The sequence below is a fragment of the Hirundo rustica genome, chromosome 7 (genome assembly GCF_015227805.2).
Source record: "Hirundo rustica isolate bHirRus1 chromosome 7, bHirRus1.pri.v3, whole genome shotgun sequence".
NCBI lineage: Eukaryota > Metazoa > Chordata > Aves > Passeriformes > Hirundinidae > Hirundo > Hirundo rustica.
In genome coordinates this window covers 26565203-26624151 of record NC_053456.1, presented here as the reverse complement: position 1 = coordinate 26624151, position 58949 = coordinate 26565203, and the positions used below count along the sequence as shown (strand labels likewise).

The following is a 58949-nucleotide window of genomic DNA, read 5'->3' as shown; positions in this document are numbered from 1 at the left end:
ATGTGATCCTGCTCAGTTTGCAAGAGCAAACAGAACTGCAGTGCAAGATGGTGCTGTTACAGAGGCTAATAATCCAATCTCTGCAACACAAAGAGGTGCAGACATACTGAAGTTACCATGCTGAAGAGTGCCTATTGCTGTCCTTCTCCTCACCAAAGATAATCACCCTAAAACATATGTTTCCTTATACTTATGCTGCCATGTTAGAAGACTTCAAAGACTTACAAACTGGAGACTTCAAGATAGAAAGTGCAAGATGTAACTACAACATTTTCAAAATGTATTTTCCTCCCTCCCGTATGCCTTGAGACACTGTGTCGCAGCTGACATAACTGCATATTCTCCCCACACTGAGGATCCAAGCCTCAGTGTGAAGATTACACCTGCTCCAGGACAAGGGTGACAGTAGCCTCTAGGACTCTGATACACCCTTTTTTTGCCTTGAATAGGACATGTACACTTTGTTTCCCAACACAATGGGAAGAAATGAGAGTTTCATGGACTCTAAGAGCCAAAGGCTGCTCTGAACAACCATACTCAGACCCCAAACATGGCACAGAATCCCTGTGCTCTTCACTCCCAGAGCCACGAGCTCTGACCAGCCTGCAACAAGTCCACCCTCACACTCCCCTACTGCCCACGCATCCCTCAGTCCTTCTCCTTTTTCTCCATGCCCAGATTCCCAGAGCACCCAATGTCCTCGTCCTCTCCTTGGTATTGGCAATATTTTCCACTTCCTTCCTCAGACTCTACCTTGGTTTTCCTTGTTCAGATTTTTTTCTCCTTTGTTCTTAAGCCCACCTTCACTCAGATGAGCATTGGGTCCTACTTTGAGTAAATTCATTATTTTTCCCCAAACAAACATCTCATTACAATCACTGTCCTAATAACACATATTCTGATACTCACGGAAAATACATGCTTTTCACAGCTACGAGACTGGACAGTTTATTTCAATAATATATTGTTCTGAATTTACAAATATTTCTTTTAATGGCATTTAAAACAGATCAGATGTAGCACTCAAAAGTGCTGAATTTTTAGTTGTAAAATATACCTCCTTTTATGACATAAACCAGCAGTACTCACAAATACAACTGACAATCAGAAAAAGCAATTACCAATACAGCCCCTTCCCACATTAACAAAATGTAATTAAGCATCGCTTAAAAACGATATGATAGGGTGCTGGAGAAAAATTGCTAAAGGTATGCAAAGCAGAGAATCAACAATATTTTGGCTTTGGGAGTAAATTTAGATTGATAATCCCACCTAAATCTCTATTTTCTTAATTTATGTTTGGTTCAAGTCATTATAAAGTCACGAAGAACAATCATTCTTGGAATTAAGTTGTCTTAAACTGGGGAGAATTCAGAATGCCTCTGCCAGTACAGGCTCATTTCTATTGCTCTTCTCTTGTGGAAAAGTGTCATTTTTGCCATCTGAAGAAAGCAGCTCCTCTGTTTGAAGACATATTTGTTTTGTACATTTTCTATTGCTGTTTGTATATTGTAAAGCACTTTGAGCACATGTAGAATGAAAGACACTGCACGGAATACAGTTAGAAGTTGCCGTGTTGTAATCTGCTGTAAGTCTTTGTACGTGGCAGCAGGGGGCACTTCCACAAGAATATGCCGAAGCGCAGTTGACAGACTTCTCTGGTTTCAAGGCCAGGCAGAAGTGCTGCTCACTGTGTTCACATCCCACTTCTGAAGGCAGAGCATGATTGCACTGAGCAACAGCAGCCACCCCTCTTGTTCCTATCAAAAACTCTCAAAGCAAGTTGAGTAGCTTAGCGAGAAAATTAAAGAAAGACAAACACGATCCTTTGAATGAAGTACGAAAAGGGCAAAGAATCGCACACTTGAGCACTGAAGATGCTCAATGTCTGAACAGGTTCTGCCATCCCAGTGCTGGTGTGGGGGATAAAGAACTGGAATTCCATCACAAGGGTCAGGAACATAACAGGGATACTGGGACTCTTACCTTTGCAATTACCTAGGAATTTTTAAATATTAGTAAGCTAATTTCTGCAAGAAACAGTTAACAATCCATTCAGTCATTAAAAACCTACACTCAAAGAGGATGTCTTCTACGAAACAATCCCCAAAACCAGTCTCTTCCAGCCCTATTTTTCTCAATTATCAGCTAATAATGAAATCCGGAGGGTGTCAAAAAGGAAATACAATCAAGCAGCTTGGGAAGGACATGTTATTCGGCACATTGGGGGATTTACTGCAGGGCATTCCCTGACTCTGGTCTTTGCAGTATTTCTGTGCTTGCTTGTATTCTCCCTAGCTGATATGAGGATCCCAATTTCTGTTTAACGTCATAGCAATGGAGAAGCAAGCCCTGACCACAATGAGGAGGGTAATGGTGGTGGCTCAGAGATCCTAAAGTGTTAAAACAACCAGAACAGAGAGAGCAAGTACACAGGACAGACAGGAGGGGAAAAGTAACCAACAGCATCACACTTTTCAAAAACCCAGGATGCTAGTCTGGCTTTTCTGCTATGTGGAGTTGTGTGCTAGCAAGACAGACTTAGGAAATATTAGTGTATTTGTGAACAAAGAATCTGTCTGAGCATTCAGGCTAAATGCCTAATCTCGCCCTGCTAAGATGTGGCACTGGGGAGGTGTTAGAAAAAAGAAGAAACTGAAAGTGCCTTAGGAACCAGAGGTGAGTTGCTGTTAGAAAATTCTCCACAGTAGCTCTCAGAGATTAAATATTTTCAATTTCAGAATGTCAACTTGTGTTGAGATAACAGAATGACAAATTATTTTACAGTACCTTCTCTGTAATGAAAATTAAAATACGGCGACCAATGGCATAATATAATGAGAGCGATTTATGTATGCTGTAGCTAAAATTGGAACATCTTAACAAAAGCATTGTTTGGGAAAGCAAAACACACAAAAAATGGATTTTAAAGGGGAAATAATTGTCTCTGTGTTGTTAGATGTCAGATGAATGAGTAAAACTACTAGTTCTAGGATTTGTGCATTTTTTTAAATCTACATCTGTTATAGTGACTTAAAATAATACTTTCTTTGAATAGGGCATGCCATCAATTTCACAGTGGCTGAAAAGAGACTTATTTATATGATGCACTTCAGTGTTGCCATAAAAATTGAATACATTAGAGCCACAGACAGAGCTTTTTACTGTGAGTTCACAATGAAAGCACACTGCAGCAGCCCTAACCTGATTCACTCTGTCTTCAGATTTATTTCTGAAATAATCATATTTTGATCCATGTACACAGAAAATCTGAAAAAGCCTGTAGGATGCAGATCACAATTTATCCCAAACTTCCCTCCCAGCTTCAGCACTTCAGTTCTACTAGAGCCAGAGGAACTAGGAAGAAAGCAGCAGCTTTGTGTATTTTTCATCCTGCCTTGAGGCAGATTGCAAATATCTGCTCTACCTCTCGCAATAATCATGACTGTTCACCCTGTTTAGCATTGCTATCAGAACAGCTCTTCTAAAATGTAACTTTTGGTCATCGGGAGCCAGAATATGACACTCTAAATCAAAATACATGAGCACTCCAATTACAAGTATAATCTGGAATCCCCTGCCTTCATTGCATTCAAGGTACCAGAGTTTCCCTGGAGAAATGTTGTATGCTTGTTATCACAGTTTTCTCTGTGAGCTGGGAGAACTGATCTACCAGAGCCCTTCTCGGGGCCACGTCATTCAAGGCAACACAACAGTCTCAAAGCCTCTATTTTATCTATACCTTCCCTTGGGCAGCTATCCCTCCAACCTCTGAGTGCATTGGGATGCATCTCAGGCTGGGATGGATTCTCACAGCTAAGACAGCACAATCTGTTGGAGACGTTGTCTGTTGCTGCCTTTCCTACAACAAAGCATGCTAGAGTTTCTGAGGGAACCCCCTGGTTTCTTATAGTCCCCATATTAAGACCATTTTACAGCAACTCCCTCTTCATCATGTAATTAATCTGTCTGCTGCTGATGGCTAAAGGCATGTAAAGAAGATAAAAATTCCTTGAGTTAGGATGGGCCAGATTTATATATTCATAAAGGATACAGCATAAAGAACAATGGACTGATTAAAATGATAGCTACAATAACACAGTAGCTCTCTAGTAAATACCTATCCCACCAGAGGTCTGAGTCATGTTTCAGCTCATGGTACACCCCCTTTTCTAAAGGGAAAGCAACTATACAAAGGGAAAAGGCAAAGGGGGAAACATTTTAAGCTGAGAGAAATAGCAAGCTACAACTGTTTTTCATTCCTAAAACATTGAATCCCGATACTATTACACGTCAAATTCATTAAGTTGTCAATCATGAAAAAAGAACATGTTTCACAGTAATAGTGGTCACGGATGAGATGCAACAAACCAACACCAGTACCCCAGACTTTGACCTACAGTGTTGAGGAACCAGTGTGACACAAACCATACTGAATACAGGTGTGAAGATGGCTCTAGCATGCATGCTTATTAACAGATACCTTTGCCACACTTATTAGAAAACACTACACCTACTGCTTGTATGTAGAATACTTCCATGCATGTTATGTACTGCTCCTGCAGTTCTTCCCATAGTTAGGGCACTTCTCAGATCTAGTCAGTGGTATTTTAAAAGCACTTTCTTTTTTTTTTTTTTTCCAATTTGTGTAGTCCATAGCCAATCAAACACACTGGACCATGGGTAAAAACTATAAAGTATCCCTGAAACACTTCTAATTACTCATTCTTTGTAGGCCTGCAAATCCAGAACACTGGGCACAGAATTGTTCCACCTGCTCCTTAGCACTGCAGGCAAAACAGTGTTGAAGGGCTGCTGTGGCTGCAGAAAGAGGAGATGCATTGGAAAGAGCAGGAAGGGAAAGCTCTGCAGATATCGTCTTGCTGCTTCTGTTGTCACTAGGATAAAAGGAAAAGAGCCACAACTGCCACTGTCAAATGAGACTCCATCCTGGTGGCAGCAGCAGCCTGGCTTTACCTAGGTCAGGTTTTAGGCTAAGTATGCTGCATGCTTACAGTCACTGCTCACAGTCATTTCCCAATGCATCTGCTGCCCTGGGTAAACGTTTATCACATCTTTGCCCACGGCAAGACTTGTCTGGACCTAAGCAATAAAACCCTCCTGCAGCTGAGAAGAAGGCAATGAAAGTCTCCATTGAGTTAACGTATCCTGATGCCAGATTAAAAGTGGGCAAGCTCTTGATGACTAATTCACAGCCTGAACTCTCACTTTTCAGTACTTCCTGCTGTAGCTGGTCTGCTGCAGACCAGCTCAGACCTCATCTCAGGTCCTAGTTGTGCTGCACAGCAATTCTTAGGCATAGACAAAAGTTCCATTTGATAGACAGCAGGTAAAGACACAACGGAAAAAGCATGTAAAGAAAGAATTTCCCATATAGTTAATAAGCCACAAATTGACAAACTCCAAACTGATTAAAGATTTTGTTCTGCTTTTTCCACTCCAATGTCTACATTACTTTATCCCTTCTCTGTTTCAGGATTATTTTAACTGGAAATCTCATGAAAGTTACTCCCATTTTAGCAGGACTTCAAATGCAAAGCACATCATGAAGGACTGCTTGGGTCTGTCCCTTCCAGAAAAGGACAGGAGGAAAATGAGAGCACTTATTCTGTACTCTGAGCCTTCATGGAAAAAGGGAGGTAGGCAAATGGGCCTGCAGGGCTACTGGCACAGAAGGAAACTACAGCTGGAGCTACACACCCTCCGAGACTTGATAAGAACCACCTTGGCTTACAGAGGAGAGCAGATCAGAAGCCACAGATAGCACAAAGCTTCTGGCTCCTGTTCCTCTAGATGCTAACTACCCAGTGACTCCACAAAACCTCAAAATGACTACTGCTGTTCACTGATGGTGCCTGTTAGCAAGCTCTTTATAAAATTAACGTGATATTCAAACATATTCTTTAGTATCATCTTCCCCTCTTTCCTGTGAAAGATACCAGCTACAGTCAATTTGTCATGATTAAACCTGTACCTGTGCTGGAGCTTTAAATGGTGCCAACCATGGTGTCTGGTCTCTGTGCCTTCACAAACAGCTTGACATATTGAGAACTGCTTTTTTTGAACTCCACATAGAGCCAGATTTTGGTTCCTTATAAAGTGTACTGGAATTCTGCCATCAACAGAGCCAGTCCATGTGGACTTCATGTCTACAAACCCTGAGAAGGAAAAAAGCTGCTCTACTTTTATTCAAGTGGAAGAAGTTTTCATGCTAACTAGCAAGGGGTTTGGGTATCTTTTTCCCTTGGATTGGAAAGTGTCAGCCATCCCACATGATATTCATCACTGCACTGGCTCCCACATTGCTCAAGTCATGGTATAATAACCAAAGTGATTACATAATAGCATTTTGTATTCTGCATAACTCATTGCTATTACACTAATAAGCCTCACCCTTGCCAATGACATGATTTTTTTTTCTGCAATGCAGCAACTCTGCTTGAAAAAATAAAAGGTAAAAAGCACAATGAGGCTTTTTAAGGGCAGGAGAATTATCCATTAATCTCTGATGGAATGAGATATTGTAGAGCTGCTACTGACACTTGTCTGGGAAGATTTTGCCTAACTCATTCTTGGCTGAACCAGTAGGGATATAATGAGTTCATCCCAAACTTAAGGCAAGATTTTTTTTTTTTCCAACATCCTACATCTTGATCTGTGCTATATGTATACACCCACTGATACATTCACAGATGTCTATGACAGTAAATTCTGAAACTAAGCAAGTAATTTCTGTGTGATGTTCCTGATGACACAGGATATTAATAAATTAAGATGCACATCAAGTAACAAGGATCCACATCCACCATCATGTATTTTCATACTCCTACAAATGCTTAAATACTACTTGTTTTACATTGAGAGACAAGTCAGAGCTGACCAAACAGTTTAAAACCCAACCACAGGTTAGTTTTCCTTCCAGTCATTTCCTAGTAGTTGTTAATTTTGTTTTCCTATGACTCTGTCTCCACATTAGAAGTCAAATATTTTACATCAGTCTGTACCAACAGTCTTCTACAGGAGATAACAAAGACAAAATATTTTTTCTTCATCTGCACTCTACTTCATGAACTGGGTATCCAGCAGCATGAGGGCACTGACATGGGTTGATAAGAGATTCTATAGCCTACAAGTACCACAGCAGGCCTGATGGTGAGCTGTGTCCAGTTTTTCATGTCACAGGAAGGATCATGCACAAATATGACTTAATTCTACCTTTGTAACTCCTTAATCCTGGAATTAAGTGGTATAACCATTCCCAGCATAACTTACTTTGCTGCTGCCTAGCAGTCTGACTCTAGTAAGCTGGGGCAGCTGAGGATTTTGGCAATGCTTTAATGTCCTGACTAAATCCTTTATTCTTTGGGGAGGAGACTAGGGAGGTTTTATCTTGACATTATAGCATTTCACTCAGGTATTTCCAAACTGTGAAGGCATTATCCGTTATCCCTTAGAAATCAACCAACCTTGGAGATCAGGTAGAGAGGCAGATTTAAGCAGACCTATGATTTCTTATTCCTGCATTAAGGTAGAGCAGCAGAGTAGAGCTAAGGATGTTTCACAGAGATTTGAAAAGGTCAACATTTTCTTGTTCGTTAGAGCCTCTCTGCAGTTATTTTTTGAGATAATATTGCAGTAGGTTGATCTTAAGATTTAAATGAGGCATAGGTTGACATTTTGGAAGTGCACCTTGAGGGTCTGGAAGGGCATGGAGGAAAAAGCAAAGATATTGCTTTGCAGAGACTACTACTAGCAAAAGCTCTGCAGGATCCAGCTGACACATCTCCCACCAGGCTGGGACCTGATGTTCAGAAACATTCTCAAGCCCAGCTAGTCACCAACAGATGTAGATGTTCTGAAAAAAACCTGGCTGCCCAGAGTAGATGTTTCCTGAAAAACAGCTCTGGAAGGAGGACTTCAACTTCTAATTGGGAAAAGAAATTACAACAAAACTATTTCCCCTTAAGTCTATGGTCACAGCCCTTAAGGCTTTCCTTCCTTGGTCAGCTATCCATGCTATTTTTTATTCTGTTTCATTCAAGAAGAGTAACCACAATCTCGAAATTCTGGAAGAGGAAAATGGCACACAGCATGTGCAAACTGTGTGCCTGCCTCCATATGCCTATGTGGTATATGTACATAGGACTGTATGGGTGGAGAACTGAGCAATTTTCTTCCGCTTTTATACATTTGCTGAAGTCACTTGATTTGTTGAAAGTCACACTGAGCAGGGCATAAAAAATACTGGGCTGGGTTTATCTAAATTGCTGCCATCACTGAAATACAGAGAAAAGAGAGTCTTTGGCAAACGGCATCATTTGTGCAAGCAATCTGGGAACAAGCAGCAAATGTGTGATAAGTCTGGCAAAGCCAATTAGAAGTTAGTCAGCAGGCAACTCTGTGGTAGAAAGATACTGCAATACCTCACTAGAAGAAGCCCTGCTACCATCTTTGTCAGTCCTTGTAACCCTACATCAAAAAGTATCAGCCCAAAAAGTTTTCCAGAATTCATCAAATCCATGAGCCCAAAGACCAACTTCAGTTACCTCTGCAAGGGGCACTCATGAAAAAGCAAAATCAAGACTTCTAGACCATCAGCTGTAAAACAAGGTACACCCTATACAGTATTTGCAATGGAACAGCTAGATTTTTCTATTATTATTATTGTTGAACAATACTAAGATTGACTTTGGTATGTAAAGGATCAACATTTCCCCAAGGTTCACAAGCTATCTTCAGCAGCAGGTTACTAATATTTCAGAGCATTGCCTCCCCACTAAAGATTGTCAATAATTAAACAAACTATCTGTTCAGTGGTGACTGGAGCAATATGATCACTTACTATTTTGTTCTCTTTCACATAACTAACATGCATGCTCAAGTCATCAACCAGCAGCAGCACAGCTGAGTTACTATCAATCTGACCAGAATGGAAACAACAATCAAATCCCTTGTACGAGAACACTGACTTCTGTACAATTTCTTAAAGCTCTTTATTTTTTGGTTTATTTCTCATTATCCTACAAGGTGTTTGTAAAATGATTCACGCACAAGGCAGCAAAATTCGGAAGAATGAGAGTTGAAAGCCTCATTTTTTTAAGAACCTCATCTCAGAAAATCATTTGGAAGCTTTGTCATTTGCCTTCTGGATGTTTTTATTTCTTGATAATACCAGCTTATTATCTAGGCTACAGAAATATACATTGCCCATGTTGTGGTAAGCACCACACAAACACATAATGAATCAACAGTCCTTTCTTCCAAGAGCTTATATACAAACATGAACACTGTGAGAAATTCAAAGGCGCTGCCAAAGCCTAATACTATTTGTAGGTAAAACATTAGGAAGAACCTAGGATATTTCAGCAGTATTTCCATCGTGTAGTTTAGGCTGAACAGTAAGAGCAATGTTTAAATCACAGGAAGCAGTTTGGCTGGTCATAATGATCTCAGATATAAAGTATTCTGAACAAAATACTTCGTATCCCAGCAACTCCCAAACTGCTGTTAAAATCTTAATCCTACCACTTTACATAAGATATGAAAACTTGAGGTTTTATACTTGTAACACCAGATGAGTAGGCTGAAAGGTGCAACAAAATTCAACGCTATCCACATTTATAAATTAACATTTTTCATGTCACTAATTAGGTGCATTTTAAAAAACATGGGCATATATTTTTATGGGCCTGAATAACTGCACACTTCCACAAATATTTTTCAGCTCCAGCATTTGTGCGAGCCTTTAGCTAGCTTTATCCTGTCTTATATAGTAATGATATCTGCAGAGATAAAGAGTGAACCTTTACAAAAAGAATGCCTTTAATCAGTCTTCCAATCAGAGTTTGAACTAACGAGGAAAGTCTCAGTGCAATCGAGTTAGGTCTTGCTTAAATGCATCTGACATTTTAGAATAGATTAGGTTCTAATGGTCTATGGAGGAGCTTTCTCCTTAGAAACCTTGGGATGTCATTAATAAATATTTGCCATCATATAGGGACTCCACACCTCTGCAGTTGAGACAAAACATCTTATAGGAAATCACTGCCTACTGTGTCGTGAACCACATCAGTGAAGCCAGGCGCAACATCCATCAAAGATTAAAAGAGCAGAAAACGAACACTGCTGTGACCAAACACTTGAAATCATGTGCCGACTGCCACAAACAATTACAATTCAGCAGGGGTATTCTCAGGCATTCACAAATCATGACTGCAGGAGACCTCAGGAAATGGGGCCACGATTAACCCATCCTGCTGTCCCCAGCCATAACAACAGGCTTTTTCAGGGAAGAAGCTGCAGGCTTTCTTGTCATGAAAAAAGACTAATTTTACTAAAATCTCACCTTCTAGTCAGGATGTGAAGCCTACTCTTTTATACACAGAAACCTAAAGTTACAGAGAGGAAGAAATCGGAATACAGTTCTGGTTTTTGAGCAAGAAAGGAGATCTACTTTAGGCTTCTCATTTGGCAGCAAGAGGAATACCTCAAAGGCTGCAGGCTTGGAGTCTCCAAGGAAGGCAGCTGCTCTTGTCCTCCAGTGTCTAGTGACAATCCCAACACATCTTTGTGGAGCACCAACAGGCTCCATCTGTTAGAACCCATCTTGTCCTTATGGCCAAATCTGTTTACTACAGGAAGGTAGGTTAGAGGTGACATTAACTGATTGTGGGTTGGTAAAAAAGAACAAAAAGCCCTTCTGAGCACAAAAGCATGTAAAAAAATTATACAAACTGCAGAATAAAAGTCCCAGGTTTGAATAACATCAGGTCCAAAAAAAAAAAAACAAACCAAAAAGACACACACACACAAAAACAAACCACAAGGCCAGACTACTTGGAATATTATGTCCATAGACACATAAAATTTGTGTAAAAGCTCTTCCTTTTTTCCTACTTTTTATTTTAAAATCAGTCATTTAAATTTAGCCCTCTATTCTCAAAACTGGTGCAAGATTCCTTGAGACAACCTGCGAACTGAAATGGGAACTTTCTTACTTGACATTTGAAGAGGACGTAGAATCAGATTTTCAACAAAACAATAACTCAAAAGGGCTGGCCTTGCTGCCTAGCACAGACCCACTGCCTATCGAGTACGTGGCTCTTGCCTTACCCCATCCAGCCCTCTCTCCCACAGCCTCTTTACAATCTGGTTCACTGCAGGCTCCTCCTGCAATGTCTCAGTAGCTGCAGCTGGATGAAGACCTGTTCAAGACAGGAGCTTGCAGAGGAAATGGCTTTGTTCCCTCTTGAGAAGTTTTATCTTTTTTTATGCAGATTTAAAGCTTCCCAGTATTCTCATACACAAGCATATTTGATGGGAAAGGCCTGACAGAGAGCAGCCAGCACCTTGAAGTCAAATCCTCATGTTTTAAGAGGGCTCTCAGGGCTGGGCAGGCTCAAAAGCAATGAACACCACTGATGTCAGTGCAAGTTTTCTATTGCATGGTATCAGCCTGTTGTTTACAAAGGCACTCACTAGAAAAAATGATCCAATGGTGAGGAGAGATACATACAGAGATGTAGGCAAAGAATAATTAAATGCAGTAATTAGCTACAGTGCAAGGGAACATGGACAGGCTTCAACATGCCTCCTATATTGTGAAACACTTGGGCAAATGCAGGGTGGCTTGTTTTGAGAACTGCCAATAACCACATTCCACACAAACTAGATGACTAACTGGCAGACAGCATTAGAGTTTTACAGAATTTGCAGTTTATGGAAATGAGTACTGTTTAGAGCTCTTATTCCTACAATTCATTTATTTACCTTGTAGGAGAGCATCTGATTTTCCACCCATGTCCTTTCCGCTCTTTATACACCTGTTCACTGGGATGTAGGGAAACCAGACCTTTCCAGACCATGAAGATTAACAGGTCTTTCCAGGTTAGTTCTTCATGAGCCACAGGAGTGACAGGACCCAGACTCATCCTATTCAGGGAACAAATATACAGAATACTTGAGATAAGGCCTCATTACCTCATTATCAGTTCCTACTTTGCACAGCACTAAGAGTTGTTCGGATCATTGCCTACACACCGCACAGAGGCAGAGTCTGGGATGAGGGCAGAAACCAAAGAGCTGGCTAAAATCAGAATAGACTAAAAAGGTAACTGGTCTCATGGTTCACAAACTCTTATGCCTGGGCTGCTTACCTGCAGGCATCCTCATAAGCACCTTCTGAGTTATTGATTAGAGTCTGTTAACTCAGCAGCAGCAACATGGTAAAGTGCTCCCACATTAATTATTGCTGCAGAAGGATCACAAAGGAACACCATGGCACTTCCATTTCACAAACCTGACAGCCAGACAAACCAACAGATTTGCCCAGGCTATTTCTCCAAGAGGTACCTACCTCTTCAGACTCCCTTGAACCTGGGATCCTGACATAACAGGCAGGCAGGCTCTACTGCACAGGTCAGTGGCACTTAAAGTTAAATTAAAAGGTAATTACACTGACCTTCCTTAAGTCAATATTTCTGTGCTTAAGAATCAGGCAGATGTTTCTGAACTTACTGGTGAGGGAGAGTGGGTGTTGAAAAAAACCTATTTAATTACAGAGAGGGAATTAGAAGAGGAAAATGAATATTCATGCATGCATTCCTTCCTGCTTGAGTAAAAGGAAAATAGAGGGAAAGTCCTGCTTCTCAGATAGCAGGTTCACAGGTTTTGGAGTCCAAACCAACTTCCATTCAAATCAATGAACAGATACCAGCAGACAGGACTGTAATCAGACCTCAGATTATTCTTAATATTTATATACAAAATAATAGTACTGCATAATTAAGGATGGTAAATTAATAATTTTAGTACACATGACACAGATTTGTGACTTTTCAATTCATAGGCTTTCACTCCCTTATTAAGACAGAACAGTTTGTATTCTGAATAAACACGTATTCCCAAGATTTGACATAAATTTTGTCTCAGAAAGTAATACCAACAAAGGTAAAAAACAAAGTGACAAACTTCAAAACTATTCAAACAATACTTTATCTGGAGATAGTGTTAGGTGAGGTTCCAACTGGGAGCTATCTTCTCCAGTTCAGTGTCTAAACCAGTTTTTGTTAAACTTGTCAACCTATACAGATAAATGTCATTTCTACCCAATGACATAGCTGAGTGTGAGCAATTCTGCAACAGATGCTCACACTTCTGCCATTACTGGGAGTGACCAAAATAGTTTTAACAAAAGGTTTTGAATGAAAACAAGTCTATTAAAGACAACCTGCTTGAAATATTTTCACTTTCTCATGCTGTTTAACAAAATCCTAATTTTCAGTCCCTTGATTTTTTTTTTTTTTTAATGACAAAATGAAAGTAAGTGAGGGGATCATAGTTTATTTCCTTTCAATGTCTGAGGCATAGGAATGAAATGAGCCCTTTAAAGCTCCATTAATTCCCAAACAATCTGTAAACACATACACATCAACAACCTGGTTTTCTCTCCCACGCAATCATTTCTCATCAATTATTGCCAACATGATTAACATTTTCCATTTTCCTGCCCTAAGCTATATAGCTCTTTATTTGCAATCAATCCATTCCAGAATGTATCAGGAATCCACTGCTGCCTCATGAATATTCCAGAATTTGTGAGAAGACACTAGAGGACCTCTCTGCTCTTTCTGAAAAATGTAACTTTTTTCTTGAATTGTCATATTTCAGCAATGCACTAAGTCAACAAATCCACTTGCATATTGTTCAAAAATCTTTAAGTAAAAAAAAAAATGTCTAAGTCGTTGTGTATAATTTAAGATCAAATCATAAAAAGCATGAAGGAAATAAATAGGCAGTTTATTTGGCATTTCTCTAAAACACTGAAATGGTGAGGCTTTATATTTCATCAGTAGGCAGATGGGAGAGGTTTCTTAAAACTGTGCAGCTTAGCTGCAAGTTAGAATTCATTGCCACAAGATATGGATCCTTGAAACGCACAATAAAAAACCAAACCAAACAAAAACCACCCACAAGTCTATGGGGGAGAAAAAAAAATAAAATTAAAGACTATTAAATCCAGCAGCCCAGTCATCTGATCTGCACCTTGCGAAGCACTGGAACAGTACAGGAGGAATGTAGTCAATATATTTCTCTTTTTCTCCTAAGCATCCATTACTGACCACAGAGAGACAAAGTGCTGGGCTGAAAGAACCTCTGGTGTGCCCAAGCAGGGCTGTTCCCATACAGGCAGATGCCCCAGCTCTAGGTGAGGCTGGCTTTAATGCCTCATAACAGGGAAGCCAGCCCACAGCAATAGCACAAAAATGCTGAAATTCAGTAACTGTCTTCCAGGCCAAAGATTTCTTACATGCTACAGTTGAAGTAATGGAAAGGCCTATAAGCTAGAGAGCATGAGGAGAATTCCTGTACAATGTGCCTCTCCCTACATCTGCCTCAGGCTTTTAAAACTCATTTCCATAGTAATTTCCTTCTCAACTTGACATTGCTTTGCTCCTAGTTCAATGAATACTTTGCCTGTTTGGTGAAATTCTTGCTAGGATACAGGATGTGAGCACTTAATACTGTTTGCATTCAAATTATGTTTCCATGCCTTCTTCAGGATACATAGTTTTAAGTTCCACAGTACTGGTCGATACCTTAAAGAAATACAGAACTGCTGAAGCAAATCGTCACTTCCTGGAGTACAGTATGACTTCTCCATTAGGTTATAACTTAACATGTGCCCATGCACATAAAGAGGTAAACAAGGAGCTTGCCATGCACTGCACAAGAATCAAATCTCAACTGCTATCCTTTAGTTCAGGCTGCTAAAGCCCAGCCATACAAATTTCTTCCTGATTTCATAAACCCGCATCATTCAGTTGCCACTGGATGTATCAGGAGGGATAGAGATTCTTGCAGCCAAACCCAAAACCTATGATCTCACACAGTAGCACAGTCCCACTGTTGGCATGTAAATCCATAACACTTCAGCCTGAAAAACTAGATTTGCCCTGATCTTCCATAGATGCTGCACTTCTGCTATAGACCTTCCAAACTTCTTTCTGGTAGGACAGTGTTATTTCTTTCTAAGGGAGCCTGAGGACAGAGAAAAGCATATACAAAATTGTGGAAGCCAAAAAACATTTGGCCGGAATACAGCCTGACTACCTGTTTGGGCATTATCAAGAGGATGGAAACTGGAGGCTGCAAAGGACGCTACCTGAACCCAAACTTCTCCTGCTTAGTAGTCCCGCAGATGATGCTCAGTGTTGGCTGCTTTGCTGCCTCTCAGCCAATTGCTGACCAAAAGCTCTGAGTCCCTTCAGACACCCCATCTATTACACTGCAGTCAGTGAACGCCCTGTCAAAGCCTCTTGAGACTAAGCACAAATCTTTTGCTAAATTGTATATAAAATGGAAAAAAAACTGTCAAAAAAAAAAAAAAAAAGAGGAAAATAAAAGGTCATCCATCTAAGCACTGCAGCTAGAAATAAAGAATAGAAAATCTTACAACTTACTCCCTCTCTTTCCTGCTCCAACCATACACTGCCATACCCTATTACTCCCTTTGTTTGGTTATGGAATTCATTTCATTTGTGGAAGAGCTGATTCAGCTCACTAAAGCAGCTAAAAAACATCCCAGACAAGAAACAAACATGCGAATAGAACTCAGACATTTTTAAAAAATAAAATCCTTCTATAAGAGATCACTTTGAAAGCAACTGGATTTTGGACTAAGCACAACTTATTGAGAGTCTCTGCTTTCTGCAGAACAGTTCAGGTTTGTCAAAAATGAAGACTGTCTTCAAGTCAAATAACAGAAATTCAAAGAAAACATGGAAACCAGCCCCAGAAGGGATGGAATAGCCTTCTGTTCTGATCAGTGCTTCCACGAAAGATTCTTTCTCTTGCTTCCTAGAGTACACAGCTGAAAGATCTCCAGGTCACAAAGGCTGCTATGGCAGAGCACAGGCACAGGAATGGACAGAACCTTATGGAAAATCCAAGGCACTTGAAACTCTAAACAAACCCGCTGTTTGTTAAAAATTGATGTTAAGAACATTGCTATCAACATCTCTCAGAGTGAGAAATCCCATTCCACTCTCTAGGGAAGCTGTTTTCCTGAAAAAAAGAAGCCCTACAATCATAAGAATTATGTATATTTTTTGCATGCCACATAGCAGGCGTTACTCTGAACTTCACAGATTCCTGAAGAATGACAAGGCTAACAAACATGGAGAACTCAAGGAAGCCTTGATTTGACTGTCACTGCTGTCACTGCTAGCTGTGACTACAGGGCACAGAGAATCTCTCAAGTATACACGACCTGATGTTTGTGGCTGTGTGTGGCAAAGCTCTGTAGGAAGGAAGCAGAGTTGCAATGCAACCCATTTAAAAGCATTATGAGGAAACATGCCTCCCCCACAGGGGCATCTGGAGTGCAGGGACTTTTTTCCATGATAAGTCTCCCAGTAGGAGGCACTGACCTGTTTTTATCTGCCATTCATCTTTGGGCCATCTCCCATTCTTTCAGAGCTAAACAAGGATATGCAAAGAGCTAAGATGTTAAAATAAAAGGACTTAATGCAAATAGCTTTTTTTCCTCCCATCCCATCTGCCACAGACTCGGAACAAGATGTGGTAATAGAAGAACATAGAAAGGTCAGAGGATTTTGGGGAGGTGGGGGGTGGGGATTTAATGCTTCTGTAGTTGGAATAGCTTGTGAAACAGTCTCAGGGGTCATAACTTAAGCATGACACATAAAAGGTGTACAACTGAGACAAACCAGTGATCCATCTGGTCCAGGATCCTGTCTCTGACAGTGGATAGTATTGGACACTTCCCAGAAAGGGGCAAAAATGGACAAATTACAAAGTTATGAGCGTTCAGCTAGTGGATTGCCTATTTTTAAGGAAAAAAATTATTTTTGAATACCACTAGTTAAAAACTGGTCTCAAGCTCAGGGTCCCAGAATTACAAAATAGAATACCTATGTGCACTTTTTTTTAGGAAAGTTCAAAACTCAAGTTTTTAACTTCGTGAGTACTTAATGATTTGAAAATAAGAGGAAACTTCAAAGTGCACTATTACTTCTTTAGAACTGCAGACAGCCGCAAAGTGCTGGAAAAGCTGTATAGGGGCATTTTTAAGTTCATTCCTGGGGCTGATCTAGGCACTTGGGATAATGACATTTGAAATGCAACGATAGCAACTGGTGTGACTAGAAATATGCCAAGGAAAAGTGCATAAAGCCCCACCCCATGCTGCAAGATGAGCAGGGCTGTTCCGTGACATCGTTACCATGCTGTAACTGGGTGGTATGTCTAAGGCTATATTCTTGTTAGAACACGATCAAGGTCTCAGCCACGCTGCATATTTTAATCATGCTGTAATTGCACCAGGGGACAACTGTAGGAAAACCAGGTCCTACGATACAGACATATTTGAGGTGGAGTCAGACAGAGCAAGAGAATATCCAAGAGTAGAAAAGACAGCACAGTTGAAGTGCCTTAAGGGAACAGACTCATGTCTGCCAGAAAATCAGAATAAAATGGGGCTTGGATACAAATCCCATTATAGATTTGTCAGTGCAGCAGCTTGATACATTTACTTAAAGGTATAAATTAATTAAAACTTTCTGTGGTTAAAAATCAATCAAGCAGTATGCCTTTTTGTGGAGGGAAAAGACGGCATATACATATATGCCATATATATATGGGGGGGGTGTGTGTGTGCGCGTGTGTGTGTATATATAGGTGTATATATATAGGTGTGTATATATATCTATATCTATCTATCTATCTATATATCTCCCCTATAATAACAGCAGAGAACTGGTGAGACTTTTCCAAGTCAGTATCAGAGACTTTTTGACTTTCCTTACTACAGCGTTCCTCTGTAAAAACACAGGTTTCAACAGCTGGCTATTCCCTTAAAAGCACTCGATCAATCTTTATCATCTTACTTTCACCCACCAGGCTGTTCCCAGTACACTGTGGTGCCACTCTTGTCCAGGAAGCTGTTTCTACAAAAATGTATGGCAGAAGGGAGCCCAGATCAAATAACTGTGCTTATAAAGGAAAAATGGGGAGGAAAAAAAGGGGGCGGGGGGGAAGAAAAAGGATACAGAGATAAGAATTCATATCATACAGGCTAAGAAGGCACTCCTTTGAAATCAATGGAAATTAAATTCTTCAGATGTTGGATCAGGCCAAATGTACTTTAGTTTTATGGTGCTAAGAATTTGACAAGTATATTTATTCACTGCCATCTCTGTTGACCAGCTACTTATGCATTAACTGCTCTTCTTTATGTACATATCCATCCTCACTCTACTAGCCAAAGGTTCCATTATTTATCAAGTTGAGATAAAAGTCAGATCTCAGGGTTCAATAAAAATCATAAATAGAGCTAACACATGACCAATCTGCAGCCTTGAGGATTATCTCCAAGTTCGAAAATACACAAATCATCAAGCAGGAAGGAGTTAACGGCATCTGATTTGTCTTCGTGCAGCTTTTCAGCTACCCATACTGCCATCTACACAAAGAACTAAATCCAAGAAGTAATGCTATTGTTTTTGTGTTTCACATGCAAAAGTGCAAATACAGCATGCGGGATGACAGAATATGTTGGCAGGAACATCTGTGTTACTGTGATCCAAAGGCAAATGGTAACCTGGAAAGTTCAAGCTCCAAAGCAAGAAAGTACTCTAACACGAGGCTCTTTTCTCACATAGAATGTCACTTTTGCTCTTTCCTATGAGTCCATTATTGACCATGGACTGAGATGCAATTCTGGGACAAACATGTCTCTTGACCAATCTGATATTGCTGCTCTTGTGGTGCTAAGTGATATTTATACGGATTTTAAAAGAATACGAAAAGCTCTTCATTCAGCTGAACTTTCTTTGAACAAGACTACAAAGCAAGAAATAAAGATGACAAATAGTGCAGAGCACTTGACACCTTGGCCTTGTATTTTACAAGAGATACCAGAAACTGAAGTCACCTACAAATCTCAGAAGAGTCACACAGGGTTTTTCACACTTCCCAAGAAATATCTGAGATACAGTGAAACTCCAAAAGGACTTCTCATCATGCTTTCACTTGTTCAGATGCAGACCCAGCTCAAGAACAGAACTCAGAAAGGAATTGCTACAGAGAAGTAAGCTACATCCAAACATCTTGGGAAGCATCTAGCCTAAGACTGGGAGAAAGGGATTGCTCCAATCCTGAACTGCATCCAAGCAGAGTCAGCTTTTGAACTCTTAATCTGGAGGCATTTCAGAACAGGTGTCTAAATTGCACCCAAAGCTCCTTCCTCAGCTGTCCAGGTCAAAGTGATGTAGTCTCTTCCCATATTGGACAAACCTTTAAAAAATTGTATCAGATAAATCACCCCAAATTTCAGACTGTTTATCCAAAGCTTGCCTGAATGAGACAGGTCTCCTTAGGAAGTAAAAATAGGCTTGAATCTCTTGCAACAACACCCTTACTTCAATCAGCCACTTCCAAAAGTTTTGCCCACTCCTGAACAGCCTTTGAGGGCAGCCATCACAGAGGAAGAAAATTAAGCACCTGGGAGAACCTAGAAACCAAAAGTATATTCAATATGATGCACAATCATGCTATATCAGAATCCTGCTGCCTTGCTGTATAAGATAAAATAAGTTCCTAAAACTGAAGGGCAGAGGAAAAGGGAAAAAAAAAAAAATCAGCTCCTGGCCAAAGTTGCACCTACTTTGTGCTGGCTAGAGCAGTCTGCAGCCACCCTTATCTCAAATGCTGAGGTGTGGCTCTTGCAGCCAGCACGCCCTGACACGCAGCACACATCAGATCTAAGCACTTGCTTATCAGATCAGAATGAAGCACTGCTTGCTGGGACCTGTAGTCTCTGAAGGCCGTATCTGGTTTTAAAAAAGACAGACAGCCACAGGGCACATCACAAAACTGAGGATTGCATGTGGCCCTCCCACGTTAGTTTCCAACATCACACGCTGCCAGAAAAAAAGAAATCAGATTTGGAATCTGGGCTGCCAAGGCTACAAAGAAAAAAAAATGTTATGAAGACACGTTTCTCAGCTTAGGCAAAACTGAGAAAGAAAACACCTGAGATAAGCAGATCCCTCAGCAGCTACGCTACACACTTGTCCATTTGTCCACACACTTATTAACAAAGCAATAGTCATGTCTTTCATTGCAACCAACATTGATGCAGTATAAAAAAAGGAGGGATAAGAAAGTACCTTTGCTGCCTAAAAAAACCCCAAAAACAACCTTCACCTCCCTCTCCTCCCCACACCCATACAAGTTTTAACAGCCGATCTGATCATCTCCTCCTTTCACAACAGAAAGTTTAATATCACCAGTCCAGAACACTGGAGATACGTCTGCCAGTCACAATCAATAGGACAAAAGGAAATGGTCCTTAGTTGCAACAGGGGAAGCTTAGGTTGGATATTACAAAAAGTTTCTTCACAGAAAGAGTTGTTAACCATTGAAGGAAGCTGCCCAGGGAAGTGGTGGAGTCACCATCCCCGGAGGTATTTAAAAGGGTACATGTGGCACTTAGGGACATGGTTTAGTGGTGAACTTCTCAGTGCTGGGTTAATGGTCACACTCTATGATCTCAAAGATCCAATCTAAGTTTTCTAACCCAAACAATTCTGTGATTCTGTATCTGCATCTCAACTCCTTCTCCAGGTAAATAAGCCCATCACTTGAGTTCAACATCTGGTAGCATTATATTTGGAGTTTGCAAAGGTTTTTTGTTTTGGCTTTTTTTTTTTTTTTTTAACAAGTCCCTTTAGATTTAAATTAGCTTTATATGGATGGCTTGACAATTTTGTGATATATTACTTAAGATGCACGGGCCTTTTTACTTATTTTGTGAATAAGAAAACAGGAATACCTAGGGAAAGCTTAGTTTGAAGCTCTTCCTCAACAATTACTATTTAATGCTTAAATGTTTCCCCTTTAAAATGCAAAATTTGGCAACTATTCCTCTTGTTACTTACTTAAAAAGGCAATGACTTTTCCCAGTATACCTGCCTTTAATGTAACAATTGAACCACAGCACCATTACAAAAAGAAAAAGCAATCAGGAGTTTGCCAACCGGAAACAGACTGAGAGTTTTTCCATGTATACTACAGTCCTACTTTTCCCTTTAGTTCATGTCCTGGCCTCCTCATTTCCCCACTCCTCCTGCCTGTGCTTTCACAGAGTTTTGGAACTACAGGGAACCATCAGGGGCCAGTTGCTCAGCCTGCAGCTGTAACATAGGTCAGAGTTCTTAAGTCTTTGCTTTTGCTTTTCCTTCCCTGACTACTGTTCTCATCTGCCTGTATGCTCAAGCACACTTCTCATTTGAGAGGAATAATTTTCACTAGTCTAATGACATCTACTCCCAGAAAAAGCACACAAGATCAACAAAAAGGAAATCCACAGCTGCTTTCTTAAATATTTTGTCATATTAGAAGAAAAGGAAAGTCCAGAAAACATAGTAAAAATACTGTAGTATGACACAGGTTACTATAATCATCAGCATAGTCAATGAGTTTACTTAAGAAATCCAGCAGAAGAACCTCATTAAATAGGTGTTCACCTTCTCACAGTAATTGCAAGTGTCAGATATATATACATATCTAGAAAGAAAATTTAGAGGTTTTGTCGTCATTACTTTAGGGCTGGATTCCACACACATGCAATTCCTGATTCAACTTTATGAGTGGCATTCATTGACTGGTATTAAAAAAACTCCAGTTCCTTTAACAGACATTTCTTGACAATCATATTTGAATAAAATGCCTATTACTATTTATTTATCAAAGATAGTTGAGGGAGAAGAGGAAAATCCTGTGTGGAGAAGCCCATCATGAAAGGAAAGAGGAATGGCTACATCTATGTCATACAGGCAAGATACACAATTTCTTCCTCAATTTCTAAGATTAGAAACATTACAAAACAAACATTAGCAAGTGCTCCCAATTTGACTCCAGCCTGGTGAGTGATTCTAATTGGCAATTGCCAGTTCAGGATTGCACAAGAGTGGAAAATTATATTGTATTTGTCAGACTTCTAACATCCACAAAGATTTAAAGATGCCACTCAGAGCTATTGCACCTTTTGACTTTGCTGAGTAGAGTCTTTTCAAAACAATACAAAAGGTTACTATGAATATACTACAGATATTTGAAAATTATTTTTTCTAAGAAACTGGTTGAGGGAGTGAATCACAAAGACGCTGATTCGTTCTCATTTCTTTTCCTTCAGGAGCTCTTTGTTACACATACAAGCCAAAGAAGAGTGGCCATGAGCGAGTATTAATCTCATTTCTGGGCCACAAGCTCCAGCTAAGCAGCACCAGGTGGCCAATGGAAGCTGTCCAGGCATACACTAAGGTGCCTTCACCAGACCCCCAACAGGAAATCAAGGCTCTGGAGGAGAGGTGGCGGGAGAAAGGATGAACACAAGCATGAAGGACTGTAACAAGAAAGGCCACTCAGCCTACATCAAAAAAGACTGCCTAATATTAGTCACACAGATTTATTTTCAGTTATAAATCTAGCAAATTTCTAGCTACTCACAACCAAATCTCATCCCTCAGCAAATGGCACCTGACTGCAAGCACATCAGAGAGTGCAAAATAACTATCAATTGCTGTTCAGATGACAGCAAAATCTAATTATCTCTGCTGCAGCATTAGTTGATACCAACACTTTAGAAGACTCAAGACACTAAACACATCTAAAAAATAAGACTTCATGCACATAAAACGCTTTTAAATATTTGTTGAATGGTATGCATTCCTGTTAGATGTGAAAGGCCTTGCACATGTTTTTAATGCTGCACTGTACCAGAGCCTTCAGAGGAAGTTTCAGTGCAGAGAATGCACCAACTGACCAGGAACTAAGCCAAACGGGCAAGGGCTCCCTTTCCTAGTGCTCCGTATGTGCCCTATTGAATGGCACAGCACTCCTGGGCAAGTCAATTACATGCATTTTATAGCTTTTAGGAAAGATAAATCACAAGCAAAACTATTTACACCATTCAAATGAAATAATTTAAGGCTATTTCAAGTGTGTTTGTGCAGCTATTTAGGTGACTGAAATCCACACAGATTTTCTACAAAAAGTAAGGGGGGAAACCTATCAATTAATACTGCCTCATTAAAACTTTTATAATAGCAAATAAGTTGTTTCTGGAAATGAAGCCCTGACTTAGAATATCCATATAAGAACAAAAAGTGTGGTTGTGTACCTAATACTTCATGAGTATTAAGGTCAGTAAAGCAGAGATTGTTTTCCTAAGTTAGTGATCGACATTAAAAATTCAGTATTCAACAGCACACACGTTACCCAGTGGAATATAAGACAGAAGAGCTCTTATTTCTAAGAGCAAAGGGAAAACATGGTGTCTACTATCATTCTTTAAAGGATACTATAAAAAATACATTTTTACATGCACACTATAAACCCAGCAGAAGACCCATGAGTTAAATTTTGAAGTAATACCACAACTGTTACTTTCGTTTAACAAACACTATTTGAATCTCTATTAAGTTACTATAATTGCTCATCTTTTCAGATCATTAATTGTTAAAGAAAAAGCACTGCCTGCTAATGCCTGCAAAAGTAGAGATTGATGAGACAGCCATGGGTAGAGATTAGCTGTGTGGAAATCCCAAGTTACCTTACATATTTATTAATTTTCAAATACCTTCATTGGATTATTAGTTATTTGTTTTTCCTGTTTAGAAGTGTATCCATTTTATGCAGCATTTTGTTATTTTCTCTGCTATGCCCTTTCTGCTGAAGATGATGAGCTATTTACCCCAAAATACCAACTCCAGCATGAGGTCTCCTGCCATCTCTAGCCTAAAGAAAGATCTGGCATGCCAGGAGAGCAGGCCCAGTGTTAAAGCTCCCAGCAGCAGTGACATCCATCCAGACAGTACTCCCAAAGCTGTCCCTGAGGGGACTGCACAGGGTGCCCCTTTGGAAGAGCAGAAAGCAAAGCCACTGCTGTATGTTTGTCCTATGAAAGGAATCTGTAATTACTCTTTTTCTTAAAGCTATGGAGACTAGAGCAATACTTTTAGTAGGAATCCTGGCAGCTTTAGGAACTGGGGCTCTTGTATGCAGAGGGGAAACAGTTTCTGAAAGTTCACATGGGCCAGATGCTAATGAAAAAGCAGGAAACCCAAGAGGATTAGAACTCCTTTATATACACATCTTTTTATATTCCAGTATTCCCATTAGTACCATTGTAGGGCATTCAGCCATGGATTTGGTTTTCCCTTCTTTCCAGTGCACGAGGCAGAGTGCCCCAGCCCCCAGCTCAGTGCTGGACCCCCTCCTAATCAGAACCCAAGTGCACACACTGCCTGAGGGACACATCACAGCATCTTGCACACAGCAAGCCCATAAACAGATCCAATGCTACAGGCTGTCACGTGCCAGGTAAAGTACCTGGCACATTTGGTGTGGAAGTCAGGGTATTGCGTGAGAAGCCGGAAGCCAGCAGGGCTTTCATCCACATAATGGATGAAAGCAGGACTGGTAAAAGCTGCCACATTGCAAAAAGTATGTAAAATTCTGGCACAGAGTCGATTGCACATCTAATGCTCAATGTGCAGGGCTTGGCAAATCTTGGCAAGAAAGAGAATAACTCACTGAGGAAAACAACATTTTCTCTCCTTTCTTTTCCTGGTATTTTGCATTATGCTGCCACTGTACTGACACATTCTGTGTTGCCTCCTTATACTGGCAAAAGGGTTTGCTCTGAGTTTTAACAGGACAAGCCAGGGCAGTTCATATAGCAAAGCCATGTGCTAGCAAAAATTATGTTTTCTCTAACTGTGTTTTTCAAACTTCATCAGGTACTTGGTTTGGTAACTGAACATCAAATGTGACTTTCACTTTTCTTGTATCACTTGCAGTGGTAAAGGTCTCAAAGGCCAAATTATGCCTGCAGTTACACACACAGTTCATGTTCCACCCACAAATGATGCAGGGAAAACTCAGCGGGGTAGGGGAAATGGTGCAGTGTAACAAGCACTTTGTTACTTCCTTGGGCAATGTGCAAAGCTGGCAGCCAGGAACTCTGTTTTAACTAAGCTTCTTACAAAACCATTTATGCATTTGCTATGACTCAAAGAAAGTTCTACAGTGACAGTTAACATTTTCACAACTTGTATATGATTTCTATATGTTCTTCTGTGTTACCTGGGTATACGAAGGATCAACTTGGCTTATTTTTTCTTACTCCATACAGAAGGGAAACACTTTTGCTCATGAACTTTCTGCCTCTCAGTCAGTCTTGCTCTAGAGACCCAACCCCACACACAGGGAACTGGAGTCAAGTAAACAAGTATCACTTTCCTTAGGTTCTGCTGAAGACAACCTTTACCTGCAAGCAGCTACCTCCTCACAAATAATTATTCTCCTGTGGTCTCTTGTAGTGGGTTTCAGAAGCAAAGAACAACTATACATCTTCTGTTTTGATATGAGGGCCTTGTAGGAGCTACAGATCAGTTAATCATAGAGCACTTTTCTGAACGCAATGAAGCATCCATTAAAGACTTCAAATTCTTTCAAAGGAATTCAAAGGGAGAGGAGAGATGCTCTTCTCACTCTAAGCATGAGAAAGCATCTCATTTCTGTTGCATAAATGAAGTCAGGCTCATGACAGGCAAATGCACTGACAGCCTCTTTACCCGAATCTCACAGCATGAAATCAGCCACCCTCTAGACTGTACAGGATGAGAGCATATGCTCTAACTGTATTTGGGGGAAAGAACTCATTCAGATCACAATATACACATTTCTGTTGCTGGATGTTATGTTCCAAGTTAAAACTGTATTACCAAAAAGACCAAGCCTTATTAATGTAGCTTCAAAACAGCAAAAAAAACCCCTAGAAACCTCCCAGCAATATTTGTTTAGCAGAACACCTGTGAAAAACATCATTTTAGGAAGAGACAATGTCAGGCTTCAAACAACTCTCTTAAATGAACAGGGAAAAAAAAAAAAAAATCCGCACACTGTTAAAAGTGTCCCCTTCAGTAAGAAATGTCACATGTATGGCACCTTAAAAACATGTGAATGCAAACAGCAATAGCTCTTTCTTCTAAAAATAAGGCTTGGAGGATAGATATTTCCCAAAGCAATACCTCTGCCACCATTTAAACCACTTTGAACCATAATTACAGCTGAAGATATCTGACATAGTATAAAATTTTTAAGCACAAATCTTATTTTGCAGCCAGGATTAGTACTGGAGAATGTTGTTTGAGATAATTAAAAAAAAAAGTGAGAGAGAGACAGATCTTTATCAGATGCCTGGTCATAGAAGTCAAGATCCTACAACCATTCAAATATTTTTAAACTACAACAATCAACCACAACAGGGTACACCTTCTTAAGATACTGGGATGTAATCCCAAGTAGAAAAGTACTCTGGACTACAGTGGAAATTGGGTTAGACCCTTGATGCTCTGAAATGCAAAACCAAAAAGCATCACTATCTTACCATTTGCTAAGGAACATCTTATAAAAGTGCATTAAATTGTAACTTACGAATTTTCAAGTCTTATGTGCATATGAACAGTAACAGCAGGCTAGGTAAAGCACCCTTCCAGGAGAAGCAATCCTGGGCAAAACAAAGACAAAAGACATAGGAAAGCAGTTAATGGATTTTCTCCAACTCACTTTTACAAACATCACTGGACTATGCAAACAGAAATTTCTCAAAGGCCTATAACTTGACTAAATTTGAGAGTTTTTCACAGGTACAGCATGAGGTACATTAATAATAATAAAAAAACTCCCCTTATTCATCAAAAGACATCAGGTGTCTACTCCAACATGCAAGCACATTTCAACTTTGCAAGAAAGTGTTCTAATTTTTTTCCTGTGTTTACTGTTGGAATAATGCATTACAACAGAAGAGGGTTTAGGTGTTGATAAAATTACAAGCCACAAACCCCAATATTTCACTAATTTTCAGTTACAAGCATTATTCCTGTAAGTTCTGTAACAGCGAAAAAAAAAACCCTACAGGTATATCAAGTGTTCAAGAACCACAAATTTATAAAAGAAATAATTTTGGAATACTTTTTATTTGTTAAATTAGATTTGAAAATGTTGAGTTGCATATCAGATCTTCCCCCCAAACTACATTAGGTATATCAATAAATAACAAATATGGAAATCAGCATCCCCATAATAAATTAAAATCAAGAACTTCAAGATTAATATTTAATGAGGTAAAATGTGATGATATACAAATAAGTGACTGGAACACTTTAAAAGTTGCGTACCATGCACAGATTTTCTTCATTATCAGATTTCTCTAGAAAGGTGAACTTTTCTCTTTGTTTCAAGAGAGAAAATTAATCTTATCATATCATTTGTCAATTAAATCATATCTTAAAACCTTAAAACCTTTTCAATAATTACTTCTAAAAGTAATTACTGAAAAAATTATGGTCTACAGTACATGTACCCTAGAACTTTACAACCAACATTGATCATATTTTTTGTTTCCAGAAATGTTTGTTACCCAGGTTCCAAATTTAACATACTGGTCAAACTATCTCACTAATTCAATCCTTTTGAGCACAAGTATAGAAACCCCACAAACATTTTCACCAAAACCAGAGAAGATAAATGCTGCAAGGCAGCATTTAAATACTTATTTTCTCATAGAAAATTTATTCTTTAAATCTAAGTGATGATGAATATTTATGGAGAGCAAGGAAAGGCTGGAAATGGCTGTTCTCGCAGCAGTTATCACTAACTGGACAAATGTCTTTCAATTCAAGTTACCATAGGTACTGCAGCTAAAGACCATAGAAAAAGCTCCAAGCTCTGCTTTGAGATTGTTCACCAGAATACAGATTTATTTCTCTGATCTTAACTCCCAGGGCAAAAGCCTGGCCTCTCGAACCCATTGGTAAAAGTGCTGCTGGTGCAGGAAGGCAAGGAGTTCTCTCAGTGGTCCTTGGGAGACCTTTTGAAGCCTCTGCACCACCTCCTCTTTGAAATGCACTTATCTTAAGCAACATCTTAAGTCCGCTCATCTCTTTGTGGGACTGAAATAGTTTAGCTGTTTCTGTCCAATTAGTCCTCTTAATCATACATTTGTTAACAACCGATTGCATTACTCCCCTCAGACTACAGCTGGCCATATCAGAGTCTAGCACCCAAATGCCACAGGATGACACTGTGCATTTGTGACACACATTTACCATTCAGAGTTTTTTGGTCATCAAAGCAGACTTTCCCTGCAAAATCTCTTGTATGGTCTCTTTTCTTTCACTCTGTGACTCAGAGGAAAGCCCATCTGATGCAGATCCTCTCACAGTTCAAGTATCACCATATTTTTAGCAGTCTTCTGAGGTGAGACATTGCTATCATCACAGTTTACCTTCCTCACGTTTGTACACCGATCTCAGCCATATCACATCACAGGCAGCTTTCAGTACTTTCCATGTTCTATTCTGCAGCAAGAAGCTGCACATTAATTTTCTCTCTTGGAACAAAGAACTCAGTTTCTGCATGTTTCAAAGACACCTGAAAAAGCAAGCACATCTCCATTAGTGAAAAGCTCCTTAAAAATTAAAGCCTTCCTGCAACAGTCCCAGCCCTGAAGGCTCTTGAATGGACCTTGGAAGTCAAGGAGACTGCACAGATAGTGCTTTTTGCCTTCAGATGCTACAGCTGTCAACTCTACAGAAGGATGTCCATTCCTGAGATAATGATCTTGTATTAGCAATGATGTGGTTATGGTTTAGTAATTCTATATATGTGAAAAAAAAGTATCTGCATTTTATGTCAAACTGCATCAAAACTTCATTTGAGGGGAAAAAATCCTAACAGATTTGTCACGGAATAACAAAGTAGACTAGAGTCAACATCTTAAAACAACTGGCTTGCAGGTTAATCATGGTCTGAAAATAGATTTTCTTCTGGGTAGGAATAAGAAAGCTGTTCCAACTTTATTTACAGCTTTTAAGTATTCAGAAACAGTCTCTACTAAAGAACACTGGAGGTGTTTGTTTTTTGGTTTTTTTCCATTCTAACCAAGAGATTCACAAGGGATTTTTGAAGGCTTCTTTTAAAAAACAAGTAAGAGTCAACAGGTCACAGATATCAAGTTGCCCTCTTACTGCAAAAATGTTAATGCTACTGGTCTACAAGAATATCAAGAATTTCCTCATTGTACCACATATAAGGCAAAGTCTTTCTATTTACTGTTACAGGATAATCAGCTACAGGGCAATCCAGGATTTTAGAGCAAAAGCACATGAAATTTTTAGCAGCCATTCTCTGGAGGGAAATTTCAAGGTGACTAGAACTAAGCTTTATATGAATAAAAATATGGTGATAATTAGAGCAGACTTCTTATATGATCATTTTGCATTTCTTATTCATGTTAGCAGATTGCAGAAAAGGTATAGATACTTGAAAAGACACAAAATTATCACTGATGTTATTTTAATTCTGTATTATAAAGAAACAACATACTACATTCTGTTTAGAGATAAAAAGCTACACTACTGCCTCCTTAAAAGTCTGGGCAGATTTGGCAAGCTACTCACCAGTAAATAGACTAAAAAATGGGGGGGGCGGGGGAGGAAGGCAGAAAAGCTGGAAGAGTTCTCAAGTTATTCCTGACTTTCACAGCAGCACTTGAAGATTATCGCACAAGATGAACCAAGTGAGTTTATGCAAGAATTTGAGAAGGAAAGAGGACTCAGACAATGGGGGAAGGACAAGCTCTCCTTCATGGACTGTCACATTAAAATTGGCCAGCTAGAGTTCTGAGTCATTCCTGCAAGAGATTGTGACTGTGACCCCACTCTGGGTGCAGCCAGTGCTTTAGCCATGGAGCCCACCTGTGTAAGCACACTCAGACAGCTGGAGACAGCTGCTTTCCCTCAGTTGATAACCAAATCTCTCAGTTCAGCCTCCTCCAAAAGAAACACAGAAAACACAACCCACCCTGGCATTGCCTGCACACACAGGAGAGAGGGGGCAGACCCTCCACAGAGTTCCAAGCCATTATCTTTATTTCACCAGAGTGGCCAGTCTCATCTTTGAGCCTCCCACCACACAACTGGCTCTGCCACTGCTTCATCAAAGCAATCCAGAGCCACATGGACCCGATGCTGTCTTCAGGTATTTTTTGCATATTAGAAGGTTTGTGTACCTGGGACCTGCCATTGTTTATCCTGGCTCCCAACTAGCGGGGAGAAAACAAATTAATTTCTGGTTTTGGGGCTGTCAGCCTGGCCAGTCTAGCTTGCTTGCTTACTGCATTTGTGATTTTGATTTTTAAACAATAATGCTACTAAAGCTCACTTTATAAGCAGTATAAAGAGAACTACCTTGGCCCTGATCAAGATGCTCTCAATTTCACTGTAGAAGGCTTTGAACAACCTTTTTAAACTGGATCCAATCTTCACAGATATTCACATGAAATCTCTTTGACAGAAGAAATGAGTAATAAGGTACAAGCCACATCTTATAAAACTCAGTATGAAGTTACAGATAAAGCATTTATCAGAAAACATAAACAAAAACTGCATTAAGTGGGTAGCTAATCAGCAGACCTGGAAAAGGGCTTGCAGGTCCAAAACATTATCTATTCTCTTTCCTCCCAGTTATATCAGTCAGCCTAATAGGCCAACCTGCTATTCCCAACAGATTTTCCCCCGCAGAAACTTGGACTTATTTTTTCCGACAATATGTTGGTCATTTCCCCTACGTATATCCCTTTGGAGTTCGTGCAGATCATCTAGATTAGACTTTACCCTGTCACATTAAGGAGAAAATGAAATTTTCAGTGAACTTGCAATAAGAGCCAGTCTTGAAGACACGGAACCACTGACTCTCAACTGAGGAAGTAGGTTTTTCCTAATCAGGTTTGTGGATCATAAACTAGCTAGATGAAATAGACAGATATGAACGCTAGTGGTCAGAAGAATGGACCTTATGACAGAGGTTTAAGCAAGAATGCTTACACTGGAGTTGTGTGTGATCCTACACAAAGATTAGAGGGTGGAAACTTGTCTAATTCACTGCAAGGATAAAAAAAGGGGACAGAAGAACAACATTGTCTGCACAGGGTACTTCCTTTTCTTGCCTTGGGCTTGCTTTATACACTCACAAATTTTTAAAAAGTATATATAGTGAAGCTTTTGAGATTAAGCATATGAAATGCTTCAGCTTTGCTGCAAACTTTCTGATGCCTCAGGTATTATCACCATAAGTGTAGGACAGAACTCCCAGGCTGTGAAGGGTATCTTTTTTGCTCTCTCTGTTTTGCTGTGTCCACCCTGGAGCTTCACTCAGTCGCTCAAACTACTAAATTCAAGTCTAATTAATAACGGTGGGAAGATTATTTCTACCAGTCACTGTTCAGTCCAGATCTTCAGTAAGGTGCTATGGGCAAGGCTGCAAAACCTGAGAATACAAGCTGAGGTATCAGGATCAGCTGCCTCAACACAGTTCTTATATAAAGAGTTGGCAATAAAACACATCAAACTTATGAGCAATGTTTGAAAAGAAAACATCTTAAGAAAATTATCTCATAAAAAACAGTTATTTATCTCCCTACACAGTTTCATCAACTTCAATCATTATTCTGAACTGCAGAACTTAGCAACAAAGCAAATATTTGAGTGATACCAGAAGGTTTTGTTTTTTGTTTTGGTGTTTTTTGTTGTTGTTGTTATGGGGGGTTTTGTGTGTGTGGTTTTTGGGTTTGTTTTGTTTTTGTTTTGGGGTTTTTTTTGTTTGTTTGTTTTTTTTAACAGGAAGTTCCTGGAATGAAGACTAGTCATTTCAATCTAACAAAGAACTTGTGAGTAAATAGCTACTGGAATATTTTTCAGGATTTATGGAAACAACAGTTTTCTACAAAAGTTAGATTAGAAGGAAGAGACCATCCACAGTGAAGCAGCAGGAAAACATAACTGGGGTCCCTGTCACTCTAGCCTAATACTGAAGTCTGTTACTTTGCAATCAAAAATTGATGACTGCAGTTATAATTGCTGTCCTGGACCTGCATATTGCATAAAGTTGTCCATAAAATTAATCACGTGCATAAGTAGTCCCACATGGTTCAGTGGGTCTCATTACGTAAGTGTTAGCAGGGGTCTTAGGTCAAGATACTGCATTCCTTAAACCAGACAGATTCCCACTGAAGTGATTAGGAGCACTTCATTTGCCAAATAGAAAGAATTCTAAGGTATTTGTTTGAAGTGTGATACGAATTTACTTTAGCCACAGTTCTACCTTTCTCTAATGTTTGCAGGGAAAAGTTGAGTGCAGAGGAATTACTGACCAAAGCAAATTTCAGACCCATATTCACAAGTATTCGCATCAGAAGTTTGTGCATGCAGTACTACCACATACATTTGTCATCTGACCAAAGCATAACAAAACAATTATTCAAATTTCTGCCTCTAACACACACATTTACTGATTGTTAACTTTTATACATACAAAGACATTTTTGTTGCCCTTTTAGAACTGAAAGGTTGGACTACATCCAGTGCCAGGTAAATCATTTGCTTTGATCAGTGAGCAAGCTCTGCAACAGCAAAATGTGGTAACTTAAACAGGCATCCTGCTAAATCAGCAGCACAGTTATTCACTACAAATGGATCTACTGGATTATGGGTCATCAGTTCAATCACTTTTAGCAAATACAACCAAATTGGAATGTTATTAAACATTTATCTTCGGAGGCAGATTTACTAGTGAAGATAAGGAGATCGCAGAGACTCCATCGGCACTGCCTATTTCAGCATGCATTCCAGTCATAAGCACCTTTCATTCATAAAAACATCTCTGGAACCCAAAGCATCCTACAGATGTCTGCCTTTACATGCTGGTGAGGGCACCCCAGCATCCTCCAGACGCTGACCGGTTATTTTCAATCCACATCTTTTGACAACCTCTTGCTGCTTTCCTACTCCATGCTGTCAAGACATCAGGGGCAGCCCTTTTTTAAGAAACACAAATCAAAAGCTGGATTTCCAAGTATTCGGTCAGTCCTCAGGACACTGAGACACTGAGCTTGCTTCTAGCAGCAGGCTGCTCAGCATCTTTTGAAAGTCTGGAAAGTTATTATTATGTCTAAATTTCTTTCTCCCAAGGGTTTATTTTAACTCTTAGCCCAGATCTCCATGTCTGACCCCTGTCTCCTTCTGACCCCAGAGTGGCTAGAGCAGGAAGGCAACAAGGCAAAGAACAGGGCCTGCCTGCGAGTCCCTCGATGACTTAGGAAAAACCAGAACAAAAATTCTCACAGATCTTTTGCAGGTCATAATCGCAGGTCTTGAAAAGGCACTCCAAATAATCTGTAACACAATGGCACCACCAAAAGTGGCAGAAAGAGATCTCCCTTTACAAGAATGGTTTGTCAGGACAAGGACAGAGAAGGAACTTTAGAAGAGAAATTGGAACAATTTACCACCTTGGCTGTAGAGAGAAATGGTTCTTACTAATGCAGCTGAAGTCATCACCTACTTGCTAAGAAAAAAGGGCTGATACACAAAAGCAGCCTCCTTTCCCTCTGAGGTCAGTTTGGGTTCTTTGAAAGTTTTACCTGGGTCCCTCACGTGCCATTAAAAAGTAAGGAATTAACTAAGCAGGAGGCGAGTTTTCACCACCCTGGTCTATTGTTCGTTGGAGACACTAACATTTGTCACTGCTACAGTTTACATTCTTCCATATTTGTGGCTTCCACACAAGAAATCCAAATTACTTAAATTTTTATTTAAAGGTCAAATTCCAGAAGAAAATAATCGCATGAGAAAGGATGGGCTGGGAGAGTTTTTGTTGCAGGTTCTGAACAAGAATGCAATCAAAGGCAGAGTGTAGTTAGCTACCTTTGCCTTACCCTGACTCTGATCATTTCCTCATTGCTGTGAAAGAGGGCCTTATCCTAATTTTAAAAGCTGGGTTTAACACTATGAAAGAAGTAAGAAGCTTAAATATAATCTTAAATTCTTTTCATTGATGGGTAAGAACTGGAAAGCTGGGCAATAGAAACTGAGCCTCTTTTAGTTATGATTAAAACAACAAACCTCATTCTACCATAGTTTATACATGACTACCAAAATCAATAATTGCTTTTGTTACAAAATAACGTGACAACGAGGTTAAACCAACGCTCCAGACTATGTGTCAAGTATCTCGAGAGCCAAACTTGGCCCTGATTCTTATAGAAGGACCAATAACCTGAAAAAGCCTTGTTTCCTAAGAGTGGCTCCCAAGGCTTTTCATATCACTTTAAGTGGATCAAGACTCAGGCAAGCTAGATTGTTATTCCATTTCAAAGTCTCAGCCCAGTTTTAAATAGTTACAGAAATACAAAACCTGCATCTTAGCCAACTTTGTGATATGAGGGATAGCTAGCAGAGAAAGAGAGCAACCCAAAACACGTTTTGCCAGTATCAATTCTTGAAATTCCCCAAAAGGCAGCAGATTTCACTGCTGAAAAGTGCATTTTTATGGAAGGGTGTTGGCTCTGTTATCAACTGCCATGCCCTTACTAGCTCTTAAAAGTAGAACAAATGTTAGGAAAGGTTTTATGACTGAATGGGGAAAGGCAGGAGACAGACTATTAAAAAAAGGCATGGGAAGGAGTTAGCACAGAGCCAAAATAATCTCGCAGCTGCATTACATTATCCCAGTGGGAAGTTGCCAGGCTGGCAGCAAAGTTAGACTGCATTCATGAAAGGGAAGCACTGATACCACCAGCTACAACTTGCATTAAATGAGCTTCCCACACCTCAGTGCCAACCCAGCTCAGTCCTGCTCTGCAACAGTTTTGCTGTTCCAGCCCTGGGCCTGTTTTACACATAGGCTGCCAGTCCATCTGAAAAAGCTATACATCCAAACAAGCTATACCTCCATGTAATGATTTATAATTAAGCTTCTTCAGATCATCACAATACATAGTGAGGATTGCTCTATATAAGCAACAGCTAGCTAGCTACTTCTCTGCAATCTGCTTCCCACCCTAAGACAGTCTGAATATAAGACTTAAAGTCTATATCCCAGACAAACTCCCATGTTATTCACATTGACTATACTACATAACCACAAACGTACACAATACTTTAAAGATTACAAAATACAGACATGCTCCTTTCAAGCTAGGAGAGTTTACCATATCTCAGGGTAACAGCTTTGGAAAGGGAATTTATAGAGGAAACTGGGGTGTGAAAAGACATCTTGGAAAAGTTTCATAAGGTAAGCAGATCAAGAAGCAGTACAATGGATAAATATCAAAAAGATACGCTATACTTAGGGTAAAAAATGGCAGAAAGCCTGAAACCTTTTCATGTCCTTGTCAGCATAAGAGAGACTCAGGGTGCCAGCTGCATATTTTCTTTCATCTGCAACTGTACCACCACAGCCACTCCCCCAGACTTTTCAACACTGTCCAAAACCTACTGTTTCCAGAAACTGACAGAATTCGTTGAGACCTTCCCTGCTGATGGAAAAGTGAAGGCATGATGCAAACAGCCGTGAGGAACCACAGAAACATAACAAATGTATTTCTTCATTCCTTCACAGGGATGCAGGCTTCGGAGTTGGTTTAAAATTGCACAGCTCCTTCAGGTTACACAAACTCTCAGGGAGGAACAGATGTTAGAATAATAGAAATTTCTATGCCATTTAATTCAAACCACTTTAAAAACATTAACAAAAACAAACCCTGGGCTATAAAAGCAGACTGTAGATGGGATCACCCCACTAGTGAAATGCAGCTGCATTTGCCATGCAAAATTGCAGCTAATGGTTCATGGCGACGTTACACCGCCATCCAAAGCCCAGAAAACAATCGCTCTGAGGCCACATTCAGGAGCTAACTTTTATTACTTGCAATTATGAGAACTATTTCTAATAATTCAGATATTAAATTCAATTCATAGTACGTCATGGCTCAAACTCTTTTGGTCATCTCCACAGAAAACTCTACAGTTATTGGGGAGTTATTGGGGAGAGAAGAAAAGAATATGCACCATTTATGTGAATGAGAGGAGTGAAAAACACTGTGGAGGAAGAGAACTTGAGTCTATCTTATCACATAATACTATCATGCAGCTGCAGAGTTTTATCTGTCACCAGAACAATAACACTTAGCACTATCAGAATGTAAAGAACAATCCAGAATCCAGTTTATGCAGTCTAAATACATGGTTAATATTCCTACTGGGAACCAAGTCCAAAGAAAAGGACACATCTTTAGAATTCCTCACCTTGGCCCCCAGGCCTCAGCTGAGCACTGTCCTGTCCTTCTGATCTTTGAACAATCCAGTAAATAGGCCAGAGTTAACTCATCAGTGCTGGTGAGTGGATCAGTCTTTGGTTATAGTTTTGCACTGTCTCCAAACTCAAGTAGGCAATGCATCACACTGGCTTACATTAAACAGTTTTTCCACAAGTCTTTGAACATAAAAAGGGGGGAGGGAGGGCTTATTAATAGATTATTCCAGAGCAGAGTTTCATGGAAGTGGGACCATACTGTAAATATAGAAGACATGGAGTCCATCATCTGTAGTGAAGGAAACACAGAAACGCTTTTAGTGTAGATTTCTGTAATATATTGGATCTACTGCCCTTTATGGGGCAAATACAGATACATTTCTGTATCTTCACCCTCTCTTCCAACAGAAAATCCCCACAAACATGGAGAACTACCTAGGTAACTGATTTAAAGATTTTTCTTAAGAGCCCCTAGGGAATATTTAGTTGCAAAGAAGGTTCCCAGTTGTTTTGCTTTTATCTTCGTATTTTCCTCAACAACTTTAGCATCTACAATAGAAATTAGTATCTTCTTTTGCTAGGTTCCATGTGGAAGCACAGATTTCCTGTCAAAACCAACCAGCCACAACACAGTGCTGGGGGGAGAAGTTTTTTCAAAACAGACATCTGTATTTGTAGAGATCTATAAATGAAGATATCACTCATCTGATACACCGTAGGTCAACTCTTCCTTTCTTTAGTGTTCACTTTTCACCAACTAAAATCACAAGGCATGAAGTCAATAGAAATTTAAGCTATTTAAATAGCACCAAGGATAAAGGTCATGCCTCTGATGTGATTTATCTTCACAGGAACTCTACCAAATCTTGGAAACCACGGCCTTGAAGATAGGAGATTCTGGAGGCTGTATAGATAAGGGGCTGGTGTATTCAAACTACAGATAGTTTTTTCCAGAGTGTATTTAAATATCTTAGAGCAAGGTCTTAGGTAAAAACAAACAAAAAACCTCAAAACCTTCCAACATGTTATATATTCTGGCAAATGCCCATGAAGTTGTAGAGAATTGCTCTCACCTGTACTGGCTAAGAGGCTGCTCTTTTCCCAAGTATTACACAGCAAAGGAAATCAGCAGCCAGGTCTTCCAGTAACTGCTGCTTCACAGCAGCTGCAAGCTAGCCCAGCAAAACAAACAAAAGAAAAGGTATAAAATAATAATAAGAGTAGTAGTAATAATAAAAACCTTCCAACAAAGTAGCAAACCAAATCACTCAGAGGTCAGTCAATCATAAGAACTGATGCCAGGGAGAAAAGGGAGATGGGAAAGCCTGGAGTTCCCCATAAATATCTAAGGACACCAGTTCCTAAAGAGGTTGCAGAAATAGGCAGTTCCAGTACCGCTGCACAGCATCATGTAAATGTGTCAGCAGATAACTTAGTAAATCTTTTTAAAAAGTAGTGAAACCAAACAAACAGAGAGGAAAGTCAGTATCTCCCTGAACCTCTGCACATTACTGTACACGCGTGAAAAAAAACCTGTTCACATGACTTTTTAAAGTTTGACCAGTCCTGTGAATTCTGCTACAAAAAGGTCTCATTTTTGTTTCAAATTTTCTCTATGAAACAGAGCTCCAGCTTGTGTAACAGACAGTAATAGCACAATTAAAAAATTCCACCTGAGGCCAACTCTGTTCAGCAACCAGAGAGGAAGAGAACTAATTAAAATCATGTTCTCTAAAATCAGAAGTGGTTAGTTACGCATACCAAATAGAACATAGTATCTGTCACAGGCAACTGACCTCAAAACAGGGGAAGGAGCAAGGGAGGTGAATGTAGTTACAACAAAACACACTGTCTGAAGGAAAAAGTGATTTAAGACCTTCTAGAATCACTGGTATTTGTGCTTGGGTGAAAAGAACAGCAGATGTGGAGCTACAGTAGATACTAAGAGCACATTCATGCAATCCTGGCAAAGATAAACCTGATGATATAATTGGGAGTTCTGCCTATTTTCTTTGAGATTGGCGTCTCAGTAATTTATTAAGCTCTCTTAACCAGTAAGTCCAGATAGGAAGGATTTCAGATAAATTAACTACAAGTTTAAACCTGCAAAGGAGCATTCTGCATCTCAGAGACCACCTCACTCACTTCCATGCAGGAGGGAAGGTATCTTTTGAGAACAAACATGGGGACCATTACTGACCAGTTTTGAAATTTTCCCTGCATCGCTCAAATCTCTATAGACTGCAGCAAGTACCAGTTTTGCTTCTACAGCAGTCAGAAAGCTCTTGAATCATTAACATGGGAATAACAGCATTGTTATTACTCCCAGACATTTCTTTCTTCACTTTTCAATGTTTTCTCTGTGCTATCTGTCATTACCTTGTTCTCTCATTTTCCTTTTCATTAACAATTATTATTCAAGAGAGGAAATGTAGCACAGACTAAGAATTCATTCAGCATGAATGGACAGAGACATTTGATCTAGTGACTTCAGCAGAGGATCAGGAGCCAGGCTGCTTGCAAGACCCAGCCTGACAGTCTCCCTCTTGGTCTTTGTGCAAGTCATTTAAGGTCAAGGTCAGACACAAGGTCAGTAGGGGGTCAATTCCTTTGAATAAAAGAAAGGGTTAACTACACTAACACTGACACTCCTACCTGTAGGTACACTGTCCCTGCATGAAGAGCAGATACTTCCTTTAGGTTCATCCTTACCACAGTTACAACACAGGCGATCATGAGCTCAAGTATTTCGTGATCACATCAATGCATAGCAGGGCTTTAAAAACGCCACAGGCAGGGAAAAGCTGTGTGCACTTAATCAGCTGGTCAAGGCACAATTTGACTTGGACGAGAACCTTCTCCCAGCATGACTGAAATAAAGGAAGTGGTTTTTTTCTGATCTGCTCTAGCTGCAAACTTGCGTGTCTGCAAACATCACACAAACCAGTCCCCAGCAATAACTAGCGCTGACTGGTTCACCAGAGTCATCCCATGAAGACAACTTACTGTGGCTGACACCCAAGACACATTTCTTCTCCTCCAGTCTTATGGTGTTGGGAGTAAGAAGGAGTTCCCACAGAAAGGTGCTCTGCAGTCTGCGCTGGGGACCCCAGGTACAGTTCCCCAGTGAGGATCCCAGCCTTCCCATCAGATTGCTGTATCTTCTCTGCACACACATATGACAAACAAAGCAGCAATGCTTCTTTCAGCCTGCTTTAGTTCTCCAACTGAATGGAATAATTTTCACTTGTTTAACAACAGAGTTGGGAAAAAGACAATAATTCACTTTAGCATGAATGTGTTTGTGTTTCTTTTTACCATACAGAAGAGCGGAACCTGACAAAGTAGATCCTTTTCAGGAAATGAGCCAGCTAAAAATAAGTTGTGTGAAATTGAGCCTAATTCATGTGGCACCATTTGTTAGGTGCATAGACCTATGACTTATTTCACCCTCATTTTTCTTCTAGTAAACAGGAGCACAGATGCTGATTTCAGAGAGCCGCAAAATCAGGATTGGCTCTCTCTGGGAGTTTCAGATTAACGAAGGATAAAGAGATTAAGTCGGACTTTGGTTCTCTGCTGCATTCCTCTGACATACCATGGATACCTGAGGCAGAACAACAAGGTAGCATCAATTCTGGGAAAGGTGCAAGATTCTTCATCAGTTCCTAATGTTCGTATGCAAGCTAGTACATTTTCAAAGTAATAAGGGTGAAGGAATTTACTTTGTAATGTGAATAAATCAAGTATGGATTAGACTGAATTAGCAAGATTTTTGTCTCCTATTTCCCTTTTCCCCAAAAATTTATATTATCTTTAGAGTCATTGCTGTACTTTTCTTTCCAAGTTAAGAGAAAAATCAAACAACATCCCATCCTTCAAAGCTTCACCAACAGCTGGGGTTTTCTGCCAAATTTTCACTATGAGAATTGTGAGCAAACTGAGGGTTTTCCACGTGCCTTACACCTTCCACTGATGGTTTCAAAACAGAACAAACTCCAGCACTACCACAAAAAAAAAAAAAAAAAAAAAAAAAAAAAAAAAAAAAAAAAAAAAAAACCACCCCACAACAAACCACCAAACAAAACCCCACAGATTAGTGCCTATATGTCCATCCTCCCTCCTTTATTCCTCTTCCATGTTCTCACTCTGATATTGCCTTATCAATATATGCCAGCAAAAGCATTTCTTTGAATGGATTTGAGCTTAAACCTAACCAAGTTAAAAAGTACAGCAAACCTCAAGTAAACCTCAATGTAATTCACTAAAAAGCCATACATACCTTTTGGCTGGGCAAAGGACACAGTATTTTAGTGTCATCTGCAAAATATTAAGGAAATTAACTCTTTCAAAGAGTTATACTGGAACCCTCTGATCTAAACTGCTACATACTCAAAGCTTTACTGAGAACTGAAATACAGGGACTTTTGAAAACATACTATTTTTCTCCCTTCTAAGAAAGTAAGCAGAATCACACTTATCTTCCCGGACAAAGTCAGAACCCCACTGAACATCATCCTCAGTACTAGCTGAGAGGAGGAAGTTCGGGTTCAAGTTTAGAAGGCATTGGCTATTTGGCATTCACTCACCACACAGGCATTAAGCAGAATGTGATTTATTTTATTTTCAAAGCTGAATGAACTGCCATGGAGAAAGGCACCATTACTGCGTGCTAAAAATATCCAAACACAGGGGGATCACAGAGGAGTTGGTGCACTGTAAATTCATATTCCAACATATTGCACACTAACTTTCCTGTACAGACAAGCCCTTAGACTAATAGGCACCTGGGAGTCTTCAAGTCTGAGTGGCCAATAAATAAAAAGGCTATTTTATTTTATTTTTTTTAACTAGTGCTCTGGAACCAAGCTCTGATGTCCTTACTCAGACAATGCTTCCATTGAAATCAAGTCTTGGTCTATTATTAAATACTATTCCTTTTACAGCTGCAAGCTTTCCAGGTTAGAGGACAGGGACTTCATATCAAGTCAAATCATTAATCTCTGTCCAAAGGGAATTGTGCAGGCATTTATTTTGCTTTTATATAGGTACCTTGATACTGCTTGATTCAACAGACTTGTGCTGATGCCTACTGAAGTAACTGCCTGCATATCCACCAATTTCCAACTCAGATAAACAAAGAACAAAAACAAAGCAAAACAAACAAAAAATTTTCGAAGTTAATCTTCTTTTAAAAACTGTTCCAGACTCAGATTTCTTTTGGACAAAGTCAGGATTATGTTTGAAAACCATTAACATAGCTTTCAGTTCTCCTTTCCCAAGCTATAAGAACACACTGAACACTCAGAGCAGAAAATGGTGTGTTTGAAGGCTCCACTGCACTTAGTTCAAAGCACCTTGAGGCTCAGTTGTGTGAGCTGTTCCCCCAAACACAGCAATCCCCCATACTGCCAGACAAGCTTGAGTAGAACCCATTGAACTCAGTGATACACCGCTGGACAAGAAGTTAACTGAGTGCCAAAAGTTCACAACCTGATTTATCAATTTCCCCATCCAGTGAGCAGTCCTGTTTCAGCAAACCTGGCCACCCATAGCCAGGCACTACCTGGAATTATCTGCAATTCTGCACAGCTGCAGGGAATCGACTGCAGAGGAAAGGCTTAGCCTAACAAAACAGACCTATCCAGCATTTGAGTGTTAGCTCTAGCTCCAAGAAGCCGCTCAGATTGTGACACAGGAACTCCTTGAGCAACCCAGCCAGCACACAAAGGAAACAATCACATTCATGGTATTTTAACTTCCTGCTACACTTTCTGCTTTTTTAGAATGATGAGTCAATGACAAACATTTTCCTTCTAGGCTGTTCGCTCATTTATAGTGGTGTTCTTGCTAAGTTTGACAGCTTTATCTTTTCTCAGCTGCTTACAGCTGTTCCTCCATTACTTTGAAGTCAACTTGGATTTGGTTGGACTGAAGTGCAGACATCAGTGACTCAGGCTTAGCACGTCACTTGCATTTGTTATCTTGCAGTAGACAATTTAATCAATTATAGGTTTTTTGTCTAGGCACCAGAACAAGACAAAAACGCCGATCAGCATTTCACATGGTTGTTTCTTCACTGCTAGCATGCCATTTTATATGGTCTATCAGATGTTAAAAGGTCTTCCCAGGGGCTTAGAGTGTTGAGGCTGTTCTTTTATAGTGCACAAGGTCATTAATGAGCAAGCAAAAGCTATGTGGAAATAGCTAGACCAGTCTTGTTGAGTTAATAAGAAACTGTCATTCTGCTTCAGTACTTTCCCATTAAGCCTAGCAGTGTTCATGTCTACGGAGACTGATGGTACAAATCTATTTTAATGCTCAATTTAATTCCTCAAGACTTCAATCAAATAAAGTTTACCTCCCTTTTTTTCCCTTCCCTTTATCTGTTCAGCGATTTCTGAGAAAAAACACATTATTTTCTTTTACAAATGCAGCTCAAAAGCTGAAATTCATATTTTTTAAAAGAGCTAGACATACCTTGACTACTCTGAACAGAAGAACAGTCACCACAAAACAAATTTTGTCCTCTTGTTCTCATAAAAGTCTACAAAGATAGATACCATATTATCATCCCACATACATTTTCACTGAGCAGAGTCTTAAAATAGCTTAGCTGATGGGTTTAAGTGTCACACGTAAATTAAATTCTCCATTACTTAAATAGGATCAAGGAACAGATACCACCTCTAACTGAGTAAGATGGGTTTGTCATGTTAACAATGAAATCAGAAAGCCATTTCTCCTTAAGAAAAACTTTATTAACTCCTTAACTACTCTCCTATGGCCCACTTGATTTTGGTGCTCTGACTAGAATCTCAGCTGAGTTCACCTGCCTTTGTTGTTACCTTCTGCAGAGGACCAGTTACCCGTTGATCAGAGCTTTTGTTGCCAGATCCATTTTCTCTTAAGCAGCTTTTACTGCTGTGATAACTATTCACAGGAACTGACTTAGTAGAAGCTCAGCATCACCCAGATGCTAAGGAAATGCTGCTCAGATGCTTAAAGTTACAGAACTGTGATCTTCGTGTGATGCTGAGGTTCCCCTCAGACTTGTCATACCTCAGTTAAGTGAAGATGGGGGGTAAAACGTCCTTGCTGTCCAGGTGCTGATGCTTGGCCACTGCAGGCTCAGTCTCTTCCTACCATCACCTTAGACCAGGCACAGAAAGCCACACTGGCATCGATGCAGCATTCAGTAACTCAGGTCTAGCTTCAGGCATACGGAAGTCCAAGAGAAGAGGGAAGGAACAGATTAGAGAGAAGCTCATCAAAGGAAACTGATGGAAAAGAGTCACATGTTCCCTTTTGTACTTTACATGTACAAAACTTTCATGCGTGCATCAGGCCGGAACCACTAACACTGAGCAAGGCGAGCTCTCTCCTGCTGTTTTGAACACTAAAGAAAACAGTCCAGTGCTTTAGTGAAGGAGCTTCACTCTCTTATCTGTTATTCTCCAGCGTTTGTTAGCTAAAGCTCTTAACTCTCCTGGCTACCCATTGCTCACACCAGGGAAGTTCCTAAAGCACACCTTTTCACACAGCATGGGTTCCATCTCATAGTTGATTTCTCTTTTCTGAACTCCATACACATATGGAATTTCTTGTTAGTAAGCCTGTAACAACTGTACATCCCAGCTCTGAAAACTCCCTCCAGGGCTGTTTCCACAGAACTCATTTTTATGTTCGTTTCTTTTCTTCTCCTTACAACAACCTTCCAAGAAGTCCCTAAATCTTTCAAGGCAAAGTACTACTTCCTGCAGAGCAGATGCTGTGGTAAGGACCTGAAGTTGCTGAAGGTTTGAAATCTCAAATCATTACGGTCATACAAAGGGGAAAAGCATTTAAAAGACTGAAAAAGAGGTGAGAAAGATAAGGTGCAGCCCAACAGACTAAAAATATTGCAGGATCCCAGTAATGTAAACAAACACTTTTTATTATAGGCTACATTGTTTTTGTGGGATGCTTTAGAAACCCACTGATCTGAGATAACTTTAGAGAAATCTCCCATTATTGTAATTCCATGAGTTTTTTATTGTAATTCCAGGAATAATTTCCCATTATTCATCGTTGCAGATACACTGCAAGACAGCTACAGACTTTTCCCCTCCCAATTACACACTTGCAAGATGAGCACTGGTAATTTCCTCAGTACTCTACTCTTGAAGGTAGTGCAGCTTCCAGGGAGAAGAAAAAGGAAGATGCTAGTTAAATCTACAGAATATATACCCCCCACTACACCTCAAAGCAGACTGAGGCTAGTGTTGGAACCATACTCAGCACTATCACAATTTACTCTGCACCATGTCAAGGCACAGTGGTGACAGTACGAGACCACAGAAGCAGCAGCATAGCTGGTAGAACTGACAGTAACTACCAAAAAAAGCCTTGAGCTGCATTTTTTTTGAGTGAGGAAGATGGGGGCAGCAAGACAGCAGAAGTACACAGCCCCTAAGACCACTAAGACCTAAACACCCAGAGCAGCAAGCATACACGGTTTTATGGCTCCTGATACTTTCTGAAGCTGGTCAGCTCTGTGAAAAAGTCATTCACATACTTACTACAATATGAAATAATGAGAAATAAAATATAAAATATTAGCAAGAAATATAAAAATATTAGTGAGAATTCATGCAAGGCTTAAGAGCTTCTGAAAGATCAAACAAATGTGAAAAAAAAGAAGATTGTCACAGGAAGTTTCCCTTATGTGTTGTGGCTGTCACTGGAAAAAAATACTCATCTTTAAAGTCTTCTCTCCATTTTAGTATTTTTATTACATAGCCTGCATAATATCGGTTTGGCTTTTATTAGCATACACTGTTGATTCTGAACACCTGAAGTAATTCTCTTGAAGTCAATACTCCATATGTAAAGAAGGAACTCTGTTTAGCAATATGTAATTTCTTTGCTCTTCTCTCTGCACTTTAACCTTTAGTGACAATTGTAAGGTACGTCAGCAAAATGCTGTTTTTTCATGCTGCCATCACTGCTTCTTTCTTGCTGTCTCATCAGGGCCGGCCTTAGGTCGTACAGGGCTCTACGTGCCAGCATCACACACAAGCTGATACCTGACTCCTTCCTCAATTATCACTGAGTCAATAAAATCGGCCAGCATGGAGGAACTATGCAGGCGTTGCCTCCTTTATGGAGACAAAGATACTGGAGTTTTTCTCCCTCAGGCAAGAAATAAGAAGTGTGAGATGTGATTTGTGATGAAATTCAGAACCACGCTAAACTTGCCAGGTTTCAGATTTCATTACCCCCACAGTAGAAAGATTTGGCAAAGTAAGAGAAATTCTGCCAATTAAGAGCACATAACATCAAGAATTCAGGAAGCTTCCAGAATGCAGCAAGGTGAGAAGTTTCAGCTTCAGTCAAGCTTTTTGTTGAGATTTGTTCAGGCTTTGAATTCTTCCAGGGTTTTGCTTAAGGACCAAGAAGCTGTCGAGCGACCACACATATCCCAACAAAAGTAAACAGATCAATTTCAGCTTTGCAAATAGTCATGGGTAACAGAACAGCTGGGAATGCTGTGCTCCTTCTTGGGCTTGCAATAGTCTTCTGCCAAAAAGGACTGGTGCACACTTCCAGAAGGAAGCTCAGAGCAGCTGCCCCACCTAAGGACGCGCCACCTTCAACGGTGCTAACCTTGCCGGTCTCCACAGCAACTGACAACTTAAGGAAGAACAGTTCACATTGTTATGATGAATGTGAACCCCACCACATTCAATATCAGTTCCAAGATGCATAACTACATATTTGGAATTCATATCTTTCTTTCTCTGCCCTTTCCTGACCAACATCTCATGGCACATGAGATCTCCCCCACAGTACAGGTTCGTTTGAGACAGGCTCTGCACATACCTTAGGTAAGTTATTAAAGCCTATATATTGCAGGGAGCATAGAAACAGCTGAGGCATGGAGCTGGGCCTTTAATGTTGCGTGATCCTTGTGCAAATTTGTCCAGAGGGGACAAATTGTGGGGAGTGGGAGAGGGTCTTTAGAAAGTTATGATCCTTCTCTATAAGAATTATCTCCTTTAAAATCTATGTGAGCTTTTACAGTCACACACTTCAGCGTTGTGCCCTGCCAGCAAGCTGTACCATGTTTGCAGCTTTCCACACATCCTTGAAACAATGGCTCTCTCTGCTGGTGCCTTAACACCCTGCACCACAGGCCGGCTCTGCGGGGCAAAGCACTGAACACCCCCAAGCTGAATGGCTTCCTTTTATCAGGGAGAATCCTGCTCCTTTCTCTCCAGGACTGAAGCTCATTCTTTTAATATGGGTTTCCCAAGTAGTGCCCTTAAAATACATATAGAGAAAACAATCTTCTACTGCTAAAGAATTGCTTATTTCTACAGTTTACTCTCTTGTACTTTCAGCTAAACCCAGCAAGAAAATTGGGGCTTTGCCAGGAAGAGACACAGATTGCTGTTTATAGATACCTTTGCCTTTTTTATTATTAATTTACCCAATAGTTGAGGCCTGATAATTGAAATCACAAGTGTTGATCCAGCAACTTCAGTATGGCTCACAGAACACTTGCTATCTTGGATTTTAAATAATTATTTAAAATAAAAATAAAAATTAAAAAAAAAACCAACAAAACAATCTCTTTACTAGTGCTGTCTCATATAAGACTTCAGGAGACTTTTCAATTATTATACCATTTAAAGGCTCAATACTGGTTCAAAGATTTGGAAGTACATTTGAACTTCAAATCTTCAATTCTAAAATATTACCAAAAAGGAGGGAAATCCTATCATCCCTGTGGTCATACTATTGTCACTTTTGCCTCTAGTAAGTCTTTAATCTTAAAAATTTTAAAATAAGGAGTAAGATATATTAAACAATTATTTTAACAATCCTACACATTGAGGATTGCAAGATCAAGTTCCAAATTTCTTCTTGGGGTGATAAACACAATCACCTTTCTTCCCTCCCAGCATCAGATTTAGAATTAGACTTATTCTCTCATCCTATGGTTTGGCTGTTTACTGAGACCCCTCACACTGAACCACAGCTGTAGCACAGATGATTAGCAAAGAAAATTATTCTGCACAAATCTGATCAAGAGTTGATCTTCACTTTTACAGATTCAGACAAGCAAATGGACAGAAAACCTGAATGCAGTATTGCACAAATGTAAGCCTGCTTTGACCATACAACAAACCTTACTAAAAAGATAAAATGTTTCACAGAGACAGAAGTTCTTTATATTTCACTTTCATTTCGGCAAACAAGACTCAGACTACTGCATTCGTTTTTATTCCAGTCAGGCATCTTAGCTTAGTTATTATTACAGTGCCCTAATTCAGTAAAGCACGTGAATGGAAATTCTCAGCAATGGCAGCCCACCAAGAGATGCCTCTGAGGGCCATGTTCCCAGTGAGAAGGGACAGGCATTGCCTCCTATTTCTACAGTCACAGACAGATACCCTGTCAAGAGTCCTCAGATTAAAACTGACTGTGACAGCATCTAATTGCTTCATAGGGCATTTTAAGAAGACCTCCTAAAACTAGGACTGAGGAAACAAAAAGACCACCAATGTACCATAGAGCCATAGAACTGTTCAGGATAAAAAAGAACATTAAGATCATTTAGTGCAGCCATCAACCTAACACTAGCAAGTCCCACAGCAAACCATATCCCTAGGAGCCACATCTACATGTCCTAAGGGTGCTAACTGCTCTAAATTCTTACATTTAGACCCACACCTCTCAGAATTAACTGCCTGCTCTAAACCAATTCACCTCAAGACAAGAATCAAGGAATGGCTTGGACTGAGAGGAACCTTAAAGACCGTGTAATTTCAACCCCCCTGCCAGGGACAGGGACACTTTCTATGGGATCAGATTACTTAGAGAACCATCCAGCCTGGCTTTGAACAGTTTCATGTATTGGGCATCTACAATTTCTCTGGGCAACCTGTTTCAGTGTCTCACCATCCTTACAGCAGAAAATTTCTTTCCAATATCAAACCCACCCTCATTCAGTTTAAAGGTGTTCCCCCTTATCCTATCACTACAAAAAGTAGTGCCCTGCAAAAAGCTCCTTTCCAGCTCTCTTGTAGGCTCCTTGATGTACTGGAAGGGTGCTTTAAGATCTCCCCAGAGCCATCTCTGAGGAAGCAAAATTGAGCCTTTCCTTTTTCCTTTAATGATGCTATGGACTTAAAAATATATCTTAGACCTTTACTCGGGAAAACCAAACAGGACTTCACAGAACTTATAATTAAAGTGTGAAACGTCAATATTTGTAGCTTGATCTTCAGAGAAACTGAGCACTTGCTACTGAAGTGACTGAAAGCTATGACTTCACATCTCCCCTAAACTAAAAATAAAAATCAAACTATGAGTTTCTAAAATATTTCAAGATCTCTGGATGACAACTATTACAGAAATAAAACTGTTAATTATTAAAATATTCACCACTACTAAATATGTAAAGCATCTGCAAATAAGTCTTTGAATCTTCATTGCAGCAAAAGAGAATGGAACTCATCTTAGTAATGAGGAGAAAAGATCTCCAAAGAGAGTAGCAGCTACCTGATAGGCCATTACAATTACACAGGTTGCTCATTAGACGGTACTGACAAAGTATTCTGAAGAGTTTTAGGGCTTACAGATGTGCAAAAAATGTTGAGAGATTAAAGAGGCAGTAAAATGAAACCTCAGGATTTTTCTGCACCTTCATAAGCTTTTTCTTAAGTGGAATCAAGTCTAAATTTTGATTGTTCATTTCATTGTTCCTCTCTCTAATCTTTCAGTTTTTTAAATAGAGGATATACAGGTTGAATCTGGAACAACAGCTGAGATCTCCCAGCCATCAGGAAATGCAGGAGACATTTGGAATAAAAACAAGAAACTCTGAAAAGCGGTATGTAAGAGGAGACTTACCACTGAACAGAGAACAGGAAAGAAAATACCCAATTGACAGCAGCTTTGATCTCTTAAGTCCTATGGCAGCAAAACTTCCTGCCCCGTCGGTCCCCTGTAATGTCTTTGACTATCTATTCCTGTTAAAGACTAGTTTCAATCACAGTTCAGACACCAATGGCAATACATTAAGCGCTGTCTGGCTTGTGGTTCACATTCTGTCTGCTCTGTACCATCAGGATAAAGTTAAGGTGGCAAAACAATCACTCACTCACAGAAATTGTACACAGTCGACTGTCAAGTGATGTATGTGTACACAGGAGTGCAGACGCTACTGATTAATGGTAGAACAGCACGGGTCCTTGCAACCCCTCCCGAGGCGCTGCAGCACTGCAATAACACAGCCGGAGGAGCAGAGGACAGCTGTCCCAGAGCATACTCTGAGGCGCCATCAGCTCCCCCCAGTTGTTGGTCTAACACGTGCTCTCAGGGGTAAAGGAGGTCTCGGTGCACAGCACACAGCCTCCCTGGTACGAGAAGGAGCTGCAGAAGCAGGTACACTGCGAGCAGGTAACAGCCAAAACAAGGGCAAACAGCAATTCTTTGCATGAATCTGCGGACACGGGTTTAGTTCTCAGCATAAATCCTTAACTGATTTACAGAGGAAAACAGTTTTATCTTTTCCTCAGCAATTCTACATCACTGGGAGCACAGAGCAATTTGAAGTTCCCTTCATGGCTCAGGTTAAGTTTTCATGCAGGAATTTTAGACCCACTAGCACAGTGCTTGTCGAAGCAGTTGTGGTCAAGTCCTAGTGTGCAAATCCTGAAGAGATGAATATTCTCTTATCAGCAGCTCATAACAGCAGTAACAAATTGGCACAACCATTTCAGCTTTTGCTGTTTGCAAGGAGATAAACCGATACCCCTATCACCGTGTAGCATAAGCACTTATGGTAAGGTTAACTTACAAGAAACCGATCTCTTTGCAGCTTGCTGAAGATTACTGCATTACTCTTTCAGTTATCTCAGTGGGAGATAATAGCAAGGCATATTAAGAGTTAATATGTCACAGTCAATTTCTTCAAAACCAATTGAAGGAGATGGTTCAGCCCAATTTTATTCTATGTTTTTGCTTGGTAGTTCCTTGCAAGATAAAAGACCAGGGAAAATTTTTGTATTCAAACATTACTTTGTATTTTTGAGAGTGGCAATAATCAACAGTTATTAAAACCGATTGCTTTATTATTAAGCCTCAAACAAGATATATCAAGCATTACAGTCAAAATTATTTCGACTACAACTTAGAGTAGCAGGAGAGGTGGGTTTTTTACTATTTTATATCAAAAGTCAAGAATTATATATTGTATTAACAAGCAGACAATAGCTAGATTTTTTTCTCTCCAGACCTCACCTATACACCAGAATACCCCTAAGTATGTGTACTAGAGCATGCACTCACAATAAATGTGGTTTGAGGTTACTTAGGCATGCCTGTGTGCATTACGTTCATACCTGGAAGCAGAAAGTTGGATTTTGTTGGGCCTTGCACTGTAGGCAGCAGACTGTGAGAGGTGGAGAAAGAGTGCACAAAGTTAACCAGTAGTTCAGAGGCAGCACAAAGCTCACAACTCACCTGCCTCATATTGCAGCTTCTCTCTACTGGATAGCACGGCTTTCTGCCATCTGTGCCCAGTAGAGGTTAACTGTAAACATTTAATCCAGACAGACAGACAGCCAAGAGCAGTCAAGGCATCAGTTGTGTTGGTTAGGACAAGATCACATGTTCTAAGTTAACAGTTGTTTGCATCAAGGTCTTAATATTTTCTCCCCAGTTTGTCTATCTGAAGTCTGCTACAGTCCTGATGATATACACTTGAAGTACCTTTTTTGACCATAACAAACAAAACTTCAAATCTAGATTATTGGTGTATTTGATTAACTTAGGTGGAGCAAGAAACAGAAGAGGCACACAAAGTCCAAGAATATACATTTTAAAAGTCAGCAAGTTATATCATTGGGGAAATTCTCTTATGAGATTTAGATGAAACCACAACAGTTGAATCCTATTTATGATTTGCTCTGACAATTTCCTGCACTACCAAAAAAAAAAAAAAAAAAAACCCAAAAAAAACCACAAACAAAAAAACCACCACAAACAAACAAACAAAACCCCCCACATAAATACATAAATATAAAAACACTGACAAAGACCAGATTTTCCTCTAGACTGAAATATTTGTTCTCTGAATGAGCAATCAACACAGTATACGTCATTCCCGTTTTCCCTGGCTCAGCCCATCTTGCCTCGAAGAGCCACCCCAGCCAGCACCTCCCACACAGCAGCAGGCAGGAGCAGAGAGGCTGTGGAGATGAGAAATGGTGCTTGCAGATGCTGCCAGGGATATGTGCTGAAGAAACTCCCGTGAAACGAGGATAAAAAAAGAGAACAAAGACTTACCCAGTGTGTCCTTCCTGGCTGTGGCTACTTCAGCCAGGCAACTCTGCCGCCAGCGTCCACCTCCACAAGATGGCTGCTGCCTCCTCAGGGAGCCTGTGCCCACCGTGGAGGGACAGCCAGGCTCCTTCCCCTCACAGGTGCTGTCCCAGCCACACTGAAGGACAGCCAGGTTCCTTCCCCTCACAGGTGCTGTCCCAGCCACACCGAGGGACAGCCAGGCTCCTTCCCCTCACAGGCGCTGTCCCAGCCACACTGAAGGACAGCCAGGCTCCTTCCCCTCACAGGTGCTGTCCCAGCCACACTGAAGGACAGCCAGGCTCCTTCCCCTCACAGGCGCTGTCCCAGCCACACCGAGGGACAGCCAGGCTCCTTCCCCTCACAGGCGCTGTCACAGCCACACCGAGGGACAGCCAGGCTCCTTCCCCTCACAGGTGCTGTCACAGCCACACCGAGGGACAGCCAGGCTCCTTCCCCTCACAGGTGCTGTCCCAGCCACACTGAAGGACAGCCAGGCTCCTTCCCCTCACAGGCGCTGTCCCAGCCACACTGAAGGACAGCCAGGCTCCTTCCCCTCACAGGCGCTGTCCCTCAGCACATCCCCAGCCCGGGGCGGGGCTCCCCCCTCAGGGGGTCTCTGTCCCGGAGCCGGGCACTGAGAGCCCCCATCCCCAGCTCCCACAGCCGGCATTGCTCCACACGAGACCCGCCCCTGGGACTGCCCCGAGCCAGAAAGAGCTCCCCAGCTGCTCCAGCTCATTTTTCACCCTAAGCACAGGTGTAGCCAAGCTCAGGTAATCCCCCCTCTCCTTTACCCTAATTAGCAATAGGATTTGTGTTGTTCTTTTATGTACTTCAGCATCACTCGCACGGGGAGGTATGGCACTTCCCTCACAGCAGGTATCCATGGCCGCTTGCTCACCTGCCCCAATTCCATGCTCCCTGCCAACTGGCCAAGGCAGCAGTGCTGGGAAGAGGCGTGGGAGGGAGCCTGGGAGCATGCAGAGCCCTCAGCCCACCCATCCTGCCCACCGAGTCGAGACCCCCAACACCTGCAATTCCAGGACTGTAAATATCCAAGATCAGTCTCACAGAAAACCTGGGGCCCAGAAGCACTCCCCAACGCCTTCTTTAAAAGAGACAGCACACAGCAAAGTAATACGGGTATAGGTATACATCTTAAATCCCTTGGAAAGGTTTCCCTCGGCCCTAGGGAACTCCAGAAATACAGGGTGTCAATAGCTTTGCCATTTCACCACAGTGGTCCTCTAGCTGATCATTCAGCTAACAGAGTTTTATGCTTTCTTAGACCTTACCTGTTTCCTCAGTGGCCTCTTTTCTGGGGCTGGAGGAAACCCCTGTACCTGCCCCCTCCCTTGCTACAACTTCAAAAACATTTAAAAAAACACAGGGAGAAATATAAAGATGACAGCAGTTCAAGAATACAGCTTAAGTAGCAACATTTTTGGATGCTAAATACTAGCAAATTAGCATAAGAGTCATCGAGAATCACAAAGGCAAGTATCTACTGGAAGAAAAAATTATATATATATATATATATATATATATATATATATATATACACACACACACACAAAGCATTTACCATATAGAGAAAAAAAGCACCATTGGTCACAGTGACCAGAAAACTCCCACAGACGTCAAAACAACTTCAGTAAGTACATAGAGCATATGTCTTTCAGAAATTTTAAATCTCAGTTAAGAATAGATAAATAATCATTTACAGAATATAATTAATAATGTGCTTAAAGTTGATATTCTTGTTCAGATTCCTTCTGAAAAATGCCAAGGAGATAAATCTGCACAGTAAAGGGAACAAAAAAAAGGCAGAAAGGCAATGTCAGAAGTGAAGAGGAGGAAGGAAGAACAGAAATGGACAAAGCCGTAGGAACAAATGGAAAAAGTGAAGGCAGATCTGGAAAAGGAACAACAGGAGCATGGAGGACATGGTTAATGAGGATAATGTTCTCATTTGAGAAGGGAACATCTGAATGGAATGATGACAGAACTACTGTTGTCTTTGCTTTTCTTTTGCAAGCCAGGCATGTGCACCCACACCTAAGGATGTTTCAGCATGAAAAAAATATAGATAACAACAAAGCATCTTCTAACATTACAGAGGACTAACAACAGAGTGTGAAGAAGCCAGCAAGCTGCTTCAGCACTCCCGTGCAAATTCTGCACTAGAGTATAACAACACAAACATTTTAATCTCTAACATGTGCATAGATAGAGTTCCATCTTTTAGCAGCATATTACATTTTTCTTAAGCTTAGTATTGGATGTATGTCTACTAAATCAACTCCATTTTTTAAATACTTTCATCCAATTGTCAATACTCTGAATTCTGAGTTTTCAAAGTCTTTGTTGATAATGAACAAAATTAGTATCAGCAGTGAATCAAAGTCATTAAACAAATTTAGGCCTTCAGCCTATTGTAGCTAGTTTACAGTGAGTTCATGAAGATGATACTCCACACTTTCCATACAACACTAAATTCACTACTGAGTGTTTTCCCTGACAAAAAGCTCAGCACATGGTTATAAGGATCTCGTAGAAATGTTGGTTATTCCTTAATGATATAAGCATATTAAATTAAACTTAAGAAGGAAAAAAAAAAAAAAAAAAAAAAAAAAAAAAAAAAAAAAAGGCAAGCATTAAGAGCACTTTGCTCTTTACTTCTGCTGACATGCCTTAGGGGGGGGAAAAAAAAATACTTGAGGCAAAGCTCTGGGAAACCACTCAGTATCAAAAACAAGCTCCTGTGCAATATAATTATCACATTTCTGTTCACCTTTTGAAATGTTCTGCTTACACAAAACAGTGCATTTGACACCATCTCATCGCTTCTCGTCCATCTGGTACTTTGTCATGGGAGCGGCATTTCCCGGGGACAACAGCGACCTCCTCGGGTGGTCCCGAAGAGCCGCAGCCTACCTGGAAACGCCAGAACGCACTGCAGCGCATTCCCGGGGAAACAGGCACCCCCGAGAACCCCAGTAGTAGAAGCAGCGTGGTTTAATCACATGTCTGAAAAGAAAGACTCAGAAAAAACTTTTTTTATAATTAATGCCATGCCCTGCTTGACTTTATTTCAGGAAAAGCAAAGAGGCATTCAAGTCAAACTGCAGGACTGAGAAAACCAAGGTAAGTGGAAAATACCTTGAACCACACTCAGTGAGGTGGAAGACCTTTGGTTTTATTTTCCTTAACTTCCCATTCCCAAAATAAGGAGAATATTCCTTTGCTTTGTGAACTTCATTGACTTTCTTTGATTTTCCCTACTCTCAGTGTGAACCCTCCTGCAAAAATAGCCCATTTTACTGTCATTCTGTTTACATTTAAATGTCAGCCAAGGCTTTCCATTGCCTCATTTGTTGCATAGCCCGGGTTCTTGTTCTGGGTTTGTGTCCTTGTTATGTGAAGATGCATTCCAGTTTTTTCTTCCAGCTCTTACTTAGTGAACTTTTCTAACTGTTCCCATGTACTCCTCAATCCCTTTTTTCCAAATCTTTGTTCCATGTAAGCCACATACCCACATCCTATATTCTTCATATCCTTCTCAAAAGCACATGTGAAAAATGCAACACAGGTTTTTGCCCCCTTACTAGTGTGAAGGAAAGTAGACAGTAATTTTTTTTACTATTTTTGAACCAACCAGACATATGCTACATAACACTAATTAGCGCCCATTCTCCCTTTATTCTCAGTTCTCTCTACTTTGGTAATCTGCTGAGCTCCTCGGAGCTAGGATCTGCTCTTCTGGCAAGAATGCTCAGCAAACCCAAGGTTGCTATAGCAATTAATAATCATTTACGTTCTAGTTTACAAAAACAGAAACTAGAGGAGTGGAGGTGCCATGAGGAGGAGGTGGCAGCAAAGAAGTCACAATTAGAGAAAACAGCACAAGAACATATTTGGCAGCAGCAGCAGGATTACCGCAGGAAGCTTCTGCAGTTCCAGAAGAAGCAACAGTTAGAGGAACATGGAGCAGCAGATGGTCTATAGAAAGACTAATGCTTACTTCAGCATCAAATAGTTCATCAGAATGGACAATTTCTGATAAAGACATAGCCTGTGTGCCTGCCTTGAAATTCCTGTGATACTACATCCCAAACTCACAGTACCTAAGCTGCTTCTCTGTTAAACAGATATGGTAAGAATAGTCCTCTCTGCCACAATCCCTGCAGCCTGAAAAAAGAGGAATTCCACAGCCTAGCTATGATGCACCGTGCAAGATTCATGGCAACAACAACATTCATGCTACATCTGATTGTTTTCATTACATATCTCCTCTGAAAGCCCAACTCCTGGCATCCACAGTTAAAAAAAGATTCTAACAAACAGATGCAAAGAAAGGCTTGAACAAAAATCCAATTACAATTTAAGAAAAACTCATGTGAGACAGTATTAAATACTTGTCAGTATTATAACAGTTTTCTTTTTATCTGTAACAGATAAAGTTATTTCCTAAATAGAAAGTATGTAAACAACCAATAGTTGTTGGCGGTGTTTCTGAGAGGCACAAAAATACAGACATAAAGAAGGGGCAACATGGTTAGAGGAAGAATGCCAGCAGCTGGTTGACATGGCAGTAGAACATCTGGAATTCAAAGGAAAAAACTGGGAAAAGGCAACCTATAAGGCTGAGGAGAAAACGAAGAAAGAGGAAGTTGCTAGACTATGTATAGAGGAAGCCAAAACACAAGCACAGCTTTCAAATTTAATCAGGTATGTAGCTATTAATCAAAGAGTGAAGGTACTTTTTTTCCCTCAGTTATATCAACACATCTTTACACCTGGTGCCAGCCTATACAAAAATACCACACTATAGTTACAGAGGTAACTATACAGCCAGCCTATACAAAAATACCTCAGTGTAGTTAACACTGGAGAGCACCACTGGTCCCTCAGGAGTTAAACTGCCATCAATTCCAGCCCCAAGACACAATGCTCTTCTTTTACTATTTAACCAGCTTTTCAGTGTTTCCACAAACTGCACCAGCAATTGACACGCACCTGTATTCTCTAATTATTTTAGTGCTTGTAATATATTGTAATATATTACAGAAAAAAAACCAACTGGATTTCCCTGAACACCTGAAATTGTGATTACCACCATCAGAGTGGTCTCCAGAGCTTCCACAACTTCTTGCAGCACCTCAGAACACAAGAACTGGGAGGCTGCATAGTACACATTAAAACATTGCAAATTGCTTACAGGCCTTCTAGGTCAATTTATGAGCCACAAAGCACTGCCAGGGATAAGAGGCCAAGCAATAACTGCAGCTGAGCAGCAATTAGCACCTACCACTTGCTCCACACATACTGTTGTGACAGGACAAGCTGGCCCACAAGAAGGTATCAGCAAGCCAACATGTTCTTCCACAGAAGAACCTATTCCAACCCTTGCTCAAAGACAACTCCTAGGGGAAGCCCAAGTTGCTGCCCAGCCTCAGTGCTACAGAAGATGCCACGTGCACTGTGGCAAAATCAAAGAAAGTGCCAGTGCACCAGCAATGAGCTCACCAAGTGTGTATGTGTCAAGTCGATGCACCAGCTTTCTAATCCCAGAAGGAATTCTGTCCTGCATCCCCTTTATTAACACTGGAGGCAAAGAACAAATCTGGAACCACCTCAGCAGTCCAAGGAGCATTACTAATGGAAGCTACCAGAATGGAACATACTCAACATGTCCTTCATCCACGAGTGTTTTCTCACATTCACCTGTTGAAAAGCTAGGCCTGAAATGAGTGTAAAGGAGGAAGTAAATGCCTGGTGCTAGGAATGGCTCATCACAGTGAGATCTTTCAGCTGCACTCAAATTCAAGGATCCAGTCTGGCTCAAGAGAAACCTTTTGGCACAAGTGCTACTCATTCATATATTGATTTTCCTAGACTGCAGTGCTAGTCTGTGTTGACATCCCAACGATAGGAAGTAAAAACATTCATGTTTGATCAGCCATTAGAAATTAATCCAGACAGACCTCACAAGGTGCCAGAATAGATTCTCTGGTCCATTTTGTGTTAAGAGATAAAACAATGAAATCACCAGGTTACAAAAAGGCATGAAGACCTCAGTGCTGACTTCTAGAGGAATCCTCCAAAACAATAAATTGCAATAAACATGATACTGTAAGAAGCTAGATGTCAGATTCAGCAATAAAAAATACTACAGGGAAACCACAGCAAGGTAAGTTCTTATCTTCCTTATTAAGAGGATTATTCTCTTTTTTGTTTCTCTGATATTTTCTAGGAAAGTGTAACACTTGTAGATTCAATTCATATTGCAGTTCCTGTAGAGTTTCCTGCAGAGAACAGTAATCAATTTTTACAGTCTCTAAACTGGAACTGAACTTGATTAGGTATGCACTAAGAACTGGTTCTAAAAGCAAACCAAAACCAGTTTAAACATCCAGCACAATTACTACTGGTCTCTACAGAGTGTTTCAGAGGTTGATTTTCTCATTTAAGAAAATTTACCTGAACAGCAATAATCAAGCGTGCACACAGAGGATGCACAACACAGGTCAACACAAATATTTTAAGACTGCATTCTTAAATATTTTCCATTCAAATATGGAAAAGCTAAAAACTAGTAAACAACTGTAGCATTTCTAAAGCAATACATGGCTAGTCAAAATTTATGACAGAATCCACATTTTAGCACTAACATAATAACTGAAGTCCCAATCCTGCCAACATTAATGCATTTAGCTTCAAAAAAAACCCCCTAATTTTATCAAACTGGTGATCATGCAGACATGTTTATACTTAAGAGAATACACAAATCCTTTAGGCAGAGCACCTTTGAAAAAAGCTATTAAGACTGAGAGTTTTGTAAACTGCCTTTCAATAAAGCTCTTATACCATTGTGAATGTTAAATATATTGTCAAAATTCAAAATAAAGTATTAGCTTCCACCTTCTATTCCATAACTGACTTACAGTGAAGATGGCTTTATTCTCCTGCCACGCTTTTTAAGCACTTAAACCAAGCTTTTTCTAAGTAAGCAAAGACAGAAAAATTGCAAGAGGATTTTTTTTCTCCAACATATGAAATCCAACCTTATTTAGTTATAGCTTTCAAAACTATGCTTTAAAACTTTCACTCTAGACCACCTTTTTAGAAAGAAATTCTTTGAAAAGGACTAGCTCTTCCAAAAGGAAATAATTAAGGAAGAAAAAAAAAAAAAAAAAAAAAAAAAAGGAAGAAAATCAAGTCTAGCTCCTTAACTTTAGGAACTCAGGAAAACTCAGGATTTACTTTAAAATTCAGGTTTTATTTCAACCTGTAATTCCCAAGAATTAACTTTTTTAGAAAGG

At 40.1% G+C, this 58949-nt stretch overlaps 1 long non-coding RNA gene across 1 annotated transcript; it reads right to left on the bottom strand.

Moving 5' to 3' along the window:
- Positions 1 to 1241: 1241 nt before the first annotated feature.
- Positions 1242 to 28530, bottom strand: LOC120755334 (uncharacterized). Its single transcript, XR_005701739.2, has 4 exons — positions 28400 to 28530; positions 26548 to 26620; positions 11791 to 11952; positions 1242 to 1709 (listed from the first exon to the last, which is right to left on the bottom strand). It is a non-coding gene; the product is annotated as an uncharacterized LOC120755334 (long non-coding RNA).
- Positions 28531 to 58949: the final 30419 nt, after the last annotated feature.